Raw genomic sequence first — 72,089 nt, forward strand, 5'->3', positions numbered from 1 at the left:
AAATCAAATGTTTGAATAAATCCTGAATTAAACACGGACAGTTTCAATTTTGTTGTAAATACTGTTTATTTTTAAATAACAGACAGGAGGATAACTGTGTGGAACAAAAGTGTTCCGTAGGCTACTCAGCCCTTTATATGTCCTTACTCAGTTTCTAGACGGTTCACCACTTGCTGTTTCTCGGGGAACCTAGGAAGACATTAATTGCATACATTAGGTAATGACCGATAGATATGCAACATGCCTAACGTATAGAGTAATGCTGTTACGATTTTAGCGTAGTCTAAGTTTTTTATGATAGTCTCCAGTAGCCTACGGCTGTGTTGCAACTCTACGCTGTAACGTTGAATCTACATCTACACTCCGCAAGTCAACTGACGGTGTGGGGAGGAGGATACTTCCAATTCTACTATGTGAACCCACTTCTCTGCTACGTTCGCGAATTGTCAACAAATTTCCATGTGAGCTGTGATTTCTCGAATTATCTCGTTGTGGTCATCTCGCGAGACATTAGTGGGAGGAAGAAATACGTCTTCAGACGTTAAAGTAACCTCTGACGTGCCACAGGGGAGTGTTATGGGACCATTTCTTTTCACAATATATATAAATGACCTACTAGATAGTGTCGGAGGTTCCATGCGGCTTTTCGCGGATGATGCTGTAGTATACAGAGAAGTTGCAGCATTAGAAAATTGCAGCGAAATGCAGGAAGATCTGCAGCGGATAGGCACTTGGTGCAGGGAGTGGCAACTGACCCTGAACATAGACAAATGTAATGTATTGCGAATACATAGAAAGAAGGATCCTTTATTGTATGAGTATATGATAGCAGAACAAACACTGGTAGCAGTTACTTCTGTAAAATATTTGGGAGTATGCGTACGGAACGATTTGAAGTGGAATGATCATATAAAATTAATTGTTGGTAAGGCGTGTGCCAGGTTGAGATTCATTGGGAGAGTCCTTAGAAAATGTAGTCCATCAACAAAGGAGGCGGCTTACAAAACACTCGTTCGACCTATACTTGAGTATTGCTCATCAGTGTGGGATCCGTACCAGGTCGGGTTGACAAAGGAGACAGAGAAGATCCAAAGAAGAGCGGCACGTTTCGTCACAGCGTTATTTGGTAAGCGTGATAGCGTTACGGAGATGTTTAGCAAACTCAAGTGGCAGACTCTGCAAGAGAGGCGCTCTGCATCGCGGTGTAGCTTGCTGTCCAGGTTTCGAGAGGGTGCGTTTCTGGATGAGGTATCGAATATATTGCTTCCCCCTACTTACACCTCCCGATGAGATCACGAATGTAAAATTAGAGAGATTCGAGCGCACACGGAGGCTTTCTGGCAGTCGTTCTTCCCGCGAACCATATACGACTGGATCAGGAAAGGGAGGTAATGACAGTGGCACGTAAAGTGCCCTCCGCCACACACCGTTGGGTGGCTTGCGGAGTATAAATGTAGATGTAAATGTAGATGTAGATGTAGAATATGTTATCAGACTCTTCGCGGAAAGTAAACTTCGTAATTTCAATAGTAAACCTCTCCATCATACACAACGCCTCTCTCGTAGCGTGTGCCACTGGAGTTTCTTGAGCATTTCCGTAACGCTCTCGCGCCGACTACGCGATCCCACGACCAAACGTGACGCTCTTCGCTGGATCTTGTTTAGCTCTTCTATTAACCAATATCGTAATGGTATCATATTGACGACCAGTACTCAAGAATCGGTCGAACAATTGTTTTGTAAGCTTCTTCTTTCTTAGCTGATTTACATTTCCTTCAGTGTGACTTCTGCCATCCTACTGTTTGTTTTATTGGTCATTGTACTTAAGGTCGCTTCGGATGGTTATTCCTGGGTATTTTACGGTAGATGCTGTTTCCAGCAGTTTGTTACCAATAGTGTAATTGTACAGTAGTTGATTTCTTCTCCTATGTTACCATTATTTAGGCTCAAGGCCCGCTGTCAGTACCTGCACCATTCATGACACAAGAACAGTGCAAATGTCGACTGCGTGCACTGTGCCTTTGGAAGAAAAATTGTTCCATTCAGTCATGGGACCTGCTATTGACACCAATAATGCTCAGTTTAACCTTCGCCCTCAAGTTTGCATTAAACCCCGCAATACCAAGGAAAAGGGGTGCATGTACTTGTGCCCAACTTTTTAAAATATTGTGATCTAGTCAGTTACTTTACTTTTTAAAATTTTGAAAAAAATTATTGTTTTAAAGAATTCTTCTAACAGATTCAATAAATGTTTTAAATTTTTTGGTTTAACTTAATACGAAAATTAAGTGTTAGTAATAGATGTCACTTTCTACTCTGAAGTCATATTCAATATTTTCAGGTTCAAGGCCTTATTTACACGTCAATATCTCGTTAAAAAGTATATTGTGACTAAAAGTCAACAACAAATAATGAAATCTGCATTTTTAATTTTATTTTGTGGTGATCACAAAGAACCACCAGTTTGATAGTAATGCTACTGAAAATGCGTTGATATTGCTAAAAATGTGCTAAAAAATATTTTCAGGTCCTGGACCCTACTTACACACTAGTACCTCTTTAAAAGTATGTCGCTCGTATAAATCAATACTTTTTTTACGGTGGGATGAAGTACCGCCTTCCCCCCCCCCCTCCCCCCTTTGTAATGCGCGCTAAGGGAAATGCCTGGTATTGCTAGGGTTAAGTCCTGCTCGATTCGATTCATTCTCATATTTGTTTTTCCGGCAGTGTTAGTTGGACGTTAGTAGTGATAAACAGCAGTATGTCTGAGTTTACCTACGAAGAGTTGGCCGATATGTCCTTCCTGTATGGTTTCAGCTGTGCGGCTGGTCCCGGCGGAGGTTCGAGTCCTCCTTCGGGCATGGGTGTGTGTGTTTGTCCTTAGGATAAATGGCTCTGAGCACTATGGGACTTAACTGCTGAGGTCATCAGTCCCCTAGAACTTAGAACTACTTACACCTAACTAACTTAAGGACATCACACACATCCATGCCCGAGGCAGGATTCGAACCTGCGACCGTAGCGGTCGCGCGTTTCCAGACTGTAGCGCCTAGAACCGCTCGGCCACCCCGGCCGGCTGTCCTCAGGATAATTAAGGTTAAGTAGTGTGTAAGCTTAGGTACTTATGACCTTAGCAGTTAAGTCCCATAAGATTTCACACACATTTGAACATTTTTTATGGTTTCAGAGTGCAGCGGAATATCAGCACTGCGATACTACTCCTAGCTCTTCCCGCAGCGACGGCAAACACATGAGAGTACGTTTTCATCTGCCCGAAAGTTATTGTATTATTCTATGTTTTGTGTTGAACGTTTTGGCGATTGCGTGTTACAGACATTTTCATTGTTGTGAAGGTAGTGTCACAGTAACGCCTGACATTGTCAGTACTGGAGAAAGCGGTCTTTATCTGATATATTAAATATAAAAAACTACATAAATCTTTTAATACCTAGACCGCATTTACATAAAACAATTGAAACACGCTAGTTTCGGTTGTAAGTAACAACCGTCTTCCGGTTATGTATCTACAAACACGAACTGGCTATACCTACCAGAAGTAATCATCATACTGTGACATGTGTTCGCGAAGAAGAATAAAATTTGAACAGCAGCAACAACATTGAGTCAGCCTGTACACCATATTCTTACGAGACACAGGTTGAACAAACCGGCTGTATCAGAAAAAATCGCATCAGTGATGATGATACAGCCGGTTTGTTGTACCTGAATCTCGTAAGAAGATGGTGTACAGCCAGGTTCAGTGTTGTTGCTGTTGTCAAAAAAAATTTTTTTTGTCATGTTGCGTTTACACGAACGCATATCACAGCATGATGATTATTGCTGGTATATCCAGATCCTGTTCAACCCGCATTTTGTATGTGCATGATCTGAAAAATGTTGTTACTTACAACCGAAACTAGCTAATCATCTTAATTTAATTGTTTTATGTAAATGAGGTCTAAATATTAAAAGACCTACCGACAGCCGTATCATTGTCAGTCAATGACGTCCTTTAGATGCAGTATGGAGGGGCGTGCAGTCAGCACACCGCTCTCCCGGTCGTTGTCAGCTTCGCAGACCTTGGAGCCTCTACCTCTCAATCAATTAGTTCCTCAATTGGTATCACAAGGCTGAGTGGACCCCTCTCCAGTCCTCCTACCAGGCAAAAATCTCAGGCAGTTATGTGAACTGAACCCCGGTACTGCGCGTGGTACTCATCTACTCTGACCATTCAACTTCATATGTGTGCACGTTAAAGATACACTGAGGTGACAACAGTCGTGGGATAGCGATGAGCGCATATACAGGTGGCGGTAATATCGCGCACACAAGGTATAAAAGGGCATTGCATTGCTGGAGCTGTCATTTGTAGTCAGCCGATTCGTGTCAAAAGACTTCAGACGTTATTACGGCGGCACGACGGAAATTAATAGACTTTGAACGTCAAATGGTAGTTGGAGCTAGATGCGTGGGACATTCCGTTTCGAAAATCGTTAGGGAATTCAATATTCCGAGCTCTACAGTGTCAAGAGTGTACCGCGAATACCAGATTGCAGGCATTAGCTCTCACCAAGAACAACATTGTCGCCGACGGCCTTCACTTAACGACCGAGAGCAGCAGCGTTTGTGTAGAGTTGTCAGTGCTAACAGACAAGCAACACTACGTGAAATAACCGCAGAAATAAATTCGGTACATACGACGAACGTACCTATTAGGACAGAGCTGCGAAATTTGAAGTTAATGTGCTATGGCAGCAGCCGACCGACACGAATGCCTTTGCTAACAGCACGACATCGCCTTCAGCACCTCTCCTGGGTTCGTGACCATATCCATTGGACCCTTGACGACTGGAAAACAGAGGCCTGGTCAGATGAGTCCCGATTTCAGATGGTAAGAGCTGATAGTAGGGTTCGAGTGTCGCGCAGACCCCACGACGCCATGGACCTAGGTTGTCAACAAGGCTCTGTGCAAGGTGGTAGTGGTTCAAATTGCTCTCAGCACTATGGGACTCAACTTCTGAGGTCATTAGTCCCCTAGAACTTAGAACTAGTTAAACCTAACTAACCTAAGGACAGCACACACATCCATGCCCGAGGCAGGATTCGAACCTGCGACCGTAGCGGTCTCGCGGTTCCAGATTGCAGCGCCTAGAACCGCACGACCACTTCGGCCGGCCAAGGTGGTAGTGGTTCCATAATGTTATGGGCTGGGTTTACATGGAATGGACTGGGTCACTGGCTGGGAATGGTGATCTTCGGCTACTTAGAGACCATTTGCAGCCATCCATGGAATTCCTGTTCCAAACCAACCATGTTTTTTTTTTTTATGGACGACAATACATCATCTAACTGGATCACAATTGTTCGCGATTGTTTTGAAGAACATTCTGGACAATTCGAGCGAATGATCACCCAACGTGTATCCCATAGAACATTAATGGTACATAATCGAGAGGTTAGTTCATGCACAAAATCCTGAACCGCCAACACTTTCGCAGTTATGGACGGCTATAGAGGCAGCGTGGCTCATTTCTGCAGGGGCCTTCCAACGACTTGTTGAGTCCATGCCACATCGAGTTACTACACTACGCCGGGCAGAAGGTGGTCCGACACGATATTAGGAGGTACCGCACGGCTTTTGTCATCTCCGTGTATAAGCGAGTATCATTTACTATCTTAACAAAAAGTGATGTGTAGCATTTGACGTAGTATTGGCTTCCTCACAGAGCTTTAACGTGTTTGGGCTCCATTAATTTTGTTGCTGTAATTAAACGCTTACGAAGGAGGAAGTAAAGAGGCCCGGATTCGATTCCTGGCCGGGTCGGAGATTTTCTCAATTCAGGGACTGGGTTTTGTGTTGTCCTTACGTTCGTATCGTCATCAATGACATTACACTGTTTAGGTGGCTGTATGGACACGTCCCGACAGCCAATAAATTAAAAAAAAATAGGAAGTTAAACCTTCCGTAGATACTGCTGAAATGCATCGGATCGCGCATGTGCAAGCAGCACATACGTGCTCGTGTAAATGTTTAGCGAATATAGTTTAGCGTTGGCAGGAGTTTTTCTCGCAACCGTTTCCGCATCTTTCGATCAGCGGAACGTTAATTCAAAACAAGTGCTGCGCGCTGAGCGTGCAGTAATGATGGTGCCATGCGGTCCTCGGCGTTATGGAACGCCGCCGCTCTCTAAGTACACATTTCATTCAGTTTCTTGTCCCTGCCGGGCGAGCATCAATTTCGTTTTTTTGTCGCGCCGCGAGTAGGCTCGCCTTTTTTTCCTCACGCCTCTCGCTCCGAACACGCGTGTCGCGCGGGGGCGTGGTTTAAATCTGTGCGTAAGCGTGGCTGAGCGGCTGACCCGCGATTATGAACCCAACAGTAACGACGCCAGTCGCATTCGGAACGGCGCACGGATCAGTGGCGCGGCCGCGAGTGTTGAGCCTGCAGCATCCAGCCAGCAGCCACGCCAGTCGGACTGCCACAGTGCGACGCGCCGGACGTCACCGAGTTCTCACAAGACTGACTGCATCTCTCTTCTCCACTGGGTAAGTCCTGCTCAGTTTCATACCAGGGAAGGCACAACAGCTAGTTTCTTTCCTTCAACCTACAAATGACGACCGACGATTGTGAAGAATTTAAGAATGAGGAGAAATACATCTGTTAAGATATTTGCTCTCTCTGTAACGAGTTTCGAGGTCAAATGTTCATCGCCAATGATGTCAGTACCTTTCGTTGAAAGATTTGATAGTTAAGATTTTCTCGTTTGAAATGAATGTTCGCTCGAAAGGAATGTGACAACAGACGGTCTGATTCAGTTGGAAAGGAAAAGTAACAGAAACCTCTTGTGGTATTGTTGAAGTAATTGTGTCAACGATTTAAGGTAACCGAGGAGAACCTGATTCACATTGAGTGAAGCGGATTTCAGTTTCACGGTTTTCAATAAGAATCTGATATCTTCATCACTTGTTACTCGGCACTGCATTTAATAGCCGTCTCTCTGTACATACGCCCAGAGGAGTCGGATAAAGCAGAGCCTGCTATGACATTGAGCGTGTTTCTGAGTGTTGCAACAATTGTTGCGCGTCAGTTGAGATGTTTCTTGACCCCATTAGACGCCAGTAATTTCATAAATAGAGAACACGAGTATACAAGATAACTATTGTGTTGCCTTGGTCTGAGCCACTTATGGTGATCAAAATTAATGAATAATCCTTTAAATTCTAGAACATTCGACTGTTACTACTGCAACACGGAGATATCAGTGACACGCCTGTAATACACGAAAACAATTTCGTCAGCCGCGTTGCTTATCCAGTATCTATCTTAGAATATTCAAAACACGTTGATATGAATCGATGTTTGATGGTTTTGTTTCATTATTTAGTGATGGTTTACACTAAATAGTAAATCCCTGACACAGCCGGCTTCTTATGTGCAAAAAAGGCATTCGATAATGTTGTATATATATCCTTCACGTCATACATAATGGGTTGGCCCACATTTCAGCATTTAAAAATATTAGCATTAGACTCTCGATTTTTACTTTTTACTCTATCTGTAAAATCTTTGTTTGCCCACACTTCAGTGTTTCTAGTCCTTAATGATGCCGGTATATTGTTTCATCTGTGGTTTGATGGAAACATGTACAGACTCATAATTTTCTATTATCATTGTAACAGAGCATTTCATAGGTGGTTTGGTATCCCTGTTCACTCTACAGAATAAAAAGCATAACAAAAGATTGATATGGATTTTAGGAGGAGCGAGTTAAAATATGTTGAAATTGTTTGCCATGGTGCTGAGGCTTTATCTTGCCCGCGTGAACTGACCCTGAACCGATGTGAGCCGATAGGTTGGGAATCCTACCACATATTGATAACCTCACTTTGCGTTCGCACGGTTGCCATGGAGACCAGAAAAGGCCATAAGCTTGTGGCAGGATTTGGAACTGCGAATGCGGCATACGAGGTGAAGTCATGAAATAGGCACTTTTAGTTTTGCCTCTTCAGAAAAAATCCACAGTAACGTAATAGTATATCGTTGTAGCATAGAAGCGTGATTTCCTACAATAGTGTAAATTCTGTTTCTGGTGACAGAGAAAGAAAAAGCTATCTTCTTTTCTACCTTCCACTGCTGACTTTTATAATCTAATAAAGTGATGAAAGAAGCAACTCTGTGTCTTTCCATAGTCTTTATAGCGTAGATATAAAATTCAGATTTTCCTCTTTATCATTGTAAGCCGTTTTTTTTCCTGTATAAATCTGCTAGGTTGCTTCTGAGTAACCTGGTGGACTGGTAGCTTCTGCGATAGGGTAGTACGATACAGGGTTATATCCTTGTGCGATTCAAGGCGGTTCCTTTTACCTTACGCTTCAGGTACAAATTTTGAAAATTTAAACGATAAAAATTCGATCTGTGATTAGATTTCAAGTCAAATTGTAGGGTCATTCATACCGAACTGGACAAGGTGATTGACACTTAGGATAAAGGAGGACATTATCACTAAAGTAGAACCGTACCAAGTAAGGCATGCCTGTGCAAATTTAGATGCGCTGAAGACCAACTACATTTAGCACACATATATACAGTAAATAGCATTTTTCACTATTTTCTGTGCACTGTCGAAGATATTGAACAGCCGTCGTTACTAATGTTTTCTGTAATTCTTGTTCTACGGTTGGCCATTGGTAGTAGTAGCAGTTTCACATGTACACAGAACTCGCAGGACATACGTTTTCAATACAACCTCTCGCAAGTACTCTCATAAAGGCAACTTGGCACTATCAACTTCATTCATAAGGAAGACAGACTCCGCCACCCAGCACTGGAATAAGAATAGTGAGTATCTGTGAACGATATCGTGTTCTGTCAACCCTCAATATTGAACAGAGAATCTGTTTTCATGTTGTGTAGCTGAGAGTCTTTCTGCAATGAAATCATTAAAACACAGTTAAGTTAGCCCCTGAGTGGAACCGCATTCGTCAGCTAGTAGTTGGGGCTAAGCAGGAATACCGTATTGTGTTCCAGGGCGCGTTCCTAGTGGGGAAGTTTGCCTGTTACTTTCATCCCTCTTGTGGTTAACACCTCGTTAGAGTAATTCCACAGTGTAGTTGGCTGTAATGAATTTAGTGTTTTACCTTTGTTCATGGATAAATCTAAGAGAAATGCGCATGTATATTGGAAAAGTATAGAAAACAACACTGATTCTAACATTCCAGTCTGACCGCTAGAACATAATCTACATTGGGGGTTGTGTTGTTTGGGTGAAGAGACCAAACAACGAGGTCATCAGTCTCATCGGATTAGGGAAGGACGGGGAAGGAAGTCGGCCGTGTCCTTTCAGAGGAACCATCCCGGCATTTGCCTCGAGTGATTTAGGGAAATCACGGAAAACCTATATCAGGATGGCCGGACGCGGGATTGAACCGTCGTCCTCCCGAATGCGAGTGCAGTGAGCTAACCACTGCGCCACCTCGCCTTACACATTCGTTTCGCAGGGTTCTGAAATGTGACTGCGAAAATTGGCGTAGAGTCTGTCAGGAAGTGCACACGTTTTTAACCTCGAACAAGATCCGGTAAAAGAAGGTCTTTGCTCTGGCAGGAAAGTAATAATTACCAAGCAGAGCACCTCAGCATCATATCGACCTCTCGCGCGGTGGCTGTGCGTGAATACAGCCCATGGCTGGGAGCTATTGGTGGAAGCACTGTGTGATTGTGAAGTATTTTATTTTCCTATTATTTCTTTATTTTCGACAGGAGGTAGCGTACTGTTGTAGCGTACTTTTCATAGTTCAGCCTTCAGTTATCTTTCATCTGGGAAGATTCTCTAAGAATAAATATCCTTGCTTTTACCACAGTTTTGTAGGATAAAAGAACATTTCATAACACCACAAGAAAATCGGCAGAGCTACAGGATAGTGGGAGATCCATTGTTGCAGGTTACCCCGTCATTATTGATTTAAAGACATTTTGTGATGAAAAATCTGCCTTCAGTCACACTTACATTTTATTTACTATACAACCCTCGCCGAAGCTTAACCGTAAAGGTTTCATAATGAATTGTGTACAACAAATAAAATATCAGATAGCTATCGTTACTCCGAAGCTTACTACCAGAGGTTGAAAATACCGCTTCAGTTGTAAATTTCTTTATTTTCACACGACCGGTTTCGGATTGCTATAAGCCAATCTTCAGGTGTCGTAGCTGTGCTGTGGTCCCCGAGCGAGAGGGAGTCCCCGTTCTGCGCTCATAGGCAGCACACCGGGGCTGGTACACGCGGCGCTCGGGGACCACAGCACAGCTACTGCACCTCAAGATGGGCTTATAGCAGTCCGAAACCGGCCGTGTGAAAATAGAGAAATTTACAACTGAAGCGGTATTTTCAACCTCTGCTAAAATGCTCAGTTGCGGATGTTCTTCCTACAGGATTGTTTGTCCGACGGTTACTGTTTTTCTTCCAAAGATCGTTAACAACATTCACACTTACAAATTTTCGTAGGTGTTTTGGGTGCGTTTAAGTTATGAAGTTTCATAACTGAATCCTAACTGCATCGCAGGTGGTAGCTCTACTCTACTTGGTTGTATCACCGTTGGAAAGCCACACTAAGACGGGCGTCATTTCGGCGTCCCAATTTCATACATTCTAATAAGTTTCGTATATGTTTTTAAATCGTGAAAATTCACTGTGAACTTCCTTGGTTAACTGAAAATAGTATATATAAGCGCTTTGCCTTGGTTGGTCTTGGAACTGTCCAGGAGATGCTGCTTACTCCAGTGCTAATTCATAGATCTGGTTGTAATAAATTGAGACGAATACAAAAACGAGAAACGTCCATCTCCACTGCGTCTGAACCCTGAAAAATCCTTTAAAAATCATATACCTCTCCGTCTTATGATAAATGTAAGTTATTTACCAAAGCTCTGATGAAGATGTGACTATTTTTAAAGGATCTGAGTTTCACAACAATTTCACACGTTCTGATTCAGATATAGCTATGTTTTCCTGAATCAGTCTAGGTGAATAACTCGTTGGAATCTGGTCCAAGAGTAGGATCAATTCTCTTTTCCTTCAGATACATAAGCTCATGGGGCATTAACATTAATTCCTCAAAAGCTTTTTTGTGTTCAGGCAATATCTGTTAATTTAACTAAATGATTCCCGTAAAAGTCGCATAAATCTCTTTTTTTTTTATGAAAGAATGTATGGTCTAACGCTCCATCATTAGACGCAGATTACAAGCTCGGAGCTGATAAAGATGGAGAATGAACTCAGCTGCTCCCATTTCAAAGAAACCACCTCGTCGCAGTCGTCTTCGTGAACGAATGGCAAACTTAAATCCGGTTGGTCGGACGGCAGCTTGAACTGCACTGCCCCCGACTGTGAGTCAAGTATCCCGTCACTACGCCACCTCGCTCAGTAGCATAACTTGCATTTTATGATTAAAGTGTGTAGCGCGTAACTCAGTTGTATTCCCAACATCGGGTGTATACAGAACAAGGACACAGGTAAAACGAAATCTGGCTGGCGAAATACTGGGCCTGAAATGGAACCTTGTGGTTAGTAATTTATTGAACGTACCTTTTACACGCAACCCGCCTCCGTAGCCGAGGTCGCTAACGCAGTCTTGTGCGGTGGCGCTAGGCTAGGAGGTATGTCGTTTCGAATCCTGGTGGTGTAAAAGTTTCACTGCCAGTATGGCCGGCAAGAGAAGGAGAGGTGGTGGCGGAAAGTTCATGATCACCAGTCTCTGCGCCAATGTCCTGGATTAAATTCCAAGCCTCTCCGCAGTGTCTCACATAGTGAGGGTATGTGACACTGTTTTTGGTGATCTGTCCGTCGGATGGCGGTCCCCTTGGTGCTCTCCGACAGGGGCAGGCTATGTTCACCCCCTCTCTTCCCTTCATCCATAACTACATAAACTCAACACTACACTGCACAACGAGTCCACACAGTCAGCTCCACGACATAGATACACACTTCACGAAAGCGATGAGAAACCGCATCCGCTTTGACCTGGCCTAGGACGAGGGTGTGGATTCTTGCATCTGCTCCCCTACGCTCATTCTATGTATGGAACTACTTTGAATTTTACATGTCTTTCACCCTTCCTATTCCTATATTACAATCCGATGTATTATGTATTTTTTGTGCTTAAAGTCTAGAAAATTTCTGTGCTAAGAAATTTAATATGATCAGGCAACTTCTAGTTTGTTCCCCGTGTCTAGTGATGAAGCATTAAACCTTAATCTTCCTTCCTAGAAAAATGATTTGTATAAGAGAAGTTCTTCTAACATTTCCTTTTTCAAGCTTTCATGTAGCTAAGACGGTCAATTGTTTGTCGGCAGCTATCTTAGGCGATCAATATCTGGCGTGTTTCATAGTGATGGATAAAGAGGAGTATCGGACAGTAATAAAACATTTTTCTTTATGAAACGATGGACTGCTAACCAGATCCAAACTGCACTACTGGCCATTGAAATTGCTACACCAAGACGAAATGTAGATGATAAACGGGTATTCATTGGACAAATATATTATACTAGTACTGACATGTGATTACATTTTCACGCAGTTTGGGTGCATAGATCCTGAGAAATCTTTACCCAGAAAACCACCTCTGGCCGTAATAACGGCCTTGATACGCCTGGCCATTGAGTCAAACACAGCTTGGATGGCGTGTACAGGTACAGCTGCCTGTGGTGTCACCGCCAGACACCACACTTGCTAGGTGGTAGCCTTTAAATCGGCCGCGGTCCGTTAGTATACGTCGGACCCGCGTGTCGCCACTATCAGTGATTGCAGACCGAGCGCCGCCACACGGGAGGTCTAGTCTAGCGAGACTCCCTAGCACTCGCCCAGTTGTATAGCCGACTTTGCTAGCGATGGTTCACTGGCTACATACGCTCTCATTTGCAGAGACGACCGTTTAGCACAGCCTTCAGCTACGTCATTTGCTACGACCTAGCAAGGCGCCATATTCAGTTACTATGTCTTCTGAACAGATAATATTGTGACTCATGTACCGTCAAGAGCGACGTTCATCATTAATGGATTAAAGTTAAGTATCAAACTAATTTCATCCACTTTCTGAATTCTCATTCCCTGTCATGTTCCAGACCTCACGTCAGTATAGTTCTTCCCTCTTCACGCCACCCTGCGTGTGCTAAACGCGTGCATTTCGGCCTCCTCTAGTAAACGATGTTGGCTCTTCTGCCAACTACAACACTGCCCATGCAGCTTCAACACGATGCCACAGTTCATCAAGAGTAGTGACTCGCGTATTGTGACGAGCCAGTTGCTCGGACGCCATTGAACAGACGTTTCCAATTGGTGAGAGATCTGGAGAATGTGCTGGCCAGAGCAGCAGTCGAACATTTTCTGTATCCAAAAAGGCCCGTACAGGACCTGCAACATGCGGTCGTGCATTATCCTGCTGAAATGTAGGGTTTCGCAGGGATCGAATGAAGGGTAGAGCCACGGGTCGTAACACATCTGAAATGTAACGTCCACTGTTCAGAGTGCTGTCAATGCGAAAAAGATGTGACCGAGACATGTAACCAATGGCACCCCATACCATCACACCAGGTGATACGCCAGTATGGCGATGACGAATACACGCTTCCAACGTGCGTTCACCGCGATGTCGTAAAACACGGATGCGACCATCATGATGCTGTAAACAGAGCCCGGATTCATCCGAAAAAATGACGTTTTGAAATTCGTGCACCCAGGTTCGACTCTGAGTACATCATCGCAGGCGCTCCTGTCTGTGATGCAGCGTCAAGGGTAACCGGAGCCGTCGTCTCCAAGCTGATAGTCCATGCTGCTGCAAACGTCGTCGAACTGTTCGTGCAGATGGTTGTTGTCTTGCAAACGTTCCCATCTGTTGACTCAGGGATCGAGACGTGGTTGCACGATCCGTTACAGCCATGCGGATAAGATGCCTGTCATCTCGACTGCTAGTGATACCTTTCCATCGTGCTACACGTCCACGGTGGCGTTTGGCAGAATTGTGGTGAAATTTGATACCAATGTGACATCATTAAGCCACCTTACAACTCACATGAACCTCTGAGCTCTGGCCTTTATTTTCCGCATGTGTCTAAACCTCGCTGTTTTGAAGCATCACCAAGCCAGAGGCGCCACGCTTTTGTACCATTACAGCAACAGGTTGTATGCCCCTTTGTGGCAAATTTCAAACTTCTGCGTCGCAATGGGGGAAAACGAAGGCGTTTCAGAAATGTGGTTCTTTAATTCTTTTGGGCAGTATATTTAGAAGAACAACTAGCACATTTTAGCGATGTGCAAGCAGATGTATTCCGCTGGTACAAGAGCATTTTTATGCGAGCTGCGATGTCTTTAAACTCTCTGTGGAAACGGTTTAATAACACTGTATAAAAAGAGTCAATATACGTGTTACCATTTTACAAGTAGTCAATTATGAGTTGAAGAAAACGGTACACATGCACTTTCCAAACCGTCAAAAGTGTTTTAGATTTTTTTCTGTGCACTTTCACCGTTGTCAACCATCTGTTTGTCGCTCTGCATTGTAAGGATGGATTCTTGTTTCGTTTACACTCGTGTAAGCGTACGAATCTTACAGCCATGTTCTTCTTTCACGATACCGTGAATGATGCAGCCTGTTTATTCAAAAGAAGCACCAAATGGGCGTGCCAACTCTGCAGTACGCTACATTCATATTTCTAGTAACAAACGGCGTTGGGTCAGGGTGCAGAGTCTCTATGAACTTCCTTCAACATACACTACTGGCCATTAAAATTGCTACACCACGAAGATGACGTGCTACAGACGCGAAATTTAACCGACAGGAAGAAGATGCTGTGATATACAAATGATTAGCTTTTCAGAGCATTCACACAAGGTTGGCGCCGGTGGCGACTTCTACGACGTGCTGCATGAGGAAAGTTTCCAACCGATTTCTCATACACAAACAGCAGTTGACCGGCGTTGCCTGGTGAAACGTTGTTGTAATGCCTCGTGTAGGGAGGAGAAATGCGTACCATCACGTTTCCGACTTTGATAAAGGTTGTATTGTAGCCTATCGCGATTGCGGTTTATCGTATCGCGACATTGCTGCTCGCGTTGGTCGCGATCCAATGACTGTTAGCAGAATATGGAATCGGTGGGTTCAGGACGGTAATACGGAACATCGTGCTGGATCCCAACGGCCTCGTATCACTAGCAGTCGAGATGAGAGGCATCCTATCCGCATGGCTGTAACGGATCGTGCAGCCACGTCTGGATCCCTGAGTCAACAGATGGGGACGTTTGCAAAACAACAACCATCTTCACGAACAGTTCGACGACGTTTGCAGCAGCATGGACTATCAGCTCGGAGACAATGGCTGCGGTTACCCTGGACGCTGCATCACAGACAGGAGCGCCTGCGATGGTGTGCTCAACGACGAACCTGGGTGCACGAATGGCAAAACGTAATTTTTTCGGATGAATCCAGGTTCTGTTTACAGCATGATGATGGTCGCATCCGTGTTTTACGACATCGCGGTGAACGCACGTTGGAAGCGTGTATTCGTCATCGCCATAATGGCGTATCACCTGGTGTGATGGTATGGGGTGCCATTGGTTACATGTCTCGGTCACATCTTGTTCGCATTGACGGCACTTTGAACAGTGGACGTTACATTTCAGATGTGTTACGACCCGTGGCTCTGCCCTTCATTCGATCCCTGCGAAACCCTACCTTTCAGTAGGATAATGCACGACCGCATGTTGCATGTCCTGTACGGGCCTTTCTGGGTACAGAAAATGTTCGACTGCTGCCCTGGCCAGCACATTCTCCAGGTCTCTCACCAATTGAAAACGCCTGTTCAATGGTAGCCGAGCAACTGGCTCGTCACAATATGCCAGTCACTACTCTTGATGAACTGTGGTATCGTGTTGAAGCTGCATGGGCAGCTGTACATGTACACGCCATCCAAGCTCTGTTTGACTCAATGCCCAGGCGTATCAAGGCCGTTATTACGGCCAGAGGTGGTTGTTCTGGATACTGATTTGTCAGGATCTATGCACCCAAATTGCGTGAAAATGTAATCACATGTCAGTTCTAGTATAATATATTTGTCCAATGAATACCCGTTTATCATCTGCATTTCTTCTTGGTGTAGCAATTTTAATGGCCATTTGCGTAATTTATTGGGATAGTGTACATCCAAAAGTCAGGAAAATCTCCTGTTTCCCAAACACAGTTGAAGAGACGGGGCGGGGGGGAATTTCTTTAGCTATCACTGAGGTGTGCCACGGCATAGCATAATGGATTTTGTCATGACCTGTTGTTGTGTCAAGAACCTGTAGCAGTCCGTCTCCTGCATGGATAAAGAACAGTAGTATGTTTTATTATTGATGGAACAAAAATCCTAACAACCACTTTGATCAATAGCTCTGTTGTGACGGGAAACTGGATCCTGGCTAGAGATGGCGCTCACACTAGCGAATTATTTCACAAGTGCCTACAGCATGTTTCTCTGGCGGGCAGAGAGCCTGCCATTTCCTATACACCAGTAACTTACCAGTTCTCACATCTCCGAAACTCTTCTCATCATCCCCAGTAATAAAGTAGACTTAATGTAATAGTTTATGGAACTCAGGAAGAGCAGTAGTTATGCTTTCTGCAATTTCCTCTTGTTCTCTCTAATAAGTGGGTGACATACGGCTTTTGCTACTTGAATGGTTCTAAGCAACTGTTCGGCATTTGAAACGTTGCAGAGCCACCTGCCCACCTCTGAATATAGCGCAGCATTCGTTTCTTGAGCGGGTGACTATCAGACTTTGTAACTGGTCGGATGGATGCTTTAATGACATTGGATCATGTTGTCAGTATGCTCTACCTATTCTTCCATGCTTCTGCGATGCCAAGACACAGCCATTTGACCACACAGTGTCCAGTCAGCCTTACTAAGCATCGATTTTTGTAGTTTCTTTTTCAGCACTGTTCCATATAGAAACTGAATTAAGACCGGAAAGCGACCAGTCAAGTGAATATCGTCAGCAACTTCCCACAGAGCGCAGGGGCTAAAGTGTATATCAGTATATCGATATACCTAACGATGGCTAAGAACCCTTTGGAAGTGCTGAAGTGCATGCACTGGCACGTTTCTAAGAAACACCACTCTTTCATCTTCGTGAACTCCACCGCAGGGCTTGTGACAGAAATGTCCTCCTTCAGTTTTCCACACCGAGGTTGTCCTTTCTATGGAGTGTAGGACCACCAGTAGCTTTGAAACTAGTTTCCCGGGGACAAAGACACAAGGATCTCCCCTCTACCTTGAACTTCAGTAATAATCCGGAAACCATCCATGTTTCACTGGAGTATTAAATACATTTTACTGATGAAAATAAAACACCTACAGCCGTCCTTATGATGTCATTTATTGTACGGCTACCAGTTTTTTTGGCGCTTCAGTGCACCATCTTTGAGCTTTAGATGATGCTGAAGGAGTTAACACCATCATATACACGATGGATCGGTGGCCAACATAACTAGTTTACGTGGACTACCTGTAATTGATATTGTCTTTCCAACCATCACCTGTGAACTTGCAGTTGAGTTGACAGTTGATGGTTGGAGAGAGAACATCACAGTTACAGGTAGCCTGTGTAAACCAGTTATGTTGGCCACTGATGCATCATGTATATAGATGGTGTTAACCTCTTCAGCATCGGCTAAGGCCCGAAGATGGCGCATTGAAGAGCCGAAACTGGTAGCTGTACACTAAATGATATCATGATGATGGCTGGCTGTAGGTGTTTTATTTTCTTTTATTTCCAGACGTCCAATCACAAGGATAGACATACAAAAACTTTTACTGACGAGGTTTCTTTCACCTTATCCCCACTTATTTCTGACTTGGGGAAGAGAGATTTGTGGATAGGAATCTAGTTTGGTGACTAGCAGGTTCTCTCAACAGTTTTCTACAGCAGTATCCTCATTCTATAAATCAGAAAACAATGATCTGCTGGCTTGTGGTCCATTTTTATCGATTTCATTTTATTTTCGTGGAGAGGACGGCACTGATCATGTTGAGGATAAGTGTGATGCAGAAATTTTCCTTATTGCAATTGCCATCTTTTGTATATATGGTGACAGGGGACGCTGTTTCAGTTATTTGATATAAACAGAGAAAGAGTCTCATGGTATTGTTGGCTGGTTTTCCTTCTCTGTTTCATCTCAAGGATTCGAGCCAGCAACTTCCTAATCGACGCTACTGTATGTGACGTACATTACCGCTCTTGGCTACGGAGGTGCATTGTTTTTGGGAATGACATAGGCTGATAAATATAAATATTTATGCTGCTTTCTGCTTCCACAAGATTCGTTACGTTCCTTCAGATGTGAGGCAAAAAGAAAATACATGGCGCTGTTATTCTGTTTAGATCCTCCATATTCTCTTTTCTTTGGGAAGAGTTGGCCATGTCTTCTATGTGATTCTGGACCTTACTGTGGGTTTCCTGTCTCGTGTACACCCGTTCAATGTTTTCCTTACGTCGCTTTCCCTCTGCAAAGCAAAGTGATGCGGCAATATTTTCTGCATTTTCAAGGACGCATTCGGTGTGGAACATATGATTTACAGTTGATAACATCAGTCTCGCGATAACCAACAATTAAACGTCAGAATAAAGTCGGCTGTCCGCTCAACTTCGTAGTTGCCCCTCTTCATAGTGTTCTTACAAACACGTTCTGTCTCCCTCTCTTTCGGTAAATCCACTGTCAAAATGTTTGAGACATTTACGTACGACTACGTTCTTGCTCAAGTTCAGCAGCTGTGTAATTCTGCAGCATTTGGGCATTCGCCCAGTTTCTCAATATTTAACAAGTGCGGTACATAGCGTGGATAGACTCAGCTAGTCATGTGAGAAGTGTTGCGTTACATGGCCACCGAGTTTATTTTAATGATCTTTCTGGTCCTTCCAGTAATGTAACTTGTGCGTGTAGGGGGGTGGCGCTATCAAACGTCCTGCTTTCCCCATATTTTATGGCGTGATCTTTGGCCTCTTAGTAGTATCAGCTACTCTCTTTCATTCAGGAGGACTAGCACCTGAAGTCTGCATGACTGAGTGTGAGTATTTCTCAACAGCCCATCTAAACTATTGAGAGTGTTTTCGTTTAAAATTGTGAGCTCCAAAGCAACTGGCGGAGTACTTGAGAAAATAACGATCAATCCAGTAAAAGTGTCACCTTTTCTGGACAAGCTAATACAACTTAATCACAGCAAGTGCTTCCAGGACTGTCCATCGCCTCAACATCCACCATCCTCACAATACTGAAAGTGTCTGGCGATGCACGCTAGACCTCCATTTGGTTCGGAACCCTGGGTTAATCAAACTCGCATCTAGCCAATACTAGCCCATTTCTCTGAGGTGCCCCTTATTTGGTGCCGCACATGAGGTGTATATACCTTGTCAAGTGCTATGGGCATGATTTGCAGCCCCCTTGTACAATCCCATCACCCTTCCCACTCTCCGCTCTCACTCATTAGTATCACTCCCACAGAGCAATCATTCTTCCCTCACTCCATCAGTGAATTAATTAAGGAAAAACTATCAGAAATGTTGTAAAACATAATGCAATTGAAGATATTCTATAGAGTACAACACCAATGTTCATGTCGTTAGAGATAACTTACTCCATCAGGTTTGGTAAGGATTGAAAAGTAATCAGCAACAGAACTGGTAAATGTAGCAGCCCATAGAAAAATTTTCCACAAGTATGTCTGAAATACTTTCTTATTTCTTTCTGTTTAAAGAAATTGTTGTCTCAGCATGTTGGGACACTGAGGTACTTTATATGGTATCTGAATTCAATACAAACTTTCAATACCCCAAACTGGCCTTGAACTTCACAGCAGTAAAAATATGGTTACAAACATGCTCAGTATTTTGTTGTATAATAACTGAAATCTGTGATAGTATTTTTCTTAATGGTTGACACTACAGTTGACGTCTTCTTTCACAGGTTCTGTCTGACATGAAACATGCATCTGGATCCAGCAACTCCAGCAGAAAGTCAGATGTCATCCAGAGGACTGCATCATTCTTTAACATCGTGTGCATCACCTACATTGAACTTCTCATCAACTGTGTACTCGTCTTTTAGTCAGGCACCACAAGATACTGCATCATTCTTCAGCCTGATTCCAGATGCTATTCCAGTACGCACTGCGTCTGAAGATGTTAGAGAGGAGTGTGGACCACAGACATGCTCAACAGCTTTACTCACACCCACACAAAACGAGTTTTTTGAACAAGATTTCAATGTGTCTGTAGAGGATAAGATGGATTACCATACGCCACTTTTGGACAATACAACGACAATTCCATCATTCCTCTCACAGGAAGATTGTTCATTATATCTACGTGAGCTAGTGTGCAGTGAATTTCCTACTACCTTAATCAAGAGCAAAAGCCCATGTTTAAATGACACTTCTGATTATTCGGTGGATGAAGTATCGTCCTTTTGTGAAAATTTCTCAGTATCATTCGATGGTGTATCTCAAATTTCAGTAATTTCTGATTCAGGTGTAACAGAGGTTCATAACTATTCTCTGGAAGACAGCAACAGTGAAACATCGCTTCCTTGTCAAAATGTAGATGTACCCTCAACTTCATCAAAACAACACATTACCATTGCTCCAAATGTGCTGCAGGAGAAAAGAACTAGTTCAAATACCCAAAGTCTTTGTGAACAAACTGTTGTTGATGGTATGGACAACGAAAGTACAGACTTAAAATTTTCGTCTTGGAATATCCATAATACTGATTCAAGAAGAACTTCCTTTTCTTTTAGAAATGATAGCATAAACTTGAACAGTATAATTAGGCATTCCTCTACAAGTCTTCTGGGATCATCAACAATACAGGTAATAAACATACTATTGTCTTATTTATAATGTGTTAACACCACCAGAAATGTATCAATTGATGTAATTACCTTATATAACTGATAAGTCATCTGTAGTTGGGAAACAGTAAGTAGAAAAACAATATTTCAGAAAGTCTTGGTTGCAACAAAGACTGTTTCCTTCCTAAAATAATTCATAACAATTGTTGTGCCAGCCAATGGAGTGGAAAAGATTTTTAGAAAAGTATTTTATAATTTTATACATTATTAAACAGTTTTTTCAAGTATATGTTCATGCTATTGAAAAAGCTTTACAGGAGAATCATTGTGCACAATGCTTCTTACTAGATCTTATTAACTGTGTATTGAAGAAAAATCACAAAACACACCATCAAGATTATTATATTTAATATTATAGGTACCAAATTTAGCTCAGTACTGCCAGGGAATGTCATAAAGAGATCAATCAAGTATTTTGAAAAGCTATTAAATGAACTTCCATTTGTGAAAATTTCAGCAAGACAGATACCTCTCAATGAAGAGAACTTTATGCCAATACAAAAGTGATTAGGGTTATAGAACTGTGTCTATTTTTCTATTTTGTGAACAGAGTATGACATGCCCAAAGATGCTGCCTTCAGAGCCTGTAAGCATAATTGCATGCATTAGAAAAGAACCTAGACTGAGTCATGCAATGTCTCCAGCCATGTAGTTTTTGGGTTAATTCACAAATCATCAAAAGTAGTTTTTGGAGGACTCAACAAATAAGTATCCAACCAAACCCAGGCATGTTAGGTGGGTAAATATGCAAATAATTTATGCAGCTATTTCCATCATTCTTTGAACAAGGCTTGCATATTTATTACCAAATGTTACAACGTCACACTGAAATGTTGTTTGTGAAATTGCCTGAATGATGACAAGTATCTGAGGCTTAAAACATCTTTGATGTTGCAATTGTTGATACTGACTCTAATGGTACCCCAAACTGCCACAGTGCCTTCATTTAGGTGTGTTGTGCTACTCTCTTCTGTTGGTTGGTTGATTGCAACCCTGCTGTAATGATATAGCAAATATGTGGTCATCAACAGAGGCCAAGATAAAATGATACTTGTCTGTTATCATGACAGTTGGAGTAAAATATATTGAACCATAATTACAATCACAACACACACCACATTGCTCCAACATTGGCCATCATTACTGACAAAGCTTTATGGTCTACTCCAGACATGTAGTCACATTTCATGGTCTAGTATCAAGTCATTGCTCCTTACATCCCTTTTCTATCTTATTGTTCTACACATTTGTCACTGTTGTAAAAACAGTCCTTGATAGAGCACAATTTCACAGTATGATAAACCCATTACAACGTGAATTTCCACCCACTCACAAACAGATATTTTGCTTTAGATATAAATGAGACATACTAGTACTTGCTGTTTGATGATTCGTTATTGACTTAGACTGATAAGACCTTGCTAACATAAGAGGCACACATGTGCAGCATTGCTGTTAAATCTTTTTCATTTAATTCTGGTGCACTGTTCAACACATTCTCTGTGTGCCATTGGAGTGCTTTTTCTCTGGTGTTACTACAGTGGAACTCCAATTTTACGTTCTCCAATTTTACATTTTTCATGATTCTACATCATAAGTTCATAGTCTCTGTAAAAAAGACATCAGATCAATGCTAAAAATTTCTCTATTTTACATTTCTTTCTAGTAAGGTTTGCCTTGATTTTAAGTTCTTACTCAATGTCTCACTCAACTTCATCCCATTTTCTTCCTATTGACATGTGATGTGACTGACTGAGTTATAGATACCACAAAAGACAAATGATTTGCAACATCGATGGAGGCAAAGTTAAGGGGGTATTTTAGGCCATTGTGGAGAGGGGAGACTTGAGAGAGGAAATGCAGACATAATCCATGACCGCTGCTGCCAACACAGCTTGCAAGTTGCAATGTTAATAGAAAAACAAGATAGTCAATGCAAAGTGTTCTGGACCAAGCCAATATGTGATGAAGGGGCCTAGCCACCACCTCTTTTTGTGCCAGTTATAGCTCAGTCTCATCTTTTTGCATGTATTCCTGATGTAATGTATTCAGCAACAATATCAATTGTCCACCTTTTAAATTCAACCAATGAGTCTCAAAGAACATGCTTGATCATGATCGAGGAAACATTGCCCATTTCTGGATAGTGAACTCTTATTGGCTGGCGACTTGTTAAGTCATCCAATAGCCAGTGCAGCCTCCACATCACACTAAAACACGTAAAATGAGCTCGCCAACTGGATGTGTGCAGAGGGGGAGCGACATTGCAATGACCAGAATGCAGGCAGGGGTGAAAGCATTTTGTGAAGTGCTGAAAATATGCTTGTCATGCAGATGATGTGCTGTGGAAGAGGTGTCACATGGAAATAGATCAAGGGTTTTGCGATAGCACATTTTAAAGGTTTTCATGTGCAAATCTGACATGATACAGTTGTAACAACTACATGCACTACTCACTTATATACTTTGCATCACACACACCACACACTGTAGATTGTAAAGAATGGCAGCAGTGATAGAGGGCATGAGGCGAAACTTTAACACCTGAGTTTTCTTCCAAATTTATATCTTACACAGTGTACAGAAATCCACTGAACCGACTTTTGATAAGCTAGTAAAGTCAGTTGGGGAAGTAAACTCATTTTCTCACATCTCTGTTTTTCTCATCAAGCCTAAAAAAACACTTTAACATTGGTGAGCATATGAGGTGCGGCTTGTAAGAAAAGCATTAAACAATAACAGCAATGGTGACAAAATTTGTCATTAAGCAGATGTCCACATTTATGCTTGTGGTTTAACCAGTTAGATGCAGTGATGATTTTGGTTTAATTCAACGTGTTCATCAATATTTGTTTTTTTCTGTGTGAGCATATAGGATTATCTCTCAAAAACACATGTTTTGAGCATATAATTTGCTGTTGTGGCATGTTAAAAAATAGGTTGGTTACCTTGTACCCAGATACCAATTTCAATTTTTTGATGAGTACACATCTGTGATTTTTTAAGAACTGATTGTATCAATTACCACAAATTATTGTATAATCATTGTATTGTACATTTAATTTTTTCACTTTTTTATGTAAAGTCTGGGAGAGGATAGCAATTTTTAATCATATATGCCAAGTACATGTGTTTTGCTTGTATTTTGGGAGGGGGGGGGAGGGTTAATATTTCACTTGATTCAGAATTTTCCTCAACTTTGGGTTTCTTAAGTCTGGACAGCATGAAAACGTAAAATAGTGGTTTCACCTTATTCACAAATGTGTGTATACTTATGCACAGATATGAGCAATCATATTTGGTTCTAGGTCATGCATTGATGGACAGTTCATACTCAGCAACTAAGATTTTTCCACCCTTCAGTAAACTCTATCAGCTGCCATCTCTTCAGCTCCCTCCCATTTCATGTCCATGAGTTGAAAATGCTTTACATGTGTTTATTTTGTGGTGCTATGAGGCCTTCCTCTACTTCAGTATCATCTGTTGGTTTCCACAGGGCGCTGATGACCTCGATGTTGAGCGCCCATAAACCCCAACACACGGTTTCCGCAGCAGTGCTGAGTTGTGGACTCTCTCATCTTTCTCATCTAGAACATAAACTGCAAGCTTTCATTTTGGTTGCGAAGACCACTTCTCTGCACTTCATCATTTGAAACACAGATCTTCAAAATCCACCTCAAGTATATTTGGTGAAAAACATTGAGCTTTTGTGCTGATTTTACTGACATTTTCCAGATCTACCATGCTTATAAGACCAATGGTAGGATGATAGATGAGTACAGATGAAGCCTTATGGACGTACTTATGGAGTCTAATTGCTATATAGATCACATTCTTTGGAAGGCTCCAGAGGCTTTCCCAGTTCTGTTGCTGATGTCTGCATCTACATCCCCATTGTTACAGATAATGCTGCTGAGCAACAGAAATGCGTCAGCATCTTGTAGTACCTTCTGTTGCACTATATTTTGACTAGATATCTTACCAGTTTTTGCGAAGATTGTATTTGGCTTATCAGCATTTATTTGTAGCCCTACAGAACTGGCCATTCCATCAAATTTGGTAGTCATTAGCTATAAACCGTGTGGTGTTCCTGCCACAAGAATGATGTCATCAGCCAAATCTAGTTCCATAACGGTAAACTGCTCATTGAAACATATGCCCATACTGGAGTTATCTACAGCTTTTCTCATTATGAAGTCTGTGACAAATATACGAAGGAATGGTAACAAAATGCATCCTTGTCTAACAACTGTCAGTATCCTAAAGAAAGTGGTGTTCCCATCATCTGTTTTTATACAGCAACTTGAGTTTTGATACAGGTTTCTGGAAACATCAGTGAGGTGGTCAGGAATTCCATATAACCTTACAATATTCCACAATGACTCTCAGTATATACTGTCAAAAGCATTTTTAAAATCAACAAAGTTTAGGGGCAGTGGGCAGCTCAGTTCTCTGTATTGTTCTATTACATTTCACAGAACAAATGTTTGTTCAGAGTAGGATTTCCCACTTCAAATGTCAGCCTGTTCTTCTCATAATGAACAATCTGCAGCTTGTTTTGTTTTTAGAAGAATGAGTCAGCAGATTCTGCCTGGCTCTGAGAGGAGTGTGATATCTCTCCAGTTTGTACATTCAGTTACACTAACCTTCTTCAGTAGTTTAACTCTGATGTTATGCCCCCAGTTTTCTGTAACATACCTTGTTTGCCAACAAGTACTGCACAATTTAGAGAGGTGATCAATTACGCCTGAATCACCATATTTCAGAATTTTGGCTGAAGTTTCATCCAAACTAGCTACTTCATTGTTTTCAAGAATTGTGATCACTGTGCACACCTCTGCTTTTACCATTAGTTCTTGCATGTTTGACTCATTTTTGAAGTTTTAAGCGTGCAGTGGATTGGGCTCGTGTAAGGTTTCTTTGAAATACTCAAACCATTGGACAGTTTTTTCATATTTTTTGAACAGAAGTTTGCCTAACTATATGTGGTGTACATGCATGTCAAATAGTCATTGCATTCCATTATAATTTTCTTCATGACTACAAAACATCTTTATTATAAATATGATGGTATGTACATTTAGTGTAGTTTCTGATCTTCCTTTCCATTTTAATTCTTATAGTATGATATCAATATAGTTGCACTTCTTTACCAGAATGTGTCAACATTTGATTCTAGTTTCTTGTTCCTCAGCTTTACTATGATGAAGTTAATCATACTCATGCCACTACATTACTATGATTTAAGTTTCAGATCAATATAACCATATTCTGGCACAAAGTATTTTATTAAAACAACAGAAAGTGCTATATGATCTTCTACACATCATGACATTAAGTCAAGACTGATAACTAACCAACTAGCAACCAACGTAAAATCAAAGAGGCGCTACTTAAGGTTCTGGAGTGACAACCATGTTTCATTTGAGTCCATGATGCGTACGTAGTTTTTTTTTTTTTTTTTTTTTAAATTCAGCAGTGAGGTACTTAAAATGAGTAAACAATGAACTTTTCATACTTTGGCCTATAATAGGCATAACACAAGCAGCCTGATAGAAGATGATATTTCAAAAGCCATTTTATTTGCACTAGAATGATGGCTGGTTATATGAGATTAGTTGCAACTAGGAGAGATCTTTTCAGTCAGTAAACTTTGTATCAGTATTCCCCAGCAGTCATTACTCATAATGTTAATTTTGCTCTCAAAGCAGCCTGCCAGGAAGTATCCCACAATACCTCTTGAAACACTTTGCTTAAATATTATCACATGTGAAAACTCTTAACATCACTCTGTTGGCTGTCAGTCTCTTGTGACAATGCTGTATCTGTGTATAGTTGTCACTATTGGTAATAAGAAAAGCCAACCTCTAAATGAGAATCTTTATAATACTGTTGAACATATGTCAGTAGTTTTGTCATATCAGTCTAGGTTATTACCACATTCTGGCTGTCATTTAAGTTCTGTATCATTTTCTTATAAGCATCAATTTATTGTTCTTTTGCATACTTTTTGCTTCAGGAACTTTCATAAACATTAACAAACTTTAAACTTGAGTTTACAGTTTATTTCAAGTGAAATTATACTCTTAAATAAATAATTTTTTTGTATTTTTGTGGTATTAAAGTTACAAATTTTACAGCAATGTAATTACAAGCAATTATTATTCATTTACTTAATCACTTATGTATTAGCACTGCACAAAACTAACCATTCAGTCACTTTCAGGAGCACAGCAATACAGGTGCAATGGGCAGCTATGGTCACTTATCAGCAAGGAGCACTTGTAGCCCAGCAAGCCTGAGTTTCATTTCCAACAGCAAAAATAATAATTTGCCAGTAAATGGGCACTCACATAGTTCAGAGGCAATGACCTTAGTAGAACATAAGCCATTCAACACATGTGAAGCCCTATCTTCAAATCAGGCAAGTAAATATTCACGGTACTCCTAAACAAATTACAAGATAAACACTAATTTCAGTAGTCCATGTTTTTTCTTACTTATAGTAAAGCACTAAGGTAATAGCACAGAAGGATGATCAGCATTGTCATAGTGCTAGAGAGTCAATCAGCTTCAAAATTTTAAATAGATATATTTAAAGTTTCATTTTACTGACCTTTATCCTGTGGTGAAAATAACAGTGCTGTACACTGAAACTGATAACCAGGTTAAAGCTTCTTCCACAAAATGTTGGACAAACTGCCAGAAGTCAATCTTGTTGCCATAACATTTTGGTGTAGAATTTTCTGGCCATCTTCAGTTTTATAATGGTGAAAATACACTGATTAAATCTTCATGGTGTGTTAGAACTTGAATGTAAAATTTTGCTTTTACATGAGCAGTGTTCCTCTGAAAGAAAGCCTGTGTGTGCTACACAATGCAGGTCAAAGCACGTCTGCCACATCTTGACTTTTTGTATCTGATTTTATTGTCTTGGGTGAAGGGGGAGGGGAGGGCGGCATACTGAGGCTTTAGTTTCATTTACAAAAAGAGCAATACTAAAAACTCACCATAAACTTTTATTGCAGTGTTCTTTAATAAAGTATATAGTTTATATCATTATGCCAATAGACAGGTCTTGGAATGTAACTAAATTATAAGAGATATTTAAACCTCATATAAAAAGGTAAATGACTTTTTGGTGTTGGGAGTTGGTGAACAAATAGATGCATCATAGAAAATACTTACTGAAATGCCAAGAAATGGATTTAATAATACTGTATTCCCATTTTTGTAACATATCTCCAAGAAAGGTGACCTATGCATAAGGCAATTCTTTTCTTAAAAATTATTGAGATCTGATGAGCCTAATAACATCGCTTAAATAATAACTATCAACAGTCATTATAGTCAGAATTTATTTATTACATATGTTCAATTTTTGTTAGAGATAATCCCCAATTGAAGCTGTTCCACTTTTTCCAGCTTTATGACCAGTTCATACACCTGGACCAGCCCTATTACCAAATTCCCAACTGCTTGCTTATGTGTCATGTTTTTGGTCCTTCATAGTTCATGAAAGACATACACTGTATTTACATGTAAACAAACAAAAATAAGTAAGTAGTTTATTTGTCTGTGGATAATTTTACAACTATCTTAGTGTAAGTGAATAAACCAACAATATGCTTGTAGAGAATAAATATATACAGTTGTATATAACTGATGTCATACATATTTACTTTAGTTCTTACCCATTTTTAAAGCAGATTGGTTTTTTACCTTCAAGAAACACAGTAATGTGAATGGAGAGAAAATCATCACATTAGAAATTGTATACACAGGCAGCCATAACTGCATTATCTGTTTGTAGACTTTCATGAATTTGCTATTATTTTCATGTCTATGACACCTTAATTTGTACCTACTGTTATTTGCTTTTTCATAATACACTATGTGACCAAAAGTATCTGGACACTTAGCTGAAAATGACTTACAAGTTCATGGTGCCTCCCCCCCCCCCCCCCCAAAAAAAAAAAATCAGTAATGCTGGAATTCAATATGGTGTTGGCCCACCCTTAGCCTTAACGACAGCTTGTGCTCTCACAGGCATACATTCAATCAGGTGCTGGAACTTTTCTTGGGGAATGGCAGCCCATTCTTCATGGAGTGCTGCACTGAGGAGAGGTATCGATGTTGGTCGGTAAGGCCTGACACTAAGTCAGCGTTCCAAAACATCCCAAAGATGTTCTGTAGGATTCAGGTCAGGACTCTATGCAGGTCAGTCCATCGCAGGGATGTTATTGTCGTGTAACCACTCCGCCACAGACTATCCATTATGAACAGGTGCTTGATCGTGTAGAAAGATGCAATCGCCATCCCTGAATTGCTCTTCAACAGTGGGAAGCCAGAAGGTGCTAAAACATTAATGAAGGTCTGTGGTGTGATAGTGCCATGCAAAACAACAAAGGGTGCAAGCCTCCTCCATGAGAAACACAACCACACCATAACACCACCGATTCCAAATTTTACAGGTGCCACTACACAAGCTGGTAGATGATGTTCACCGGTCATTCGCCATACCCGCACACTGCCATCGTATCTCCACATTGTGTACTGTGATTTGTCACTCCACACAGCATCTTTCCGCTGTTCAGTCATCCAGTGTTTACGTTTCTTACACCAAGCGAGGTGTCTTTTGGCATATACTGGCATGATGTGTGGCTTATGAGCAGCGGCTCAACCATGAAATCCAAGTTTTCCCACTTCCCACCTAACTGTCATCGAGCTTGCAGTGGATCCTGATGCAGTTTGTAATTCCTGTGTGATGGTGTGGATAGATGTCTGCCTATTACACATTACTACCCTCTTCAACTGTCAGCGGTCTCTGTCAGTCAACAGACGAGGTCGGCCTGTACGCTTATGTGCTGTACGTATCCCTTCACGTTTTCAGTTCACTATCACATGAAAAACAGTGGACCTAGGAATGTTTAGGAGTGTGGAGGTCTCATGTACAGATGTATGACACAAGTGACACCCAATCACCTGACCACATTCGAAGTTTGTGAGTTCTGTAGAGTGCCCCATTCTGCTCTCTCATGATGTCTAGTGACTACTGAGTTTGCTGATGTGGAGTACCTTGCAGTAGGTGGCAGCACAATGCACCTAATATGAAAAACGAATGTTTTTGGTTGTGTCTGAATACTTTTGGTCACATAGTATATTTACTGTAGCATAATAATAAGTCATGATTTTTATGACTATGTTGAACTAAAATATGTAAACAACTGAAAATGGCTGCATAAACCAATACTTGTTGCCTGAGTAAGTAGCGGTATTAATTAGTATTGCAGTCCAAATAGAAAACATCATCTATGTGGTATAGTCTCTCTCTCTCTCTCTCTCTCTCTCTCTCTCTCTCTCGCTCGCTCGCACTCACACGTCTGGATAATGTGACAGCTGTCAACAAATTTAGGTAAAATTAATGTTTAGCTATTTTGATGCAAAGTGTAAGTATTCTGCAGTGTTACATGGATTAGCTAGATTAAGGTAAAGTTTGAGTTTATTTTTAAAAGCTGAAAATGCAAAAAGTTATTATAAAAATGGATACTGCACCTTAATTTCAGCTGTTGCTTTGTATTTTTAAGTGTTCCTACATTTTTGTTATAGTCCTGCAAGTCTTTGTTTAACAGCATAGTGCAATGTATTTTTAAAAAAGTTTGTTATTGTATGGCATGTCACACCTCCTTGTTGGATTGTGTATTTGTAATTTTAGATTTTGGATACAGATTAGGTCATGCAAGCATTTACAAATAAACTAACTTTCAGTGTATCAATATTAATGTCATTTACCACTAGTAAGTATGGGAATCCTTCATAGCCTTTTCAAATAGTTCTTACAATTGCTTGAGACACAACAACGTACTTTGCTGCTTAAGGATGTATATAGTCATAGTAGCAAAAATTCTTTCCAAGGACCTCATCTGCATAGCTGCTGTCCATGAATGCCATTCTTTACATCACTACTTCATCTCCTGTGTGTTACAATCTGGTCACTGAGGTACCTCTGTAAGAAAATACTGAAACATCATTATTTGCTCTTTCAGGTTGTTCTTCCTAAATACAAGGGTGAAATTCTTTCAAATTTACTGAATAAACAGCAACTACCTTCCTTTCATCAAATACAGCTGTCAGCTGACCATTCAAAGGATAACTATCATTGCCATTATCCAAAGAATGGAAATTTGCCTGATTGCCTCAAACCCCCTCATGATCCTTTCCTTGGGACACTGGAAAGTGAGAATACGTCATTACAAAGAATTACTTCTGAACTTGCTGAAGATGATGAGACAACAGGTTAGTAAATAAACCTAAAGTATTTGTAATTATAAAATAAAATAATTACTCATTGTTTTTAGTTGAATCTCCCCTTTACACACACACACACACACACACACACACACACACACTTCCTCCCTGTTAACCACATGCATGTGCACAGTTTTGCATGTGTGTTTTGTGTTCACTTACTTGATACACTTCTTGGTGTGTCTATGACTCACATGGGCAAGCAAGTCATTATGAAGCAAGTTTGGAGTTATCAAAGGCATACATTTTTATGAAACACATTATTAGTAACAAATGCATATTCTAGAGTGAAACTTTCATCCTGCAGCATAGTGTTCACTGTAAAGAAACTCTGACAAATTAAAATTGAGTATCAGACCAGGATTTGAACTGTGATGTCTACCTTACTATCTGACTGGAGTGTTGAGTCAGGCCTTGAGGAGTCTCTTGTTGACTTAATTTTAAGATCCTTCCACAGGCTCAAGTTCTAGTTCAATGCAAAGCATTAGTCAATCTGGAGGTTACCACTGCATCCTGTGTTCAACACATTTGCATGGAATTATCAACAACTCTTCTACAGGAAGAACTACTTCCCAGTATATTGCGAACAATGTATTTTACTCCTCTTGTAACTTTAGACTGGATTTAATATTCAGAGACACATGTCTTCTGATGATATAAAGTCACCCTTTTTTTTCTAAACAACAGCTTCTTGATTACCTGTCTTACTTCCTTTTTCATTATTTATCTTCCTCTTTTTTAAGAAGATACACTATGTTCAGAGTATTGCAGTAATAACTTCAAAATCACATAAAACTTTTAATCCACATACTACAATATCTCAGATACAAAGCAGTTGCATTGTATTAAATTACCGGTACAGTAAAAGAAATACCAGAGTACAGATGAGCAAATAACAAAATAAACATTGATTCTAGAGTTATTTTGATCATATCATTATAAAACAGTTTTGCTGCTTTTGTACATAAGTCTATTGTCTTCTTTGTTGTACTGACCAACTGTACAACGAATTTCAGTTATTCTTTACATCTTTTTCTCTCACTTTTTGGTGGGACATACTTTCCATTACCCACTTTTGCCACTCCCCTTGCTAATCGTTTCATACCTATTTATTATTTTATTCTGCTATGAAGAAATAAGATGTGCAGCTGATGACTGATTTTTATTTTGGTGAAAACAAAAGCTATGAAAAATATCAGCAATAGGATGTAAATGAAATAATACATTCAATTTGCAGTGCTGCTCCTGCAAGAAAGACATACAGTGCTGCTAGTGTAGAATTAATTCTGATAACTTATACTTTCAATATTGCTCAAATAATTTGTGGAGTTTTATGCCTTTGTCATGAAATTAGATTATTCAGCTATGCAATTTTAAATAAAGTAGCCATTAATTATCCAACTGTAAATATTTTTCTGCATTATTTACAGCTGAAACTCTCCTTGAATGTCGTTGGATTGACTGCTATGCTGTTTTTATGGATCAAGAATCACTAGTCAACCATATTGAAAAGAGTCATGTAGAAATGAGGAAAGGTGAAGATTTCTCATGTTTCTGGCAAGGATGTTCAAGGCGGTCAAGACCTTTTAATGCAAGATACAAGTTGCTGATACATATGAGAGTCCACTCTGGAGAAAAACCAAACAAATGCCCAGTAAGTATTAATTTTGAAAACAGTAATATCCTGACATATATGTTTCAGATATCAATTTATCAGAAAAATTTTAGATCATTAACAATAATCACCATACCTAAAACTTAAAGAACAATGTAGCATATCTTCAATATCTCAAAAGGGAAATGTAGAGGAAGAGAGTGGAGGTACCTATATGCTGTACCAGCACATACCGTCACAAATCAAACACTGGGTGCATGTATAAATTACGTGATTCAGTTATGTTTAGTTCTGTTATTTTTATTATCCACAGATGATAATTCCAATCTCGCTATGATGTGAAATGAGTCGATTTTACAAATATAGTACTTGAAGATGTCAGTTAGTTGTGCTGATGAAATATTGTGGGAATTTCACAGTGATACTCAACACTTCACCTGAGAATAGTTTGTGCAATTATTATCACACATTCAGGAATTCCTCTATAGAGAAGAAGAAACTGTCATTCAGAAATGAGTTCAGTTTGTCTGTGAAGCCTATCTTACTATCTGTTAGGCTTGTAATATTACCCTATTTACCTGTGCTAATATGCCTCCAGTAGCTGCACCTCTGTCAAATCTAGTTGAAAAGAGACTGTCAAATGTAGGCGAATTCAAATGATATTGTCCACACCAGGTATAAAGTCCAAAATACTTTCATTACACTTTGATATTAATAAGTGCACAGTTTGTGGCCAGATTAAGTCTCATTTACTAAAATTTATGCAGATATAAAGGGTAAGCCATATACAACAAACTGTTGATGTCGTATATTGTGATTGATTGAGTGCAGTAATTTAATGCTGAACTGACCCATAAGTTTACATGTGGCAAGCACATCATTAACATGTTCAATAATCACACTATACTTCCAAACAGTCATATCAAAACAAAAACTGTGTGCATAGTAAATATCATTTGGAAATAACATAGTTCACAGTCCAGTACCATTGCCACAGTTTCCAGAATGTATTATTCAAAATTAACACAATTCATGACATTAACTGTGAGTTCACAATCAATGACTAGAAAACAGCATAAACTCTCAGATACAGAATTTAGGTAAAACTTGTCACCTTTTACGGCTTGTGCTTTGTGATAACTCATCTGCATACATTGTGCAGTAATTTCGAGCACAGATCTTGCTCACATCAGAAACTCCTGCTGAGTGACTGAAATGGCTTCCTACTGCCTCTCTTTTATAAGATTACAATAACTAGAACTGAAGCTGTTTATTGCTTCTCGCTGTATTTTCATGAGCTCCAATTAAAAATTTACACTCCTGATTAACTGAATGGTAGGGAAAGAGACTTCTGAATATGAACTTTTAAATATAACACTAACTACTATTGAATTATGCTGTTTAATTTGTTAAAATATAATATTCTATGTCAGCAACAATTTTTTAGTTAAGAATGCTTTAATCTGATAATTTATGAAATTTTTCTGTATTTGTGCCACTGAATGAAACATGAAGGTCTATTAGTTGTACACTTGGCTTTCAAAGGTGTTTTTGGAGAAACCTTGTTTGATTTCATTCATGTGCAACCTTAAAGTCTATGTCTATCTGTGAAAGTAACTAACCACTGCGAGATTATTAAAAGGGAAAGAAGTGAGTCATGTTTCCACAATTTTTAATATGTTGCTTTCCTGGTTTCCATATCATGTATGTATCTTCTCCTGATAGAGCCAAACATTGTTTTGCATTACTTACAGGACCAAGAAACATAATCATCCATAGTCATATTGTGCACAATCATTTTCTCCATAAACATTTATGTAAACCTATTCCACAATATAAGAATATGAAAATATGATGACACAATACTGAAAATTTTGAACATAAGTGACTCCATGACAGTTGGGATTTAAATTATACAATACAGTAAAGTTGTTAAAATAAAGGTTACAGAAGTGACACACATCCTAAACAATGTACTTCTGACTTTCTGTACTTAATATAAGTCACAATCACTGACCATGGCTAATGCAATGGCTATAAAAATAATGAAACTTAAAGAAACAAGATAACTATTAGAAAAAAACCATACACCATACCAGAGTATGATGTAACTGTAAGTAATATCAAGTATTGTTCATAAGATATACCAAAATGACCAAATTGCATTTTTCAATCATTACCACAAATTAATAAACTTTAATTTCATGTTAATAACACAGTCAGTCCTTATAATTCTGAAGAATGTCATTTTCATTTTGTCTTTCAGTATTCAGATTGCACCAAAGCATTTTCTCGTCTAGAAAATCTTAAAATTCATCAGAGGTCTCACACAGGAGAGAGGCCTTATTTATGCCAATATGCAGGGTGCACCAAGGCTTTTAGTAACAGTTCTGACAGAGCAAAACATCAGAGAACTCACTTTGATACGGTATGTAAAAAACACAATATTTTTCATTACCTTTGGTTAAAAAAATCATACCAATATCAATGAAAAACTAAATTTGTGTCACACTATATCTCCCTTAATTCCTTGTTATTTTGTTCACTTTTTTGGCTAAATAATTAAATCCAATACTTTGCCTTTTGTTTCCTTGCACTGAAATTATAAATGGTTGGATATTACAGGTGGGCATAGATTTATTGATGTTAGCTTTCATAATTGAATTCAAATAACTCACAGAATTGAAAACCACACTTCACTAATAAGGAATTTGTCATTTCAGAAACCTTATGCATGTCAAGTGATTGGCTGCCCAAAACGCTACACAGATCCAAGCTCTCTGAGGAAACATGTGAAAAACCATACTGAAAAAGAGAGGCTGCAGGTAAAGAAAAAGGTAATTAAGATAAAAGTCATACATAATTCAAAAAACTGAAGTGTCAGTTTCTTAGTATTTGCATTTTGTGGATTTCTATTTCATAGTGCTCCCCACACACAGTAATTGCACACTGGAAGATCAGGTAACCTGGGTGACCAACTAGGACTGTGACCTGACTGACCTCTGCTAACAACTCTGTCAGGTGTGAATATCATGTAAATGTGATCCAAAGTTTGGCTGGTTGTATGGGCAGTTGCTGCATCCTGTTGCATATAACCTCATGGGGTGTGTTTATATGCATACATTCACATCCAATCATCTCCACTTGCTCGAGCCATTTTTATTTTCCCCACCCTGTATTATAGGAATTAAATATTCTATCAATGCCTTTCCCACAATTAAGGCAGGCAGACCTACATAATGGAGGGGTGAAAATGATGTTATGGCTGATCTGTGTACATCCACAATTCAGGCAAGTATTCAATAGATTGCAGACTGAATGCCCAGATGCCTGGATCTGGTGGGCAGGGTTAAGAAATCTTTTCACCACAGAGAGACAAAAAGTGATGTATTGTTCACCTTGTCTGTGACCAAATCTGACTAACTACAGATATCATTATAAATGTTAGGATTGTTTCACATTTCTGGATCAGTATGTAATCTGCAAATAAAATGACATCATAACTCATACTTAAATTGCAACACTCTACTCCCTTCCATTTGTACTGAATATATTAAGGATTGTGTTATACAGTAACTGAGAAATTATTTAGTATATAAATGTTATTTAGTAAAAAGTGCCCATTGATGGAATTATGAGACTATACAGCTTCATAAACATCACAGGAAATTACATGTAAATGTTTTAATATATGTTTACAAAATGATGATAGGAAACTTAATTTCAGATGACAAGTGAAGATGGTGATGGAATCAGCTCTCCTCTAAAACAACCATTCATTGTGGCTCCCAGTTCAGATCTACAGTTTATGATGGATGTTTCAGAACAAAGGGATTCAAATCAACAGAGAGATGGCAGCTTAGTAACAGGTACAGTAAGCAATAGTTTTAATGTCAGATATCATTAAAATTAACAACTTGAGCTATGAAATGGTATTTCACCTCTTTCTAATTCATATAGAGAAGAATTTAAATTATTTTTGTACCCACTTTGGAAAGATGTCAAGCTGACGTAACACATCTATAGTGAACTGTAAGGTGTTCTTTGAATCTTTACTCTCTCTTCCATTAAACCAACCTTTATAAGAATTCCAGAATAATGAATAGTGCTCAAGAACTGGTCAAGCAATGCTCTTTTAAGTCACTCCTTTCGTGCATGAATTACCCTTCCTCACAGTTTCTCCCAGAATACCTGAGCCTGACATCTATCTTCACCCAGATTAAATTATTGTGGCTGTTTTATCTACAATCTTACGTACAATATGGTTCTGATTGACTTAGGAGATTGATATCCCACTATGTAGTCAAACTATGTAACATATTTTCATCTGTTTATGAACATTACATTTGAAACGTGTTTCTAACCAAGCCACCTCCTTGTACACATCTGTGTCATCTGCAAACAGTTTCATAGAGCTGCAGTATTTCTCTGCCAGATCATTTACATATTAATTGTGAACAGTGGTAGCCCCATTGCACTGAGATCAGGTATAACAGACACTACCTTTATTTCTGAGAATGCCTCTCCAGTAAGAATGACATTCACATTTTTTAACAGACCAATATGGTTATCATATTGACCTGAACATTTTCCAGTCACATGACATGCTCTATTGATCCAGAAACCATGCAGTAATTTACCATAATAATAATAATAATAATTATTATTATTATTAATTATTATGGTAAATTACTATTTAAAAAGGGGCAGTTCTTCTACATATTCAATATAGAATTTAATGGGTTTGAGCTGTCTTTCCTGCTTTCAATTCTTCATTTACTTTCTTTTGTATCCATCATTTTTTGCATCAGTGTGATGCCTGAACACAGGAAATGCATTATGATCATCATCTTTGAAGTAACTTCAGAAAACAGACTTTAGAATTTTGGCCTTTGTTTTATCATCTTCCATTTTAATGCCAGCATGGTCAATGTGAATTTGGACAGGTGACTGTTCTGTTGACTGACTTCACCCAGTACCTAATCTTTTTAGTCCTTTCAAACTTGGCAGATAAAATGTCATCTTTGAATTCACTGAATTCTTCTTGCATATTCTTTATTTCATTCAGTTTTGTCTGTCACCTAAGATTTACTCACCTTACTTTGCTATCCACACCTCTGCTTTCATAGTAGTTTCCTGATACCTTTAATGAACATAGTGGATCCTTCCCATGGTTGTCTTTCTTCCATGGCAACAACTGGCCTGGGACATGCATACAATATGTCTGAATTGCTGCCAAAGTTCCTCCAAGGCCTGAGATCATCCACATCCTTTTTCCCATAGTAGAGTGTTTGCTGCTGACTGTTCAGGTAGTTGATAATGATTATCCTATCACACTTATTATGTAAAATAGGGAAAGGCAACCACTTACCTATATGGACTGTTGTGCGGAGCATAGAAACATATAACAGAAAACAATGTTCATACTATCTTTCAAGTTATTGCTCTTTTTGTAGTAAAAGTACACACAATCACACACAGAGTTACACATACACCCAAATGTACACACCTGTGGTGAGAGTGACTGAACCTTTCTCTGGCCATAGGATTATACATTTGGATGTCTGTTGGTTGTAAATGTGTGTACTTTTATTAGAAGAAGGTCAAGAGCTCAGAAGCTAGTGTGAATACTGTTTTCTGTTGCATATTTCTATGTCCCACACATCAGTCTATAGGTAATGGGTAGCCTTTCCCTTATTTTACATATTGTTCCATTTAGAAAGTTTCACTATTATTATACACTTCTTAATTATCTAGTTACTTCTGCCTTTCTTAAATTTCTATGTAATACCAGTAATTAATGATATCATTCTAGGCTTTTGGTCACTAATTTTCATTTCTAAATTCAATGAATTTAAAAGTTTTGACTAATTTTTGACTGCAAATCCAATAAATTCCACTCATGAGTGGACTATCTCATCAACTGCTGTAAACAGTTTTTAGAAAATATATTTACTATACTTTCACAGGATCCTGCCTCCCATTCTAAAGATATATATCCCATTCTATTTATAGCAAGTAGAGATCTCAGCCCAGCCTTCCTTCTTATTGCTACAACAAGACTTGGTTTTCTCTGAAGCATTCAGCCATTTCAGTTCTTACTACAGATGGATCATAACAACATCTGATCATTATGTCAGTCCTGCCTTTGGTGTTTAACTTCCTTCAGACTCACTTCCAGTATAAGTCAGTATTTATCTCATTAGATATTCCAGTGTTTTACAGAAGTAAATATGCTTTCACCACTAATATCCAGCCTCTACTTTTGGTATGTGTTCCATTCTGAGTTTGATATTTCACTGCTGTTTACTTCTCGTTTGAGCCAACTTTTTCTTTTGAAGCATGGTTCTGACATTAATGAGTGGCACTAACTCTGAGACCTTAGCCCAGAGTTAATTAATGTCAGGTATTAATTTCCTTTTCCTGATCTACAATGATGCTTAATCCCCTTCATAAAGCTGCAGGTCACCTATACATGGTTACCTCTTGTACTACATCTAACTGACCAGCATTCAGTGAACAGAGAGTATTATCAGAGACTCTACCCTCATGTGTATGCCACACATACTCTGCTAACTGAGCAGCTGCTTTCAGAGTGTAGTCCAAGCCTGATCTACTAAGGAGCATGTTCACTTACAAAAACATTCCTTAGCTAATTAACAGGTCTATTCACAATAAATTGTGATGGAATACCACAAAACAGTAAAGTTCACTTGTTCAGTTAAATGTACTTATTGCTTTAAACAGTTAATGATCAGCTTGTATTTAGTCATCTTAACATTTTACATAACACATGTCAGCATTTCAAATAGTCCATGAGTTTCTTAACAGTTTTTCAGTTGGTAACACCCATAACAAACATAGTAACTTTACTGCAATGTCACACTGACGGCATATCGGAGACTGACTGAATAAAATGAATACTATACTGGCTATACTGGTAGAATGATAGCCCACTCAGGCTTTGTGTGGAACATCTATTTATAAATGTGCTTATTACAGAAAATCACAAATAAGTAAAAATCTAAGCTGTTCCATTTTAGATATTGTCATAAAAGGCAGGAAAATTGAAAGGAACATGGATACAATAGGCAGCAAATAAGTTTCTTTAATTAATAGTTGCTGAGTGATATGGTGTGGTGGTTAGCACATTGGACTCGTATTTGGGAGGATGACGGTTCAAAACTGTGTCTGGCCATCCTGATTCAGGTCTCTGAAATTTCCCTAAATCAATTCAGGCAAATGCTGGGATGGTTCCTTTGAAATGGCACTGCTGACTTCCTTTGACATCCTTCCCTAATCAGGTGGGACCAATGACCTCCATGTTTGGGCCTCTCCCCCTAAATCAACCAACCGACCGACCGACCAACCAACCAACCAACCAACCAACCTACCCACCAATAGTCGCATAGTTAGAAAATCGCAAAAGTATAAGTTCTATGTTTTGGGAGAGCAACTGAATATGAACAGGGATTCACAAACTTTACTAAAAGATTCTGGAAAATGTCATTTTCTAATTGGAATAACTGAAAAAACTAACAAGTAATTTAAGTAAAGTATACATTTTTGGACACAGAAGAACTGGGGCTACAAAACTATGGCAGTGAAGTCTGAAAGGAATTACATTTTAAGATTTGAACTTTTTGAAATACATAGTTTTTGAAGAAAGTGAAATGTTTGTTAGAAAGAGAGCTTTCAGATACACTAGGTCAGTACTGGAATTTTATGTTATGTGGTTTACAGGCATAGCAAATCATGAATATTTATTTAAATAAAAATAAAATGTTTTCATATGAATCAAATGTACTATTGACATCTGCAATCATTAAAATCTTCCGTGAATTATCAATTTCAATTAAATTCCACTTAAAAAAGAAATTAGTTATTTCTCATTACTATCACATATGTACTTTTCATGAAAAGAAATCGGAAAAGGAAAAAAATAATAATACTGGCATCTGGAGTGGTATAAGAACAAATAGGATAGTCCCAGATTGCTCTGTTACATACTGACAGTATAAGAGGTGCCACAGAGGCCCTGTCTCTGCCACAGTTCTTGGCAACATGAAGCTTATACTTCATGGCCAATGTAGGTTCTAATGATTTTTGGACTGCAGAACTATGACAGTAATTGTGACTAAAGGTGGCTGACAACCAAAATGCATGCACCCCAAAAATATGGAAGGATTAGAAAAAAAATAGAAGTACCCAACATAGGCAATTGGTCTTAAAATTTTTCCTCTTGTGGTGTCACTGCCAGACACCACACTTGCTAGGTGGTAGCTTAAATCGGCCGCGGTCCATTAGTACATGTCGGACCCGCATGTCGCCACTGTGTGATTGCAGACCGAGCGCCACCACACGGCAGGTCTCGAGAGACGTACGAGAACTCGCCCCAGTTGTACGACGACATTGCTAGCGACTATACGGACGAAGCCTTTGCTCTCATTTGCCGAGAGACAGTTAGAATAGCCTTCAGCTAAGTTCATGTCTACGACCTAGCAAGGCGCCATTAGCCTTAGATAGCTTGTATCTAAAGAGTCTCACTTGTATCGCCACAATCTCCAGATGTCTCATCAAGAACGATGTATACAAAGGAAGGATTAAAAGTTAAGTAGTGCAGAAGCTACGTATTTTCTTTATAGCATTCATTAAGTCTCCTGTTTCAGACCTCACTCCATCCTTCGTGAGTTAGCGCGTGCATCTTGGCCGCCTCTTGCAATTAGTGTGCGTAGTGTTGGCAAGTCTGCCGACACTACACCTCTCATATATGGCATCTTTCCCTTCTCAGAATTATCTGTTATTCTGAAAAATGCCAAATTGCATCATGGTTTGGCATCCACCTTAAATTAGCTAGTTAAGTCAGCTCAAACCCAAGGGCATGCCACCTCCAACAGCACCACATCTAGTAAAGCCACACTGTGTTCAAAGTAACCTTTGGGTTGAGAATATTTACTTTTTAGTCTATGAAATAAATGTTCAATTTATTTATCAGTTACATTTGTCCAGTAGGATCATTATTGTTTGAGAGATAAACAACTGTTGTGTGTGTTTATTGCGCTTTTTAAATCAAACTCCTTCTTTTTTATGTTTTGCATTCCCAGAGACTGTTACCTTGTACCTTATTTAACAACAATCAATACTAAATACAACACCCACATTCAGACAATGTGTAAAAGCAAAGATTATAGCACAACTGCATTAATAAGTGGAAAATGCCTTCAGCAACAAGCAGAGCTGCTTTTATTACATTGAAAAATCCCTCTGATAATATCTTTCAGTCAGACTATAGGGAAACACAGGTGATAAATTACCAAAAGTCTCATATGTGATAGAACACAGGAGTTGCAAATGATTCAAACAATGTGGGCAGTGTTGGATTTGAATGAAGATTTTTTTTATAGATTGTATAAACACATTGTCTTAAATTTTCTTTACAGATCAACACGTATTTACAAACAATGTAAACCATGAAAATGATGAAGAGGATATCACATCAGCCACCTCACAAGAACCATCAGAGAGCCATAATGGTGCAGTTCCAGAATACATTCCCTATGATTCTATACAAAAAATGTTGAGCGATAATATAGGTATGACACTTTCATTATTTAGCCATTAAATATTTAACTTATTTTTCTTCACTTTCAATTATTTTCATTGTCCTACTGCTGTTTGTGAATTGTGTAACACCTGTCAGGGAAACAGTATTTAATTAACAGGACATTAGAGACAGGGAATCCCATAATATGACTACAATTAAAAAGGAAAAATGCTAGACCAAACATCAGCCTTGTAATAGTTTCATTATGTGATATTTGATTAAACTACTATACTTGAACAGGGGGCAATGGCAAGTCCTTGTGAATTTAATTATTGGTATCATAAAATTTAAAATCTGTATGGAGTACAGTGATGTTGTATTGATATCTATGTGTGGTAGGGGATGAGTTGGAGAGAGCAGTGGTATATGGAAGGGGGAGGGGGGGCGAGGGGAGAGAGAGAGAGAGAGAGATAGAGAGTGAAACAGAGAGAGTTGGGTCAAATGTAACCAGACAGTTTGTGAACATAGAAGTGGGGAAAAAAATGTGAGAATGCCATAGCGTCATCATTGTCAGTTTTCTATTGTAGTAAGCTCAGGACATAATTCTGTGATCACTAATAAGCATTCTGGTGTAAGCTGGAAAATAATGTGTACAGGCATCCTGGTTTAATAACCTAGATTGTGGCAAACACAGCAACACATATTATAAACATGGATGTATGTAAATATGTACGAGGTGCATTCAAGTTCTAAGGCCTCCGATTTTTTTTATAATTAACTTCTCACCCGAAATCGATGAAACTGGCGTTACTTCTCGACGTAATCGCCCTGCAGACGTACACATTTTTCACAACGCTGATGCCATGATTCCATGGCAGCGGCAAAGGCTTCTTTAGGAGTCTGTTTTGACCACTGGAAAATCGCTGAGGCAATAGCAGCATGGCTGGTAAATGTGCGGCCATGGAAAGTGTCTTTCAATGTTGGAAAAAGCCAAAAGTCACTAGGAGCCAGGTCAGGTGAGTAGGGAGTATGAGGAATCACTTCAAAGTTGTTATCATGAAGAAACTGTTGCGTAATGTTAGCTCGATGTGCGGGTGCGTTGTCTTGGTGAAACAGCACACGAGCAAGCCCTTCCCGGACGTTTTTGTTGCAGTGCAGGAAGGAATTTGTTCTTCAAAACATTTTCATAGGATGCACCTGTTAGCGTAGTGCCCTTTGGAATGCAATGGGTAAGGATTATGCCCTCGCTGTCCCAGAACATGGACACCATCATTTTTTCAGCACTGGCGGTTACCCGAAATTTTTTTGGTGGAGGTGAATCTGTGTGCTTCCATTGAGCTGACTGGCGCTTTGTTTCTGGATTGAAAAATGGTATCCACATCTCATCCATTGTCACAACCGACGAAAAGAAAGTCCCATTCATGCTGTCGTTGCGCGTCAACATTGCTTGGCAACATGCCACATGGTCAGCCATGTGGTCATCCATCAGAATTCGTGGCACCCACCTGGATGACACTTTTCGCATTTTCAGGTCGTCATGCAGGATTGTGTGCACAGAACCCACAGAAATGCCAACTCTGGAGGCGATCTGTTCAACAGTCATTCAGCAATCCCCCAAAACAATTCTCTCCACTTTCTCAATCATGTCGTCAGACCGGCTTGTGCGAGCCCGAGGTTGTTTCAGTTTGTTGTCACATGATGTTCTGCCTTAAACTGTCGCACCCACGAATGCACTTTCGACACATCCATAACTCCATCACCACATGTCTCCTTCAACTGTCGATGAATTTCAATTGGTTTCACACCACACAAATTCAGAAAACGAATGATTGCACGCTGTTCAAGTAAGGAAAACGTCCCAATTTTAAGTATTTCAAACAGTTCTCATTCTCGCCACTGGCGGTAAAATTCCATCTGCCGTACAGTGCTGCCATCTCTGGGACATATTGGCAATGAACGCGGCCTCATTTTAAAACAATGTGCATGTTTCTATCTCTTTCCAGTCCGGAGAAAAAAAAATCGGAGGCCTTAGAACTTGAATGCACCTCATATGTATGTTCCACATCTCAACCTAAACTACTAGATCTACTTTAACCAGACTTGGTACACATACTGTCTAGAGAGAACTGCTGTGGGGGTAAGAACCATCTACCTATCAAAGGGATGAGGTGGGGGTGAAAAAGCAGTGTAACCAACAATGTGCGAAAGCTCGTACTTTAGTCATCCAGCATTTGAGAATGAGAACACTTAGAGCCTTGCAACAAACCTTTTCACATGATTTCAAACCTTTACAAAACGTTTTCTTGCTGACAACTCACACAAAATGATAAAGGAAAAGAGTTTATCGCTTACCACATTTTCACTGCTAATGCAGTAAAAGTGCCACATGAAACGTGACATCTAAATTTATTGATTCTTTATGACTAACTGTATTCATGACACATTTTGCAGACAGTATTCACATGTACCACTGAATGACTGAATGCACCAGCAAAATTATATCACTTTATGACATACACTCCTGGAAATTGAAATAAGAACACCGTGAATTCATTGTCCCAGGAAGGGGAAACTTTATTGACACATTCCTGGGGTCAGATACATCACATGATCACACTGACAGAACCACAGGCACATAGACACAGGCAACAGAGCATGAACAATGTCAGCACTAGTACAGTGTATATCCACCTTTCGCAGCAATGCAGGCTGCTATTCTCCCATGGAGACGATCGTAGAGATGCTGGATGTAGTCCTGTGGAACGGCTTGCCATGCCATTTCCACCTGGCGCCTCAGTTGGACCAGCGTTCGTGCTGGACGTGCAGACCGCGTGAGACGACGCTTCATCCAGTCCCAAACATGCTCAATGGGGGACAGATCCAGAGATCTTGCTGGCCAGGGTAGTTGACTTACACCTTCTAGAGCACGTTGGGTGGCACGGGATACATGCGGACGTGCATTGTCCTGTTGGAACAGCAAGTTCCCTTGCCGGTCTAGGAATGGTAGAACGATGGGTTCGATGACGGTTTGGATGTACCGTGCACTATTCAGTGTCCCCTCGACGATCACCAGTGGTGTACGGCCAGTGTAGGAGATCGCTCCCCACACCATGATGCCGGGTGTTGGCCCTGTGTGCCTCGGTCGTATGCAGTCCTGATTGTGGCGCTCACCTGCACGGCGCCAAACACGCATACGACCATCATTGGCACCAAGGCAGAAGCGACTCTCATCGCTGAAGACGACACGTCTCCATTCGTCCCTCCATTCACGCCTGTCGCGACACCACTGGAGGCGGGCTGCACGATGTTGGGGCGTGAGCGGAAGACGGCCTAACGGTGTGCGGGACCGTAGCCCAGCTTCATGGAGACGGTTGCGTATGGTCCTCGCCGATACCCCAGGAGCAACAGTGTCCCTAATTTGCTGGGAAGTAGCGGTGCGGTCCCCTACGGCACTGCGTAGGATCCTACGGTCTTGGCGTGCATCCGTGCGTCGCTGCGGTCCGGTCCCAGGTCGACGGGCACGTGCACCTTCCGCCGACCACTGGCGACATCATCGATGTACTGTGGAGACCTCACGCCCCACGTGTTGAACAATTCGGCGGTACGTCCACCCGGCCTCCCGCATGCCCACTATACGCCCTCGCTCAAAGTCCGTCAACTGCACATACGGTTCACGTCCACGCTGTCGCGGCATGCTACCAGTGTTAAAGACTGCGATGGAGCTCCGTATGCCACGGCAAACTGGCTGACACTGACGGCGGCGGTGCACAAATGCTGCGCAGCTAGCGCCATTCGACGGCCAACACCGCGGGTCCTGGTGTGTCCGCTGTGCCGTGCGTGTGATCATTGCTTGTACAGCGCTCTCGCAGTGTCCGGAGCAAGTATGGTGGGTCTGACACACCGGTGTCAATGTGTTCTTTTTTCCATTTCCAGGAGTGTATATAGCTGAGGAGATAAGATGTCTCAAACACTGACATTGATGAAAAACTACCACATCATGCATAACATTTTAATTCATTACTTCTTTACTATTAAGTCTATTCACAACAAATTTTGCAGACAGTAGCCATATATACCACAGGATGTATCTGCAAAGTTATATCATTGTGTAGCATGTAGTTCAGGAGATACGATGTTATAAACATTGAGCTATGTGAAAATGAAATTGGAGGTCGAAATTCGCTAGTGATGCAGGTAAAATGTGTGGATAAATACGTGTGAAGTATGCTAAATATATATGAAATATATTTGACATATCAGTAAATGGCAAAACCATGGGTAAAAATCATATCCTAAGTCCCTGGGACAATTTAAACCAAATTTGGTACACATATTAGTTACCATTGACAAAGAAATGCCGTGGGGGTAAAACCACCAGACTGCAATTGGGGTGAGCATGATGACATGGAAAGAGATAGGAGGAGGAGGAGGAGGAGGAGGAGAATGAGGAAGACGAGGAGGAAGAGGAGGACAAACAGCAAGGGGGACAAGGTGATGGGCACAGATAGGAGAGAGGAGGAGATGGACAGTGAGTGCAGCAGGAGGAAATAAGACAGAGAGAGGGGAGAGGAGGAGATAGACAGAAAAAGGTAGGAGCAGTAGATGAACAGAGACAGGGGGCAAAAGAGGCATGCAGAGAGAGGTGGAGAAGGAGATGAACTGAGACAGGAGGAGGACGAGATGGACAGAGAAAGAGAAGAAAAGGAGATGGAGAGAGAGAGGGGGGGAGAACTATAAGGACAGAGGACAGAGAGAGAGGAAGGAGGAGATGGATAGAGAGAGGGGCAAGGAGGAGATGGAGCGAGAGTGTGTGTGTGTGTGTGTGTGTGTGTGTGTGTGTGTGTGTGTGTGTGTGTGTGTGTGTGTGTGTGAGAGAGAGAGAGAGAGAGAGAGGGGGGGGGGGGGAGATAGAGGTAGAGAGAGAGAGAGAGAAGGGGGGAGGGGGAGATAGAGAGAGAGAGAGAGAGAGAGAGAAGGGGGGAGGGGGAGATAGAGAGAGGGAGGGTGGGTGGAATTAGAGGGTGAGTGGGAGATGTGCAGAGGAGGAGGGAATGGATGGACACATAGAGGAGGAGCAGATGTAAAGAGAGAGAGGGAGGAGAATGTGGACAGATGAGCAGGGTGAGGTGGACAGTGTAGGAGGGAGGGGGGGTGGGGGATGGAGGAGGTGGACAGAGAGTGAGGGTAGAGGAGATGGACAGAGAGAGAGTGAAGCAGGAAATGGACGAAGAGAAGTGTGAGGAGGAGATGACCTAATAGAAGCTCAGAATAAATACATACCCAGGCAACACCAGGCAATCAGCTGGTCTATAATAAAAGAAAAAAAAGCCTTGACATCAAGGTAAACTGCACACTGAAGATGTAACTGGACACTGAGACAAAGAGCAATAATTTAACTTTGGCTTTTGACACTAATTACTACAATGAACAATACCAAAAAATTTAATTTAATAAGTAATCAATAAAACCATAACATTCCTTTTCCATCAGACAGCCTTTGAGTTTCTTTGGAATATTAATGTAATGTACACCATCCAGCAGGCTTTTGGGCAGACTTCTTATTTACTTGGTGCCTGGGTCCTGATATCCTTTTTCAAGGACTGATGGTTGGGCTTTCAACACTATACCAATACCAAAAAATTTAATTTAATAAGTAATCAATAAAACCATAACATTCCTTTTCCATCAGACAGTCTTTGAGCTCCTTTGGAATATTAATGTCATGTACACCATCCAGCAGGCTTTTGGGCAGACTTCTTATTAACATGATACCTGGGTCCTGATATCCTTTATCAAGGACTGATGGTTGTGTAAGGGTACAGATATCGATAAAGTTGACTACGTATCAATTCTAACTCATCTCTGCTGGACCAGAGCCCATAGGTGGCACAGGGATACCCTATCATTCAAGTGTAGCAGCATTTTCGTGCCTGCCTGCTTGACACATGGCAGTTGGTCTGAGGGAATCTGCAGAGTGAGTTGCAGGTGAGTGCGTTCTGAACAATCATTAATCAGAGTGCAAAAAATCGGCACTGATATCACTAATTGTTGGTTTGTGTTACTTTTGTATGAAATGAGACAAATTATAATTTTTACCACAACTGTACTGAATCAGAGAAGCAATGAAAAAGTCTAGTGGAGATGTGGATGTGAGTGAAGTTTAGGTATTGTAGGGACATTTTCTATTAACTTGAAATATAATAACTACTTTGTCTAATACAAACTGCTGTGATTTCAAGACACCTTTCTCATTAGTAGAAATATTTTATGGAGATGGCGTTGTACAGCTTTAATTATTGTTAAGAACTGCTTATGCAATACACATCTGTAATAATATATTTTATTAGAGACAATTGATTTCAGTCTAGGATCAGACCATCACTGGGCCCAAAAACCTCACCTTTACATTTGCATAACTGGAATAACAATCAGATGTACATTGCTGCACCATTGATAGTGGCTGTAAATATGTAACATTATGTCCATTCAACCCTGTATATGTATTTCTCATTTTTTTTTTTTAATGTGTTACTGACTTCGTTCTGTGGAGTAGTGACAGCAGGAGTTTAAAATAGCATGTGTCACTTAGGCATACAGTTAGGAACTTTATAACTAAATCTGTATCTTTGGAGTAAAGCTACCCTCAATTCTGTCACATCAACAGTCCGATGGCAAATAAGTATGATAAAGATGTGACTGCATGTTTCAAATGACCTTTGGCTTAACATGAGCCTAACCTCTTTAATAAAAATTATGAATTTAACTAAATAAATATTATATATGTGTAAAGGATGTATACTGCAATAGTAGAGTGCAGAATAGATTGGTGGGTAAAGAGCTGATGTAACTCTCAAAATTTTAACTCCTTTGTATGTAAAAGTGGCAGTGTAATATCTTGAACCATTCAGTCCTGTAATTCCATCTATATTTACAGACTAAATGATCAGGTGAACATCCACAACTGAGAAACATATTAATAGAATAAAAATCCTCTTCAGTTGGAAATAATTTTTTATTTATTGCGTGACTGCTTTCCAAGCCTAAAGCTCCATCTTCATGTGCCACCAAATAACTATGGACACTCAAATGTTTGGCAGTGACCGGAGTCAGTCATGAGATGACAGAAGTCTGTGTTGGCTGTCAAGGTGGGCAACACTGTTGCTTGTCTTAGGCTCCCATGTGTTTGTTTGGTATGTGTGTGATGACTGACTGACTGATCTGAGTGCCACACATTTATATTTTTCCATAATTATTATTATTATACAAATTTGGCCATTAAAGACCGTGAAAACAGTTATTTCTTGCACTTCTGGGAAGTCTTCTTTCTCTCAGTCCACACTTCTTTCATTCTTGCGCTGAAGGTGGCTTTTCTCTCTTCAGACCATTTAGTTCCACAAGTCTTCTTAATTTTCACACCGAAACCCGTGAATGAATTCAGTTTTTTTCTAAAAAGGTTTCTGTTAAATATTGTTTCCTGATCTATGTCCATTTCTTTTAGATCTCTTTCTGTGTTGATAAACCATAAATTTTTATTTTTTAGATTTGCGATGTACGAAAATATTTGTTTTGTAAGCCTATTCGGGTTCATCCTCATGATATGAGCATAAAAGGAGCATTTTCTTTTTCTAATTTCGTCTGTAATTTTGCTGCACTTCGTATACACTTCTTTGTTGCTTTTTAGTCTGTATACAGGCTTGCCTTGATCATCTGTTATTTTCCTGTGTCCAAGAATTGTCCTCACAATTCTTCTTTCACGATTTTCTATCTGTTCCGCGTATGTAAAATTTGCCAGTGTTTCTGATGCATATAGTATCTGCGGTCTAATAACAGTCTGGTAGTGTCTGAGTTTAATGTTTCTGGATATACATTTTCTTGAATACATTTGTCTGCAGTAGTGAGTTGCTGTCTCTAGTTTTTGTATTCTAGCCCGGCAGGCTGGATGACCTTTTGCCACAGGCTGAATTAGTTCACCAAGATATTTAAAATGTTTAGATACCTGTATTTTCCCGTATTTCGTAGTTATTTTCTTTGGTGGATTTTTGATATTTGTAATGATTTCTGTCTTTTCAAATGAAATTTGCAAGCCTGCTTTTTCAGCAGTTTCTTTAAGTAATTCTATTTGTTTTATTGTGTCTTTTTGTGTGTAAGCTAAACAGGCGAGATCGTCAGCGAAGGCAAAACAGTTGGTTTCAATGGCTTTGTAGCACTTTCCTCCAATTTGGACTTTCTCAACTCCATGTTTTTGCGTGAGTTTTTTCCATTCTGCTATGACTTTATCCAGAACACAGTTGAAGAGTACCGGGGACAGCGCATCTCCTTGTCTGACGCCGGTTTTGACCTCGAAATGCCGTGAAATTTCTCCTTGGAATTTTACTTTTGATGTTGTATTTGTTAATGTTTCTTTGATTATGGTGATTGTTGTTTCATCAATTTCATATTCTCGAAGTGTTTTGATGAGTGTGTCCCTATCGATTGAGTCATAAGCTTTTTTGAAATCAATGAATGTTATGAAATATTTCTTGCTCCTTGTAAATAAATAGTTCAATGTTGTTTTGAGGTTAAAAATTTGTTCGGCACAGGATCTTCCTGGTCTGAAGCCAGCTTGATATTCTCCAAGTTTTCCCTCTATAATTGGTGATACACGATTGAGCAGGGCTTTTGATAGAATTTTGTATGGGACTGGGAAAAGCAATATTCCACGATAGTTGTTAACATCCCTTTTGTCACCTTTTTTAAACAAAGGGTGAATTAGGGCAGTTTTCCAGTGACTTGGGATTTTCTTGGTTTCCCATACTTGTTCAAGTTCTTTGTGTAGTGCTTCTACTGATGTTTCTCCCCCAAGCTTGAGCATTTCTGCTGTAATTGTGTCTTCTCCACATGCTTTCCTGTTTTTGAGATTTTTGATTATGTTTGTGATTTCCTCTCATGTCGGAGGTGTTGAATGTGTTGGTAATGTTTCTGGTTGCATAAAACTGAGAGTCTGGATGGGTGTTTGGCAGTTTAGGAGTGTCTCAAAATATTCAGCCAGGATTTCACAGTTTTCAGTATTGTTGGTGGCGAGAGTCTTATTATTTCTCATAAGGTTTAGGCAAGGGGACTGGTATCCTCGGAGTTTCTGGTTGAATGTTTTGTACCAAGCTGCCGTGTTGCATTTCTTGAAATTCTCTTCGATTGAGTCCAGTTGTTGTTTTTCATATTGTCTCTTGGTGTTGCGAATAGTTTTCGAGGCATTCTTTCTGGCTTGCTTAAATTCATCAAAGTTGTTTTCAGTTTTATGTGAGTTCCACTTTTTCCAGGCTTTAAGTCTTTCATGCAGAACTTCATTACAGTTGCTGTCCCACCACGGGTGTCTCGGTTTGCTCTTTTTTGGAAAGGTTATTTCTGTTGCCTCAATCAAGTTGTTCTGAAATTCTTGGAGGTTTTGTGAAGGGGAGAATGTCTTTAGTTTTTTCTGAAAATCCTTGAGGTTAGAGTTGGACTTAAGGTTGTAATTTCTCAGGGTTGTAAGATCAAAATTTATTTTATTTCTGTTTTTATATTCACCGTTTCTGCTTTTCTGTTTGTTTTGTGGGATCAGTTTGGTTTTTATTTTCGTGAGATAGTGATCGGAATCGAGGTTTAGAGATTTTCGGACACGTGTGTTCAATATTTCTTTTTCACATTTGGAGGAGATGGCAACGTGATCTATTTGAAATTCTCCGATACTCTTTATCGGAGATACCCAGGTTTTTTGTTTTCTGGGAAGATGCTTAAAACGTGTTGACATTAGCTTGAGTTTAAACTGCTTACAGAGCATAATTAACCTTTCTCCATTTTTGTTGGTTCGTTTGTGTGCAGGAAAGTTGCCGACAATATCGCGGAATTTCTTTTCTTTTCCAATCTGAGCGTTAAAATCTCCTAGAAGTATTTTTGCATTGTTTTCTGGGATTTCTGATATATGATCCTTACGGTTTTCCCAGAATTCATCTGTTTCTTCCCTATTTTTAGCATTATTTTTGTCATTTGTGGGAATGTGAACATTGATTAATGTGTATTTTTTATTTGCACATCGAAAAGTGAGGAAAGATGTTCTCGATGATGTTGACCAAAAATGTTCAACGGAGTTCAGAATTTTTGTGTTTACAGCAAAAGCTGTGCCAAGCTGAGGGCATTTCTTCATTACAATTTTTCCAGGTTTTCCTTTAAATATTCTGAATTTGTTTGATTCAAATGTGTTTTCATCAGTGAAGCGAGTTTCTTGTAGCGCCACAATTTGTATGTCTTCCGTGTGTAACTGGTCTGTAAGGTGCTTAAGTTTTCCCACTTTGAGAAGGGAGTTTATGTTGAGAGTTGCTATGTTGAAGTTTTGTCTGGGTTTAATCTTGTTGGATTTGCATGGTGTTGCAGACTCCCCAGAATCCTTTGGTCTGCTTGCGTCGTTGCCGACGGTAGATTGGCCACCTGGGGTAGTTTCGTTATTGAAAGACATTTCCATCATGCGTTAAGATTGTAACTGTTGAAATTCTTCAAAGTTGGGGAGATTACTTGCATAACCTACCAGGAATACGACTAACGTTGTTAGCGTTAGAAGGTTTCTTGAAACAGCCGCCTCTAACATGAGGAACAGACGCTGCCCACAAGCCGCCCAATCTGGGTACACACGCTTGCAGTTATAGATTTTTGGTTCCTCCGCTCTCTCAGCCATTGGGAGTTAAAAATTCCTCATCCGCCTATGAGACTGTTGACCGGTTTTCACCCGTAACCCTAGGCAGGGGCCCTCACAGGGTGCTACCATCCGGAGCCAGATGGACCCAGGTTTTTTTACGAGGTTGTTACTCCTCCCCCTCCTCCTCCCTCATCACTTGTAAGATGAGGATCCGGGCTTGGGACCGGCAATATATTTCCATAATTATTTGGTGGCTCCTGAAGGTGAAACTTTATGCTTCAAAAGCAGTCCTGCAATAAATGAGAAATTACTGACAACTAAGGCAGACTTTTATTCTACTAAAATCTGCACTTAGTTAATCATTAAAATATCTTGTAACACCCATGCTTTTAGAGGCTTGAGTGAAACTTCTTTCCGATCTTTCTCTCCAGATTTGGGGGTATATAAGAACGTCTTTGATGTGACTCCAAATTATTGAAACACGGATTACATCTAAAGATAAGATTCATCAAATAAAACAATGAACAATAATGCTGGTGTCTAACTATATACAAGGCCTCCAGCACCCATAAAAACAGTCAGACAATGTGGAAGGATCCTGAGTCAGCATGAGTTCATCCCAGCCTATTATTAGGAAAAAGAAATCATAGTCATGTGCTGAGAAAGAAAACTGGCGTTCTACAGATCGGAGCGTGGAATGTCAGGTCCCTTAATCGGGCAGGTAGGTTAGAAAATTTAAAAAGGGAAATGGACAGGTTAAAGTTAGATATAGTGGGAATTAGTGAAGTTCGGTGGCAGGAGGAACAAGACTTCTGGTCAGGTGACTACAGGGTTATAAACACAAAGTCAAATAGGGGTAATGCAGGAGTAGGTTTAATAATGAATAGGAAAATAGGAACGCGGGTAAGCTACTACAAACAGCTTAGTGAACGCATTATTGTGGCCAAGATAGATACGAAGCCCACACCTACTACAGTAGTACAAGTTTATATGCCAACTAGCTCTGCAGATGACGAAGAAATTGAAGAAATGTATGATGAAATAAAAGAAATTATTCAGATTGTGAAGGGAGACGAAAATTTAATAGTCATGGGTGACTGGAATTCGAGTGTAGGAAAAGGGAGAGAAGGAAACGTAGTAGGTGAATATGGATTGGGGCTAAGAAATGAAAGAGGAAGCCGCCTGGTAGAATTTTGCACAGAGCACAATTTAATCATAGCTAACACTTGGTTTAAGAATCATGATAGAAGGTTGTATACATGGAAGAACCCTGGAGATACTAAAAGGTATCAGATAGATTATATAATGGTAAGACAGAGATTTAGGAACCAGGTTTTAAATTGTAAGACATTTCCAGGGGCAGATGTGGACTCTGACCACAATCTATTGGTTATGACCTGTAGATTAAAACTGAAGAAACTGCAAAAAGGTGGGAATTTAAGGAGATGGGACCTGGATAAACTGAAAGAACCAGAGGTTGTACAGATTTTCAGGGAGAGCATAAGGGAACAATTGACAGGAATGGGGGAAAGAAATACAGTAGAAGAAGAATGGGTAGCTTTGAGGGATGAAGTAGTGAAGGCAGCAGAGGATCAAGTAGGTAAAAAGACGAGGGCTAATAGAAATCCTTGGGTAACAGAAGAAATATTGAATTTAATTGATGAAAGGAGAAAATATAAAAATGCAGTAAACGAAGCAGGCAAAAAGGAATACAAACGCCTCAAAAATGAGATCGACAGGAAGTGCAAAATGGCTAAGCAGGGATGGCTAGAGGACAAATGTAAGGATGTAGAGGCTTATCTCACTAGGGGTAAGATAGATACTGCCTACAGGAAAATTAAAGAGACCTTTGGAGATAAGAGAACCACTTGTATGAACATCAAGAGCTCAGATGGAAACCCAGTTCTAAGCAAAGAAGGGAAAGCAGAAAGGTGGAAGGAGTATATAGAGGGTCTATACAGGGGCGATGTACTTGAGGACAATATTATGGAAATGGAAGAGGATGTAGATGAAGATGAAATGGGAGATACGATACTGCGTGAAGAGTTTGACAGAGCACTGAAAGACCTGAGTCGAAACAAGGCCCCCGGAGTAGACAACATTCCATTGGAACTACTGACGGCCTTGGGAGAGCCAGTCCTGACAAAACTCTACCATCTGGTGAGCAAGATGTATGAGACAGGCGAAATACCCTCAGACTTCAAGAAGAATATAATAATTCCAATCCCAAAGAAAGCAGGTGTTGACAGATGTGAGAATTACCGAACAATCAGTTTAATAAGCCACAGCTGCAAAATACTAACACGAATTCTTTACAGACGAATGGAAAAACTAGTAGAAGCCGACCTCGGGGAAGATCAGTTTGGATTCCGTAGAAATACTGGAACACGTGAGGCAATACTGACCTTACGACTTATCTTAGAAGAAAGATTAAGGAAAGGCAAACCTACGTTTCTAGCATTTGTAGACTTAGAGAAAGCTTTTGACAATGTTGACTGGAATACTCTCTTTCAAATTCTAAAGGTGGCAGGGGTAAAATACAGGGAGCGAAAGGCTATTTACAATTTGTACAGAAACCAGATGGCAGTTATAAGAGTCGAGGGATATGAAAGGGAAGCAGTGGTTGGGAAGGGAGTAAGACAGGGTTGTAGCCTCTCCCCGATGTTATTCAATCTGTATATTGAGCAAGCAGTAAAGGAAACAAAAGAAAAATTCGGAGTAGGTATTAAAATCCATGGAGAAGAAATAAAAACTTTGAGGTTCGCCGATGACATTGTAATTCTGTCAGAGACAGCAAAGGACTTGGAAGAGCAGTTGAATGGAATGGACAGTGTCTTGAAGGGAGGATATAAGATGAACATCAACAAAAGCAAAACAAGGATAATGGAATGTAGTCGAATTAATTCGGGTGATGTTGAGGGTATTAGATTAGGAAATGAGACACTTAAAGTAGTAAAGGAGTTTTGCTATTTGGGGAGCAAAATAACTGATGATGGTCGAAGTAGAGAGGATATAAAATGTAGACTGGCAATGGCAAGGAAAGCGTTTCTGAAGAAGAGAAATTTGTTAACATCAAGTATAGATTTAAGTGTCAGGAAGTCGTTTCTGAAAGTATTTGTATGGAGTGTAGCCATGTATGGAAGTGAAACATGGACGATAACTAGTTTGGACAAGAAGAGAATAGAAGCTTTCGAAATGTGGTGCTACAGAAGGATGCTGAAGATTAGATGGGTAGATCACATAACTAATGAGGAGGTACTGAACAGGATTGGGGAGAGGAGGAGTTTGTGGCACAACTTGACCAGAAGAAGGGATCGGTTGGTAGGACATGTTCTGAGGCATCAAGGGATCACCAATTTAGTATTGGAGGGCAGCGTGGAGGGTAAAAATCGTAGGGGGAGACCAAGAGATGCATACACTAAGCAGATTCAGAAGGATGTAGGTTGCAGTAGGTACTGGGAGATGAAGAAGCTTGCACAGGATAGAGTAGCATGGAGAGCTGCATCAAACCAGTCTCAGGACTGAAGACCACAACAACAGTCATGTGCTATTATCAAATGTAAAATATATATATATATATATATATATATATATATATATATATATATATATATATATATATATATATATATATATATATATAAAAAGCGCTGGCAGGTCGATAGACACACAAACAAACACAAATATACACACAAAATTCAAGCTTTCGCAACAAACTGTTGCCTCATCAGGAAAGAGGGAAGGAGAGGGAAAGACGAAAGGATGTGGGTTTTAAGGGAGAGGGTAAGGAGTCATTCCAATCCCGGGAGCGGAAAGACTTACCTTAGGGGGAAAAAAGGACAGGTATACACTCGCACACACACACATATCAATCCACACATACAGACACAAGCAGACATATTTAAAGACCAATATGTCTGCTTGTGTCTGTATGTGTGGATTGATATGTGTGTGTGTGCGAGTGTATACCTGTCCTTTTTTCCCCCTAAGGTAAGTCTTTCCGCTCCCGGGATTGGAATGACTCCTTACCCTCTCCCTTAAAACCCACATCCTTTCGTCTTTCCCTCTCCTTCCCTCTTTCCTGATGAGGCAACAGTTTGTTGCGAAAGCTTGAATTTTGTGTGTATATTTGTGTTTGTTTGTGTGTCTATCGACCTGCCAGCGCTTTTGTTTGGTAAGTCTCATCATCTTTCTTTTTAGATATATTTTTTCCACGTGGAATGTTTCCCTCTGTTATATATATATATATATATATATATATATATATATATATATATATATATATATATATATATATATATATATATTTGGTAGTGTGTGTTGCCTTTGTGTTTACTTTAACAATTTTTCATCTTCATTCTTTTTATTTTAATAGCTAATACTTGATTATATTAAAGACATATTTTTCATTATTTTAGGTTACATTGAAACAGCCCTGCAAGAACATCTGGAGCTAGATGAATCACTTAATCACCAGTTTCTTCAGATAACTGCTTCGCATGAGATGGCACATCACTCTCACTTGACTTTTGAGGAAACATCTTAGCACACACACACAGCATGTTACTGAGAGACAGTAATTTCTTACAGATAGTGCTCTTAGACGTGTTGTGCTTTTGACATTTACTGCAGTTTAATGTGGTGATGATAAACTGGAAACTATTTATTTACTTCAAAATACGTTCCTTGCCAATTAATTCTGGGCAAGGATCCAGTGAGTTGTTTCTAGTACAAAATATTTCAGTTATCAACTGAAATGTGCTCCATTGTAGATCATAGTGTAAAAATAAGATACTAAATTATTGGTGTAATTTGCTACATTATATTACATTGTCAGCAACAGCACTGAAGTAAACATGTGTGATGTACAAAATATTAAATTAGGAAGATAAAGTGTTGGACCGTGACTACTTCCTTGTTTAAGAGGAATACAAAATACTATAATAGAAAACTATTCCATAAATATATTAATTGATCTCATATCTTTTTGTACATTGATTTTCTGTTGTTTTTATGTTAGGTATTGTTGAGTGATATTTTAATTTTTCTCTGAGAAGATAAATAAACCTTTTTTAATGAACTTCTGTTTCTGTTTTACAGCAGCATAGAGAAGTAGTAGGGCCTACTAGTTTGGTCCTACAGTTTCTTTTTCACTTTTCACATCCCTTTCTTGTAACACTTAAAAACTTGCCTTTCAAACGTTGAGTAGAGGTATCTCAGAGTGCTGAAGTTCCTTAGCCTTGTGACAAAATATTTACCTAATATTGTGTCATATGTTTTAGTACTTGAAAAAGCGAACTTGTTAAAAATTGGTTTAAAAGCTTTTTAGATAACATTAAAAAGCAAATGGAACAGTAAAATGTAAACCCCTTTAACTGATTTTGACAAAGAAAAAATAATAGTTACAAATATAAAACAACAAATTAAACATTGTTTTATCATCACTGCTTGTTCATATTGCACTGAAGCGCCAAAGAAACTGGTATAGGCATGCATATTCAAACACAGAGATATGTAAAGAGGCAAAATACAGTGCTGCTGTTGACAATATCTATATAAGACAAAAAGTGTCTGGCACAGTTGTCAGATCAGTTACTGCTGCTGCAATGGCAGGTTATCAAGATTTAAGTGAGTTTGAATGTGGTGTTATAGTCAGTGCTTGAGCAATGTGACACAGCATCTCCAAGGTAGCGATGAAGTGGCGATTTTCTAGTACGACCATTTCACGAGTGTACCATGAATATCAGGAATCCGGTAAAACATCAAACCTCCAACATCACTGTGGCTGGAAAAAGAACCTGCAAGAATGGGATCAGTGTGCACTGATCTGAAACTTCCTGACAGATTATAGCTTTGTGCCAGACCAGGTCTCGAATATGGGACCTTCGACTTTTGCAAGCAAGCGCTCGTCTGAACGAGCTATCCAAGCATGACTCACGATTCACCATCACAACTTTACTTCCACCAGTACTTCATCTCCTTACTTCCAAAGCAAACCATGTGAGATTAGCACTTCTGGAAGGAAGGTCCAGGTTCAAGTCTTGACCCAATACACAATTTTAATTTGTATGGGATTACTAGCTCAAAGATTTATGAGGTATTGTTAATCTGCCTGCCTTGAAAGCAATGTTACCATGTACACAATGGTATTATTGCTTTGTTATTCTAGAGTTTAGTGTTATTTCAACATTGTTGATGATGAGGAAGAGATGGGAGAGAGTGCAACTCAGTGCTGACACATAAAACCAAAGGAGACACCAAGCTTAATTGAATCATCTCGAGGATTTACTACTGTCAATAGAGTCACATAACATCATTGCATAAAAAACTGCTGAGAGGTTGGAATTTAACCCAGAACACTGATGCACACCAGTGATCAGCAACTGTATGCCATCACCTCTTCTCTCCTTGACTGCTAAATACTGATGATCATTATTTTAATGCAGTACTGTCAAGCTGAGTGCCTTCAAAGAAAAGTGCATTAGTGACCTCAGCTATATAGATGTATATTGTAAATGAATACACACACTGACAAAAGGAAGAAGTAAAATCCACCAATGATTCTTCAACAGTCCTGTTCAAACTGGGAAGATAAATAGGACACAATTTCACAGAGAAATCTCAATCTCAACCTTACAGAAATGTGTAATTAAAAACAACACAAGATGATATGAATGCTCTTTTGTAAAGTTCTACAAACAAAAACATCTGGCTCAGCCTCTCCTAAATTATTGTATAAACAGAATATTATGAAACCAGTAAGTTGCATTAAGAGTGACAAACCACAATGCTAAAGACAGCCACATAAACAGTGAGATATTATTAAGTTCAGTAATTTACATGCATGTGCCAACAAATACAACACATAACAGAACACAGTTCTTTTCTTAAAGAGTTCAACAGGAGACAAGAGATAACATTAATAGTTTTATGTATCTTTGGTGGTCACATAAGGTGCTCTGCTGCTTCACCAAATGCTGTACAACACAAAAGGAAATCAATAATGAAATATAAGTCTCAGTAACTAGCTGAAGTAGAGGCCTAGGTCTCTGTGCGTCAGTGGGTCATCAAAAAACCTTGCCGTTGTGGGCAACAGTAAATCATTCAAATAGGTGGAACAACACAAATGCAAAGGTGAAGCAACATGGTGAACTTTGAAATTTGACGGAATGGCCAAAGGAGGAGTGACCCAAGTGTAGTGCCAGAGTTTGAATGTAGTGCAGCTTTGTAAGCTGCCATGGCCTACATGAGACATAAGATGAGACAGAAGCAAACTTGTCAATGACACTACATAAGAGGCAGCATTAACTCATCCACACAACCATCAATATACATCAATCACCTCTATTTGTAGCAAAATTCTAGAACAAATGGTGAATAAAAACATGATGACTAACTCTGAACAAAATTACCTACTCCATTATCACTTAGAGGAATTTCGTTACACTAAAATAAAAAAAGAGATGTTAGAAAAAGTTCACTGTAAAGATGAAAACTATTTTCAGATTCAAACATTTTGAAGAAATTATTGTTCATAATGCCACACAAACAGATAGAAAGCTTAACATTAAGTATGAAATGTAACCTTCTAAACAATCAACAGTAACATGTAAGTACACTCTAGTTAGACAACTTACATTAATATTACTGCAGCACCAATGAAGGAAATATGGATGAAAACACAGGAAACACAAGTTTATGTTCTTGAATGCAATTGTGTGTTTATTAGTGTTCAGAGAAATGTACTCACTACAACATTGTACTTTCTCATTTGCATCATTGTTCGTCCTTATGTTTTTTGACGCTTTTAACAGTGCTGTAAATCAAAGAAGGTAGCTATGTGATGCATTCTGTGCATAGGGACCAAGATAATATGTTGTGGCAGAAACAGTGTGCTTTTTGTCTCTCTGATTCACACACACCATCTGTTCCCTGCGTGACAAGTGACAACGTTGGAGCTGTAGGAAGCCCAGAAGTACATGTAAGATCGAAAGAAAAGCCTCCCAGAGGTGAGAGTATTAAAATCCTAGTGGTTAACTGTCAAAGTATTTGCCACAAAGTGCCGGTGTTTGAAGCACCCCTAAAAAGCATTAACACTCACATAATAGTAGGTACAGGAAGCTGGTTGAAACTTGAAATTGACAGTAGTGAGATTTTTGGGGAAAATTTAAGTGTAAAAATGTCCGTGAGGCATCGTTGGCTGGGAGGCCCCATCCAAGGAAGTTCAGCCACTGAGATACAAGTCTTATTTCAGGTGACACAATGTTGGGTGACTTGCATGTCGGTGGTGATGAGAAGATGATGAGGACAACACAACACCCAGCCTACAAGCAGAGAAAATCTCCAACCCAGCCAAGAATGGAACCTGGGCCCACTACACAACAGCAAACACCTTACCACTCAGCTAAGCAGGCAGACTAATTTAAGTGTGTGTTGAAAGGATAGGCTAATGGGAAATGGAGGTGGTGTATTTGTCAGAGTAGACAAGAAACTCAGAACCAATGAGACAGAAATTGGAGCTGCATCTGAGATAGTTTGGCCAGGAGTCAGTATTAGGGCTAGGCATAAAATGGTAAATGGATTCTTGTGCCACCCACCAGACTCATATCTTGATGTAACTGAAAACTGTAAAGATAACCTCAGTTTCCTTGTATGTAACATAATCAATGGTGGAGACTTTATACTAAATGCTTCCTCTGGAAACTACATAGAACAGATAGTTCAGAACCCACTCATGATGGAAATACATTGGATCTAATGGCAACAAATAGACCTCACCTCTTTGAGGATGTCCACATTGAAACTACTATCAGTAATCATGATGTGGTTGCGGCAACAATGATTACCAAAGTACAAAGAGCAACTAAAACCAACGGAAAGATACATATCTTCAGAAAACTACATAAAAAATCAATAGTATCCTATCTCAATGACAAACTTGAAACTTTCAGCACAGTGCAGGAGCATGTAAAGGAACTATGACTCATGTTTCAAGCAGTAGTTGACCATGCACTGGATATGTATGTACCCAGTATGACAGTTCTAAATAGGAGGGACCCTTCACGGTACGCAGTCTCTGTGAAAAAACTTCTAAAGAAACGGAGAATACTGTATAACAGGTGTAAAAAAAAGCATAGGACTATAGATAGATACTGAATGAAACACATAAGGCTGTCAAGAGGGCAATGCATGAAGCCTTCAGTGACCGCCTTAGCAGAATATTTTTAAATGGTTTTTCACAAAACCCAAGAAATTCTGATCATATACAGGGTGTTACAAAAAGGTATGGCCAAACTTTCAGGAAACATTCCTCACACACAAATAAAGGAAATATGTTATGTGGACATGTGTCCGGAAACGCTTACTTTCCATGTTAGAGCTCATTTTATTACTTCTCTTCAAATCACATTAATCATGGAATGGAAACACACAGCAACAGAACGTACCAGCGGGACTTCAAACACTTTGTTACAGGAAATGTTCAAAATGTCCTCCGTTAGCGAGGATGCATGCATCCACCCTCCATCGCATGGAATCCCTGATGCGCTGATGCAGCCCTGGAGAATGGCGTATTGTATCACAGCCGTCCACAATACGAGCACGAAGAGTCTCTACATTTGGTACCAGGGTTGCATAGACAAGAGCTTTCAAATGCCCCCATAATCGAAAGTCAAGAGGGTTGAGGTCAGGAGAGTGTGGAGGCCATGGAATTGGTCCGCCTCTACCAATCCATCGGTCACCGAATCTGTTGTTGAGAAGTGTACGAACATTTTGACTGAAATGTGCAGGAGCTCCATCATGCATGAACCACATGTTGTGTCGTACTTGTAAAGGCACATGTTCTAGTAGCACAGGTAGAGTATCCCATATGAAATCATGATAACGTGCTCCATTGAGCGTAGGTGGAAGAACATCGGGCCCAATCAAGACATCACCAACAATGCCTGCCCAAACGTTCGCAGAAAATCTGTGTTGATGACGTGATTGCACAATTGCATGCGGATTCTCATCAGCCCACACATGTTGATTGTGAAAATTTACAATTTGATCACATTGGAATGAAGCCTCATCCGTAAAGAGAACATTTGCACTGAAATGAGGATTGACACATTGTTGGATGAACCATTCGCAGAAGTGTACCCGTGGAGGCCAATCAGCTGCTGATAGTGCCTGCACACGCTGTACATGGTATGGAAACAATTGGTTCTCCCATAGCACTCTCCATACAGTGACGTGGTCAATGTTACCTTGTGCCGCAGCAACTTCTCTGATGCTCACATTAGGGTTATCGTCAACTGCACGAAGAATTGCCTCGTCCATTGCAGGCAGGTGTCCTCGTCATTCAAGGTCTTCCCCAGTCGCGAGTCATAGGCTGGAATATTCCGTGCTCCCTAAGACGCCGATCAATTGCTTCAAACGTCTTCCTGTTGGGACACCTTCATTCTGAAAATCTGTCTCGATACAAATGTACCGCGCCACAGCTATTGCCCCATGCTAATCCATACATCAAATGGGCATCTGCCACCTCCGCATTTGTAAACATTGCACTGACTGCAAAACCACGTTTGTGATGAACACTAACCTGTTGATGCTATGTACTGATGTGCTTGATGCTAGTACTGTAGGGCAATGAGTCGCATGTCAACACAAGCACCGAAGTCAGCATTACCTTCCTCCAATGGGGCCAACTGGTGGTGAATCGAGGAAGTACAGTACATACTGACAAAACCAAAATGAGCTCTAACATGGAAATTAAGCATTTCTGGACACATGTCCACATAACATCTTTTATTTATTTGTGTGTGAGGAATGTTTCCTGAAAGTTTGGCTGTACCTTTTTGTAACACCCTGTATAAAGGCAGTTAGTGGCACCAAAGTTAGTGTCTAGTCCCTAGTGAATGAGACTGGAACTGAAATTAAGGGTAGCAAAGGGAAAGCTGAAATGCTTACCTCTGTTTTCAATCGTTCCTTTACATGGAAAAACCTAGGAGAATTGCCTCAGTTTAATCCTCATGTCACTGAAAAGATGCGTGAAATCAGTATTAGTGGCAGTGGTGTTGAGAAACAGTTTAAATCATTAACATTGAACAAAGCTCCAGGGCCCAATGGAATCACTATCAGATTCTAAATTGAATTTGTGGCTGATTTATCCCCTCTTCTTACTGTCATGTATTGTAGACATGTTGAACAAAGAATTTTGCCCAGTAGTTTGAAGCAAGCATAGGTAACAGCTGTCTACAAGAAGGGCAATAGAAATGATTCACAGAACTACCATCCAATATCTTTGACACTGATTTGCTGTAGAATCTTAGAATATATTCTGAGCTCAAATCTAATGAGGTATATTGAACAGAGTGACTTCCTCCACACCAAGCAGCTTGGATTCATGTTGATCATGTGAAATTCAACTCACAGTTTTCTCAGATGATATACTGAAAGCTTTGGATCAAGACAGAAAGGTAGATGCAGTATTTCTTGATTTCAAAAAAATGTTTGATTCAGTACCACACCTATGCTTGTTGTCAAAAGTTCAATCATTTGGGTATGAAGTGAAATTTGTGAGCTGGCCGGAGTGGCCGAGTGGTTCTAGGCACTACAGTCTGGAACTGCGTGACTGCTACGGTCGCAGGTTCGAATCTTGCCTCGGGCATGGATGTATGTGATGTCCTTAGGTTAGTTAGGTTTAAGTAGTTCTAAGTTCTAGGGGACTGATGACCTCGGAAGTTAAGTCCCACAGTGCTCAGAGCCATTTTTTTTAAATTTGTGACTAGACTGAGGACTTTTTGGTAGTGAGAACACAACACATTATCTTGGATGGAAAGTCATTGTCAGATGTAGAAGTAACTTCGGGTGTGCACCGGGAAAGTGTGTTGGGACCCTTGCTGTTCCTTTTGCATATTAATGACCTTGTGGACAACATTAACAGTGAAACTTCCTGACAGACTAAAACTGTGTGCCGCACCAAGAGTCGAACTCAGGACCTTTGCCTTTTGCGGGCAAGTACTCTACCAACTGAGCTACCCAAGCACAACTCATGACCCATCCTCACAGCTTCAATTCTGCTAGTACCTCGGCTCCTATCTTCCAAACTTCACAGAAGCTCTTCTGCGAACCCTGCTGATTTAGCACTCCTGGAAGAAAGGATATTGTGGAGACATGGCTTAGCCACAGTCTAGGGATGTTTCCAGAATGAGATTTTCACTCTGCAGCTGAGTGTGCACTGATATGAAACTTCTGTGAACTTTGCAGAACTAGCACTCCTGCAAGAAAGGATATTGCGGGGACATGACTTCCAGGAGTGCTAGTTCCGCAAGATTCGCAGAAGAGCTCCTGTGAAGTCTGGAAGGTAGGAGACAAGGTACTGGCAGAATTGAAGCTGTGAGGATGGGTTGTGAGTTGTGCTGGGTAGCTCAGTTAGTAGAACAGTTGCCCATGAAAGGCAAAGGTCCCGAGTTCGAGTCTCGGTCCGGCACACAGTTTTAATATGTCAGGAAGTTTCATCCCAGTGCACACTCTGCTACGGAGTGAAAATCTCATTCTGGAAACATTTAGGCCTACAGTATCCTCAGATTTTTTTTTTTTTTTTTTTTTTTTTTTTTTTTTTTTTTGCAGGTGACACCGGTATCTAAAATGAAGTACTGGTTGAAAGAAGTTCCATAAATATTCAGTCAAATCTTGACAAGATTTCAAGCTGGTGCAATGATTGGAAACTTGATTCAAATGTTCAGAAGTGTAAAAAGGTGTACTTCACAAAATGAAAAAATGTAGCATCCTATAATATCAATGAGTAACAGTTGGAATTGGCCAACTCATACAAATACCTGGGTGTAACACTTTGTAGGGATGTGAAATGGAATTATCATATAGGTTCAGTTGTGGATAAAGCAAGAGGTAGACTTCTTAGTAGAACACTGGGGAAGTGCAATCAGTGTACAAAAGAGATTGCTTACAAGTGGCTTGTGTGACCAATTCTTGAATATTGCTCAAGTGTGTGGGTCCCATACCAAAGAGGTCTAACAGGGGCTATTCAACATATACAGAGAAGGGCAGCATGAATAGTCACAGGTTTATTTGACCCATGGGAGAGTGTTACAGCGATGCTGAAGGAACTCAACTGGCAGACTCCTGAAGACAGACATAAACTATCTTCAGAAAGTCTACTAGCAAAGTTTCAAGAAGCGGCTTTAAATGTTGACTCTATGAAGATGCTACAACCCCCTGTGTTTGACTCACATGGGGATCATGAAGACAAGATTAGAATAATTACAACACGCATAGACACATCCAAACAATCATTCTTCCTGCACTCCATATGTGAATGGAGTGAAAAGAAACACTAACAACTAGTACAATGGGACATACCCTCTGCCATGCACTTTGCAGTGGCTTGCAGAGTATGGATGTAGATTTACACTAAAGAGCCAACGAAACCGGTACACCTGCTCGTGTATGGCCCCAGAAAACATGCAGAAGTGACAAAACACGATATGGTATGGATTCAACTAATATATGAAATAGTGCTGGAGGGAACTGACACCATGAATCCTGCAGTACTATCCATAATCTCTAAGAGTACGAGGGTGTAGAGATCTCTTCTCAAGAGCACATTGCAAGGCATCCCAGATATGCTCAATAATATTCATGTCTGGGGAGTTTGGTGGCCACCGGAAGTGTTTAAACTCAAAAGAGTGTTCCTGGAACCACTCTGTAGCAATTATGGACATGTGGGGTGTCGCATTGTCCTGCTGGAATTGCCCAAATCCGTCAGAGTGCACAATGGACATGAATGGATGGAGGTGTTCAGACAAGATGTTTACGTATGTGTCACCTGTCAGTCATATCTAGACATATCAGGGGTCCCATATCACTCCAGCTGCACACACCACACACCATTATAGAGCCTCCACCAGCTTGAACAGTCCCCTACTGACATGCAGGGTCCATGGATTCATGGGGTTCTCTCCATACACGTACACGTCCATCCAGTCAATACAATTTGAAACAAGACTCATCTGACCAGGCAACATGTTGCCAGTCATCAACAATCCACTGTCGGTGCATCCATCAGTCCAATGTCGGCGTTGACAGGCCCAGGTGAGACATAAAGCTTTGTGCTGTGCAGTTATCAAGGGTACATGGGCCTTCAGCTCCAAAAGCCCATATCGAACATGTTTCATTGAATGGTTCACAAGCTAACACTTATTGATGGCCCAGAATTTAAATCTGCAGCAACTTCAGGAAGGGTTGTACTTCTGTCACGTTGAACGATTCCCTTCAGGCATCGTTGATCCCGTTCTTGCAGGATCTTTTCCCAGCTGCTGCAATTTCGGAGATTTGATGTTTTACCAGATTACTGATATTCATGGTACACTTGTGACATGGTCATACGGGAAAATTCTCACTTCATCGCTACCTTGGAGGTGCTGTGTCCCATTGCTCATCCACTGACAATAACATCACGTTCGAACTCACTTAAATCTTGATAACCTGCCATTGTAACAGTAGTAACCAATCTAACAAATGTGCCACACATTTGTTGTCTTATATAGGCACTGTCGACTGCAGTGCCACCGTATTCTGCCTGTTTACATATCTCTGTATTTGAATACCCATGCCTACACCAGTTTTTTTGGTGCTTCATTGTAGATGTAGTTGCACAACAGAGCAACAATATACTTGTACCCAAATTCTCTTTGAAAATTTTATTAGATGTTAAAATATTTGTTTGCTTTATGTAAACTGTACAGCTACAGTAAAACACCCATTATCATACATGCATTAAAATGAAACTTATAGTTCAGTGCTGAATGCACATCTCATACTGAGACACTACAGAGAGATGCAATGGAATGACTTTACTGGATTGTGCAACCCATCACCCACATTCCTATATGTGTACCGTAGATTAGTCATTTCACTTCAGTAATGCAGCCAGCATTAGACCTGATTATAAGCACAGCATAAATTGCTTTATGCACTCCATCTACTTAGTTGTTAACATCTACCCATTTGTCTATGCTCTGCAACAATTGTTAAGTGCATATCAGAGGGAACTTTGCATGTTACCACAGATTAATGTTTATTCTCATTTCATTCATGTATGGAGTGCAGGGAGAATGAATGTTTAATACACTCTGTGCAACTGTAATTAGTTTCAGCTTGTCTTCACAGTCCCTATGGGAGTGAGCTGTAAAGGGCTATAGCATATTTTTTACTTAATACTAATTCTTCAAACTTGGTAAGTATGCCTTGTAAGTAAGCCTATCTTCAAGTGTCTACGAGTTTATGTTTTTCATTTTTTCTGTGGTAATCTCACAGGAGTCAAAGAAAACTGTTACCATTGGAGCTGCCCTTCCTTGCTTGCATTCAACATACCCCGTTAATCATATTTGGTATGGGTCCCACACCTAAATATCTGTATCGGTTGACTGATTCCAATTGCTTACTTTATGTTACTATGATTGTCAGCTCTTCATCAAAGATTGCATACTGCACCTTCCCAACCAAGAAATCCTTAATCCAGTCCCAAGTTTTGTTTGAAAGTGCATTCTTTCATATAGCATCGTGAGTTGGACCCTTTATAATGGCTTGGTTAGTAGACCAGTTAACTATTTAGTCTATTGATGTGTTCTAATCCAAGATCACCATTCAAGAATCTTCCCCTGATGTAGAAGTGACAGACTTCTATGTGCTTTGATTTTTGGTGATATGTTGATTTTTAGACAGCTTCACTGTATTTGCACTGTCAACGTAGACTGTTGAATGTGTCACTTGTTTGGAAGGTCCAATGTCCACTGAACATCTTATGTCCTTGCATCCAGCATAATCTGCATCACTATAGACCTTCAGACCTTCTCTGTTCTTGTGTGGATATTTTCATAATACATTGTATTTTACCGGTATCTAGAACTTCATTTCACTTGATTTCAGTCTTGAATTGTAGGATCTTCTGCAGCTTTATCTTCTTTGTGCACTGTGAAAGCAATGTTCAGACATAAGACAGTAGCCAAATACCTCAGACAGCACACCACTTTGCTGTAACAAACTCTGGCTGTGATTTTCGCTTTAACATTTCTTTCTTCACACCCAAACATGGTATAAACTCCATTCAAAATCTCTCCAGAGTTTTCTTTGTAGAGTCCTCTTGGTTCACTTCTGTTGACCCTTCTTCATTCTGATGTATATTCATACCCAAAAAATTACTGAGAGACCTTCTAGTTGCATGAACCTCTAGCTTCAACATTTTCATGAATTCTTCAATACCTGCTCTGTTGCTTCCCACAAGTAAATCATCATAATTATAGATTGTGACATATAAGATATTCTTGTCGCTCCAGTGATAGAAGAGAGACATATCAGCATCATTTTCTTTAAATCCGGCTTTCATCATCAAGTCTACAAAATATTTGTTCCAACAATGTGGTGCCTGTTTGAGAGCAGACACCTTCAGTAGCACCTTCAAAATATATCACTTAGAAAATCTGACTTGTCAACTAGTCGATCTTCATTTTCTCTGCATCAGCCACAGCCAACAGGGTTTGAATAGTACCATAATGTACAACAGGGCTGAATGTTTTTCCATAGTCAGCATTACTCTCTTTCAGATACTTCAGTTCTTCATGAAAGGCCTCTCGGTACTGATTTTATTGCCAGACTGCAAAGCTTCAGTATATGTGCTTCAATCCTAGTCCTTGATGATAGGTGTTCGATTTATTTACACAAAATCTCCACAGCTCATCCTTTCTGGTTTCTTATTTTGACGTTAGTTTCTTCGTTTCTCAATTAATACTTTCTCCATAAATTGATGTTTTACCCAAATCTTCTTTCTCTTCACTTAAACTTGTGTCCTCTTGTTATGACTGATATTTTATGATTCCTTTTCCTCATTGGAAGTCTGATTAGGTTGACTCTGTCGACCGGTTTCATAATGATGAAACTTCAAATTCAGTAACATTGGTGCACAGATTACATTCAACTTCAGTCTTCAATTGTACATCGTAACTTACCACAACCTTCCTCTGAGATGGAATCATTATCCTAAAGCTGTCTCTGTCATTCACGTACCCAACCAGAAGTTTTCTCTTTCTGCAGGACCATTTTGCTATGGTGTGTAGGATGGAGTATTGCAATTCTCTATGCCTCTGTTTGCCAGCGATTCCAAGACTTTCTTGTTTCTGAATTCTTTTCCTCTGTCACACCTGAACTGTTTGATACCAGAACGATCGTCTTACCTTCATTCAAGTACTGTTCCAAGACGTTCCAAGACTCTTCTTCTTAAAGATGAAAATTTTACGAAATTTGCTAAGATCTTCTTTAAAACATACGTAGTAGCGAGCTTCCTCAAGAGACTCTATAGATGTAGGTCCATTTACGTTGTTATGGATTTGTTAACCAGTAACACTGGTCAATTCACTCGGTTACTGAAAGGCAACCGATGCATTTTTCCCAGTGCACATTCGTCGCATAATTCTTCTTTTAACCCCTCCACAGTGATGTTCATCTACTTCAAGATACTTTTCACATGTAGCCCTAGTTTGTTAATGGTCGAATCTCTCTCTCAACATATCCGCCAATATCATCACATTCACTTGAACTGTTTGTGCTGATTTAATGACACATACGTCAAGAACACAGAGATCACGGCTGATGTGACCATTTTTCATCGTTTTCCTTGCCACTTTCTCTTCAATTTTACACCTATCCAAAAACGGCTGATTTTAAGGGGAACAAGCGAGCACTTGCTTCGGGAATATAAAGCACATCTTTCAATTCAGCGTTTTTTTTGGCCATCATTCAGCTGTATTTAAATTTTCATATTTCTCTGTCCATGAGCCAACATGCTTACACCCCTTTTCCCAACTGAAATATTTTTGCCAACAGCTAATTTTATGTACGATACAAAATATTAATTATTCACAGAGATGTGATTTGTGGTACCACTGTCGCAGTACCAACCACTGGCCTCAGTTACTGACTGAGGCATCGGAAACATGACAAAAATGCACTGTTCTTTTCGGACTGATTGATGCGAATGCTATTATCTGTCCTTTTCATTGGACACTCCGCGGCCCAATGGCCTACCTGCCGAAGTTTTTGACAAGGAAATATTTGTTTTGCACATTCAATATCGTTTTTCAGTTTTTCGCGCTTGTCACTTTTATTTCACAAAATTTTTTCTAGGACCATGCGCACAAAAAACACAATTTATTCAATCGTATTTTGATCATTCAATTCTGTCTTGCACAATTTATCAGTGAATAGGTTGATTTTCGGACAGAATTGTGTCCTACAAGTCTTTAAAATTGTCATATTCTTTGTCGAGCATGGATAACCTTTGGCCATTTAAAACTCTTTCAGACAAAAAAATTTCCTCATGTTTCTGCAATTTATCATTTAAATACTACATGATAACCTGTGACTTCACGACCTGTGTGGTTATGTCCTCTTTGCTATCACGCTGAACATAAAACAAGCTTCAGTCAACATGATCAGTCGTTATGTACTGCTAAGTTCGAACTGCACACGTGATTTGTCCCATATTTCACCTGTGTGTGTGCATGTGAACATAAGCTTGACAACAGATTTTCCTAGTGAACTTCCTAACAAATATGCCGCTTTCACATCATCTTTCAACCACTGCAGCTGAGCAGCATTTTGCGCCAATTGAGGACAGTTGTAAGTACCGTTAATGATGTCTTCAAGTGCATATGCTCACAATAGTATTGACGCACGCTATTTTCTTTTTGCCCAGTCTTCAGGTGTTTCGAACTCATCCACTTCTATTTTGTAGGCTTCAGTGCTGGCTGTCTCTAACCTGTTATGATTATTTTAAACAGACTACAAAGTATTAATTAAGCATGGCCAATTCATACTGCCATCATGTCACGGGAGTATCTCGCGCCAGTAAAACGCATGGCTGCATTAACGTTTTGTACTAGAAACCACAGAAACCCCCCCCCCCCCCCATGAACCATGGACCTTGTCATTGGTGGGAGCATTGCATGCCTCAGTGATACAGATAGCAGTGCCATAGGTGCAA

At 40.0% G+C, this 72,089-nt stretch overlaps 1 protein-coding gene across 2 annotated transcripts; it reads left to right on the forward strand.

Moving 5' to 3' along the window:
- Positions 1-6,414: 6,414 nt before the first annotated feature.
- LOC126249739 (zinc finger protein GLI3-like) lies at positions 6,415-58,053 on the forward strand. Of its 2 annotated transcripts, none has more exons than XM_049951418.1 (10): positions 6,415-6,546; positions 19,994-20,897; positions 27,165-27,362; positions 30,985-31,234; positions 32,677-32,900; positions 35,128-35,289; positions 35,585-35,698; positions 36,589-36,730; positions 42,302-42,454; positions 57,469-58,052. In XM_049951418.1, exons 2-10 carry the CDS (start codon positions 20,013-20,015, stop codon positions 57,594-57,596), a joined length of 2,256 nt encoding a protein of 751 aa, XP_049807375.1. In that variant the 5' UTR covers positions 6,415-6,546; positions 19,994-20,012; the 3' UTR covers positions 57,597-58,052. The 2 variants fall into 2 exon arrangements, with proteins under 2 accessions (XP_049807375.1, XP_049807376.1); XM_049951419.1 differs by lacking the exon at positions 6,415-6,546 and adding an exon at positions 18,980-19,097 and having other exon boundaries at positions 57,469-58,053.
- Positions 58,054-72,089: the final 14,036 nt, after the last annotated feature.

Source organism: Schistocerca nitens, chromosome 3 (genome assembly GCF_023898315.1).
Source record: "Schistocerca nitens isolate TAMUIC-IGC-003100 chromosome 3, iqSchNite1.1, whole genome shotgun sequence".
Taxonomy (NCBI): Eukaryota; Metazoa; Arthropoda; class Insecta; order Orthoptera; family Acrididae; genus Schistocerca; species Schistocerca nitens.

Coding starts and splice junctions, on each gene's coding strand:
- LOC126249739 (XM_049951418.1), top strand. CDS start 20,013: ATGCATCTGGATCCAGCAACTCCAGCAGAAAGTCAGATGTCATCCAGA. Junction 27,363..30,984: donor AAGCCCTATCTTCAAATCAG/GCAAGTAAATAT, acceptor TTGCTCTTTCAG/GTTGTTCTTCCTAAATACAA. Junction 35,290..35,584: donor AGAGAACTCACTTTGATACG/GTATGTAAAAAA, acceptor TTGTCATTTCAG/AAACCTTATGCATGTCAAGT.